Raw genomic sequence first — 70,635 nt, 5'->3', positions numbered from 1 at the left:
AAGAATGACTTTTAGACTGGAAAGAAGACCAAAAAAATGCATAATGAGAAATGATGCTGAAGATAGTAAAAACACGTAGACACATTTATGAAATCTAAGTCACCAGAGCCACACTAACTAACATCCTAGGGTACTAAAAGACCTGATGGGTATTCTTACTGAACACCCCAGTGACATTTTAGAGATCGTGATGGACAGGAGAGGTACCCTAGGTATCAATTTTCAAAAAAGTGAAGAGAATGGTTTTAGCAAATAAAAGATCTGGGAGTTTGAATTTGATTCCTGTAAAAATGTTGGCATTTATTAGAAGAAAACTGGTTTGTTGGGGCAGCTAGGTGGCACAGTGGATAAAGCACCTGCCCTGGAGTCAGGAGTGCCTGGGTTCAAATACAGCCTCAGACACTTAATTACCTAGCTGTGTGGCCTTGGGCAAGCCACTTGACCCCATTTGCCTTGCAAAAAAAATATCAAAGGAATTTTAAAAAAGTAAAAGAATGAAATTTAGCAACACCAGATCTTAAACCATATTATAAGGCAGTAATTATCAAAGCTATCTGGTACTGGCTAAGAAATAGAAAGGTAGATCAGTGGCACAGTAGATACAATACAGTTTTTAAATATAATATTATATTTGACAAATGTAAAGACTTAAGCTTTGGGGATAAGAATTCAGTATTTGGTTAAAAAAAATTGTTGGGGACAACTGGAATGCAGTCTGGCATTGACCAATATCTTACACCATTTACCAAGATACAGTTGAAATGGATACATGATCCAAATATAAAAGGAAATATAAGAAAATTAGAAGGCGGAACGTATTAAATATCACACTTATGAATTGGAAAGGAATTTATGAATAAACCAGATATCATTGTGAGATGTAAAATGGATAATTTTGATTACATTAAATTTAAAATATTTTGTACAAAAGTGCCAAGATTAGAAAGAAAGCAGAAAATTGAAGAACAGGAAATTTTATAGAAAATTTCTCAGAGAAAGGTCTCATCTCAACTTTATAGAATATAGAATATAATGAAAGATTTCAGCTACATTACATACTTTATGTGAAATTGGAGAATTCAAAGTAAAGGAAAACCTTACAGATTAATGAAATCCTTAATTTCTCCTAGCGGCTGCATTCGATCCTTCCCATCTCAGTTTCCAGCTCTCTCCATCTTCTAACCCCCATACTTGAATTAGATAATTTCTAGTTCTACTTTACTGAAAATATCTTATTGGAACTTGCTTCTTTAATTCAATTTCTCAATAGGCCTTAGGCTTACCAACTGTCCTTATTAGTATCACAGACGCTGTCTCCCTTTTCTTTATTAAAGCTATTTCCTTTGCCTTTGCCTTGGTTCCATCGCCTCCTGCTTACAACAGGGTCTTCTTCCAGCCATCTTCCTTTCTCTGATATGCATCTCAAACCTGTTCTATACACTGGTTCTTTCCTAGCTGACTACAAAATCAAGCTAGGTGGCACAGTGGATAGAGCACCAAGAGTCAAAAGGATCTGCATCCAAATCAGCCCCAGACAATGACTGGCAGCATGATTTTAAGAAAGTCACCTAACCTTTGTTGCCTCACATCTAGGGCCATTTCCCATTGTCTGGATCCATATCTAGCCATTGGATTCTGATGACACTAGAGTTAAGGCTGGTGACTTAGCACAGCATCCACCTCACTCAAACCCAATTTACAGGCTTGTCATACTATCACCCCTTTGATATCACGATCTTTTCCAGAATAAAGGACAAACACCATCATCACAAAACTAAGATAATCCCAATTTATTGTGTACTTGAATCATGCTACTATCTCACCTCTTTCTTCACTTTCATTGCCAAATTCATTTAGAAAGTTGTCAATATTTAATAATAAGGGGGGGCGGCTAGGTGGCGCAGTGGATAGAGCACTGGCCCTGGAGTCAGGAGTACCTGAGTTCAAATCCGGCCTCAGACACTTAATAATGACCTCGCTGAGTGGGCTTGGGCAAGTCACTTAATCCCATTGCCTTGCCAATTAATAATAATAATCATAATAATAATACATGTATAGTATTTTAAGCTTTACAGAGTATTTGATATATTGTACAAGCAATTCTCACATCAGTGAAATCAGTCCACTGTTATCTGTACTTTACAGCATGGAGGCTTAGAAAGGTTCAATGAATCCTCAGCTGTCACAGCTGTTATACCTCCACATCCTTATCACTCACTATCATCTCATCAACATGCTATCCAGTTTTTGGTCTAACCCCTTTTACCGAAATAGCTTTGAAAAAAATAAAATAACAAAAAAAAAAGAAATAGCTTTGACAAGTCACCAGTGATCTGATAAGAAAATACAGTGACCTTTTTGTTCAATCCAAAGCCTCCTTTACTTCTGCGGACTATTGACAAAGTTATTTGTCCTTTCCTTCGACATAGTTCTTCCTCCTTTTCTTTTTGATATCAGCCTCTTGGTCAGTGCCATAACACATACCAATTGTCCTTTGAGGTTTGTTAAGGACTTGGACCATAAATTGGTAATGCAAGTATTATTGCTCCCATCTTACAGTTGGGGAAATGGTGCCACTGAGAAGTTAAGGCATTTCCCCATGATCAGTTTGTGAGTGTCCTGACTCCAAGTCAGGGGATTTTAGTGACCTTGCCAACTTAATATATGTCAACCCCCAAACTATTGTAACCTCAGGCTATATTGAGAGAGACAAAAGACTGAGAAATTCAGTCCCTCTGTCCTCTGCCATGGTCCGTCTACATCTGGCGTAGTGTTTAATTCTGGGCACTACGGTTTAGGAAGGACCATGAAAGATGAAGTATCTAAAGAAAAAATAGACAAGATGATGTGAGTCTGTGTTTTATGAGAATTGGTTGAAGGAACTGGGAATGTTTAGTTTGAAGAAAATGGAAGAAAATGATAGCTATCTTCAAGCATTTGAAAGGCTGTCATGTGGAAGAGGGTTTTATTTTCTTTTACTTAGTCCCAGAGGTTGGAACTATGATGTAAAAAAATCCAATGTAGGGTGGATATAAGGAAAAACGTTTGATTCGTGTAATCCAGAGGCAGAAAGGTAGAATGGATTACTTTGGGAGTTAGTGACCCCTCCTCCTTCACTGAAGGTCTCCAAGCAGAGACTCGATGACCACCTTTCAAGTACATGACAGAAGACAGATAACTGGTTTGGACTCTGAGTTTCCTTCCAGTTCTGAAGATCTATGATTGTGCAAATATATGCCCTTCTCTAAGGTTTCTGGCAAAGGTGGGCTATCCCCCTGTAGGGTATAACAATAAGAGATAGTATTTATATAGTCCTCTGTAGGCCAGGTACTCTCTTAAGCACTTTATTAATATCTTATTGGATCTTCCCAACCACCCTAGGAGGGAGATGATAGGGGCTAGGTGACCAAACGTCACCTGTCCTAAATGATCACAAATCATTTAATCTTAATCAGATCCTCAGTTTAAACAGTTATGGATGTAAAATGTCATCTATCATTCATCAAATTAGCAAGGTCATTTAAAGTGACAAATTCCAATAATGGTAGAACCAAAGTAATAAGCACACAGTTATAGCCTGGGAAGCTGAGGATTGGGGTTTTCTGAAAATCTGTTTGGCATCAAGTATAAAACCATACATACCTCTTTGGCCCAGTAACCTTGAGGATATTTGTGATGGAGGCTGGTGAGGCAGGAGAACAGCTTTTATAAAATTACTCTTTGGAATGCAATTCAGAAGAATAAAAATCCGGGAACTAACCCCTCTAAGTATTAGGGAATTAACTGGGCAGACTGGCCCGTGAATGTGGGAATGATGCTAGGAAGAACATGGGATTGTGTGAGAAACCTTTCACGAAGGGAAGTTAGTGAATGTTACCCATCGACAACAACTATGTCAATAAAAGCAACACAATTCAGACAAACCAGCAGGAGCAAAAAGGCCCTTTGTCTACTATTTGATCAACTTAACAAATAAAGCATATAAGCAGGCATTCTTGAATTGAGTGTTTTGTTGGTAGTCATAGTATAGGATAAAAATTGTTTTCCATTAAAAATGTAAGAACCTGTTTAATTTGAATATTCCATATAATACCAGGTTTTCAGAATAAGATTAAAAATTCTGAGAAGACTCAGATTTTCTTCACAGTATCACTGGCAGGCTCCCCATTTTCATCATGTCACTTATTAAGTATCTTTGGTCCATCTGCAAGGCATTATTATGATTTCAGGGCTTAGCCCAATTCTCGGTGACACGGATTCTGAGGTAACCAGGGAATGCTAAATGGGTGTGCTCTGTAGGTTGCCTGCTTTCTGGGCAAGGTGATAATTCATCAACATCCTCTTGGTTCCTGTCACCTTCAGCGAGGTTCACCTAGGGTTCTCCTCAGTCCCTTTTCTGTTAGCAAGGATCTTTTCTGTGAAGGGAAGGAAGGAGTCAAAGGTGTTTATTGAGTCTGAAAACTTGTGAGATAGTTAAGGCCCTGATGGAGACCCTTAATTTACAAAGAATACACTGGCAAAAACCAACTGTTGCATATGTGGGAAATGACTAGGAATTTGAGGATGGAAGAATAGTAAGAAGCACTAGAGATGGACCCAGGGAGGAACTGTGAACACCTGGAGAAGGAAAAGAAAGACATGGAGAGACCCAACAAGAGGTATGAGGCTTTCTTTAGGAATTGATCTTCTTAGAAGCATCTCCTTCCCTACTTCCTACAGACATGTCCATGTCTCCCCCATGTTCAAACGCTTCTCCCTTGATTCTTACATCCCTTTGAAATATCACTAACCATCTTCCCCTTTCTTCTATGACCTGTGGTTGAATTCCTTGGTCCATAACAAGTGCCTCCACTTTCTCTCCTAGTCACTTCTTTAAAGAAAGATTTTTTTTTCATTTTTATTTATTCAAGGCAATGGGGTTAAGTGACTTACCCAAGTTCACACAGCTAGGCCATTAAGTGTCTGAGGTCGAATTTGAACTCAGGTCCTCCTAACTCCAGGGCTGGTGCTCTATCCACTATGCTACTGCTACATACCTGCCCTCCTAGTCACTTCTTAATCCTTTATAATGCATCTTCCGACCTCATTACACATTTGAAAATGTATCAGTCATCTCTTAGTTGACAAATTCAACAGTCTTTTCCCCTCAATCTGCCTTCTAGACCTCTCTCTCTCTCTCTCTCTCTGCAGCCCTGCAGAATGTTAATCACTTTCTCTTTCTGGCTGTTCTCTTCTCTGGGTTTTCAGGACACTACTCTATCTTTCCTGGTTTTCTCACCTACCTGATTGCTCCTTAGTGGCCTTTGCTGGATACTCTTTCAGATGGTGCCCTCTAACCAGAGATGTCCCACAGGTTTCTCTAATTTTTCTTCTTTTCTCAGTCTACTTCATTTGGTGATCTCATAATTTCCATGGATTTAATTACCAGTTGTATGTCAATGATGCTCTCCTGCCCCAAACTCTGCTGACCTCCAAACGTCTCCCACTGTCTTTCCAATATTGGAACTGGATGTCCAGTAGACCATTAAAAAATTAACATGTCCGAGGCAGAGCTTCTTGCATTTCTCCCTATCACTTTGACTAAAAGTGAAAGTAAACCAATAGAAAACCCTATACTTGAAGGAAATTTCCTAATTTCTAGCTATCTTTTATCCTCAAAAATATCCACAATTTTCAGACTCAGTAAACACTTTAAACTCCTTCCTTCCATTCACAGAAAAGATATCTGCTCCTTGCTAAAGCAAATTCCTTTTCCTGCTCCCTTGGTCCCATCCCCACCTGCCTATTCTAGAACCTTAATCCAGTAACCCTTTCTCTTGCATTTCTTGTCTATCCCTCCCATTGGATATTTCTTAGCTATCTATCTATCTGTGCACACACATATATGGGTCTACCCAATACTAAGAGGAAAAAGATTACTCCAGCCCTCTGTCTAGTACTGTCCCTTCTCTCTTTCATTGAAAATTCTGATCTTTCTACTTTATTTCATATTTTTATACCCAACATCTGAACACCTTGCAATTGAGTATCTATCCAAACCACTTCACAGAAGAAGCTCTCTCAAAAGTCTAAGAATAAAAGGGGCAGCTAAATGGCACAGTGGATAGAGCACCAACCCTGGAGTCAGGAGGACCTGAGTTCAAATGTGACCTCAGACACTTAATAATTACCTAGCTGCGTGGCCTTGGGCAAGCCACTTAACCCCATTGCCTTGCAAAAACCTAAAAAAAAATAATGCAGAAATCTCAAAGAGTTGAAAAAAGATACCAAGGACTAAATAACTTAAAGCATTTGGAAAATTTCTCCAGAACTGTTGATTCTCTGAGAAAGAGAACCACAGATCTGGAATTGGAAAGTGCAACAATGGAAAAATTCAAGCACAAAATCAATCTTCTTGTAAGAATAACTGAATTCTCTGGAAGTCATAGTAACTGACCTTGAAGACAAACTGTCCAAAGATTATCATCTGAGAATTATAAGATTCAGAAAATCATGATAAAATAAAATTCCTAAAAACCAGCCTTCAGTAAATCAAAGATGCAAAGTGCCTCAAACCATCTAAAGATTGTCACAAGAGAAATCTTAAGTTTAGCTCACCCAGAAATGTTCACACCAAGCTTCAGTATTTCAACATTAAACAACAATTATAGAAATCATCCATAATATTTCAAAAGAAAAAGCAATCTTAAGTTTCATAAAACCATTCTTTGTTTTTGGAGGGGTGGTTTTTGAAAGGCAAAAGGGTCAAGTGACGTGCCCAAGGTCACACAGCTACTAAGGATCAAGTGTGCAAGGGTGAATTTGAACCCAGGTCTCCTGGAGTCAGGGCCTTTTGGATACAAGAACTAGATGTCCAGGAGGCAACTAAAAAACCAACATGTCTGAGGCACAGCTTATTATATTTTTCCTTATCACTTTGCCAGTGACTCCAGGGCCAGTACTCTATCCCCTGAGCCCTCTAACTGTCCCCTAAAACCACTGCTTGTTCACAAAACAAAACAAAAAAATTGGTAAGTGATAATCTGAAAAGCAAAGCAGATTAGTTTGAACCTCAAAATAACATTTGACCATCAGTGAAAAAAGTTTGATTTTAAGTAAAGGAAGGAAATTAGAGCTTCTGAAGAATTTTGGCATGCACATTCTTCAAAGACATTTTAAGAAAGTAAATCTATGCCAGGTGATAAAGCATAAGGAATAGGAGGCTAGGAATTCAGAGTCTTTGGTTCAAGTTTTCCAACATGTTTTCTATATAATCTCAGGAAAGTGACTTGGTCTCTGAGTGTCCTAGGCAACTCTAACACTAAGGTTTTTATTTAATTACTGATTTGTATCTTTAGAAAGAGTTCTGTAGGGTAATGGAATCACAGTTTAGACTAAAAAAAATGTATATAATAGGAAGACATTAAATTTTTTTTTAAAAAATAAGTCTACAAGGCTAGAGAAGACCATTTTAAACATTATACTATTGGTGGCCCTTTTTTTCCTTAAACAGTTCCTTGTCAGACTATCATGTGCCACCTCATCACTTCTTGTGACACTGACATAATTTTTGTCTTTTATTAATAAACCAAGGTGAACTGGCCCCTTTATAGGAATGGACACATTTATTACTGTACTCTGGAATTGAGCCAAGCCATGCCTTATTTTGAGAGGTTCACATCTTCGGTGGGAAAAAACACTTTATGTATGTAACGTATCATAAATATTTCCAAGTTTAGAGTTTTTTCTGAAGAAGTTCCTAACCACTCGCACCCTCTTAGCCGACCTGTTCTTAGTTATATTTTTCTTCTGTTGTAACTTGCTAGAAGCCTTTCCCACCCATTTCCCCCAAAGCACACATAAAAAATGAGAGTAGCTTTTTCTCCTCAGAATAAAGATAATTCTGAACATATTCTTTTAGGAGGTGCACTGCCCAATCTGACATAGCAGCCACCTACCTCTCAAGCTCCGTTTCATCATTTTTTTTTTTTTTTTAGTTTTTGCAAGGCAATGGGGTTAAGTGGCTTGCCCAAGGCCACACAGCTAGGTCATTATTAAGTGTCTGAGGTCGGATTTGAACCAAGGTCCTCCTGACTCCAGGGCTGGTGCTCTGTCCACTGTGTCACCTAGGCAAACAAATTTAAAATAATGCCTCAAATCCAATTTTGGAGTGGAAAAGCCAGCAAAAGATCAGGGAGAAATGTTTTTCTGAGACAAGAAAATTTTAGTCATCAGGAGAAGCTTGTGGCACCCAGGTGACGACCTGTTGGGAACTCAGTGACCTGACCATGGCAACAGCCTCCACAGCAGAAAAGGATAGGGGGTGGGACAAGCGGTCAGTGAGCGATTACAGGGCACCCTTGGCAGACACTGGGTACAGCTGGCAACTGTGGCCCATAGGTAGTTCTGGATCACAATTCTGGGGAAAAGATGAATTTGGCGTTGAGGCCCAAGAGAGTGGGGGCCCTGAGGGATGCTGTGGAGGACCAGGTGCCCACCCTTTGTAAGGACCAGAATGCAGGCCAGGAGAGGAGGGACCACCCCTCTTCCAGAATGACCTCGCCCTGGAAGCAAGGAAGACTTGGGACCTCCCCAGGCCTCCCTTAGGAAACAGCAGCACAGAAAGGCCCAGATCTTAGAGCAGGGACCCCTGAGCCTGAATGGACAGGACCCAGAACCCCAGTGGGAGAGGAGACTGGAAGACGCATTTGGTGCTAGAAAGCTCCTGTGTAGTGGGGAAGAACAAGCCCCGGGCTCAGGAGGAAGCTGCAGGGGCAGCCCCAGGGCGCAGGGCCCCCCAGAACTGCTGGAAGAAGTCTGGGGGTGGGGCGAAGGGATGAGGGGGGGAAGGGATGAGAAGGGAGGGAGGAGGGAGGGAGGAGGGGGACGGGATGGGGGAGGGAGGAGGGGGGGAAGGGAGGAGGGGGACAGGAGGAGGGGGAAGGGAGGAGAGGGGGAAGGGAGGAGGGAGGGAGGAGGGGGAGGGAGGAGGAGAAGGAGGTGTGCAGGAAGCAGATCGAAGTGGGAGGGCGTTGCCACGGAGACCGTCCGCGCGCGGCCTCCTGGGAGCTGTAGTCCTGCGGCCCGGGCGGCGAGTGCGCAGCCGCGGAGTCCCGGCTCCGGAGGCCTGGGCTGGCGCCCCTCCCCGCCCCCCAGCCCCCTCCCCCACCCCTGACTGCCTTGTCTCCGAGTTCCGGTGCGACCATGCGGCCGGGGCTGGGGTGCCCGGGCCCCAGGTGTGGTGCGGCGGAGGAAGGCGGGGTGCCGCCGGTCTCCCCAGAGCGCGGGGCGGGGGGCGCCCTCGGCCCCGGCCCGCTTGTGGGGGCCCGTGCCAGCCTGGCCCAGGCCGGAGCCTCCCGGGCCCCCGCCGGGGCGCTGCCAGGGGCCGGGCCGAGCTGGGGGCCGGGAGCGGGCAAGGGGCCCCGCCCGGACAGGGGAGGCTCGGGCCGCCCGGGCCGAGGCGGGGGCTTCGCCCCCCGGGGGGAGTGGGCCAGCGAAGAAACCAGGCCCCAACTGCCCCGAGTGACCCAGCCTGGCCCTGCTCCGGGACCAGTGGGGCCATGTCTGGGGCCCATGAAGCCGCTGGGTTTGTGGCCCCAGCCCGTGGGTGGCATGTGTTGGGCTTTCCCCACCCCCCTCTCCCCCCATGAGAGAGGTGGGCCATTTTGTCAGGGTATCTTAATGGGGGCGGCTAGGTGGCACAGTGGAGTCAGGAGCGCCTGGGTTCAAATCCGGCCTCTCGAGCCATTTATAACTATGCCCAAAGAACTGACCCAGCCGTGCCACTGGTAGGTCTCTCTTCCAAGGAGATCAAAGGAAGAAGGACCTATTTGTACAAAACTATTTATAGCAATCCTTTTTGTGATGGCAAAGAATTGGAAATCAAAGGGGCGGTGATCATGAGTCGAGGAATGACTGACCAAGTTGTAGTATATGATTGTGATGGAATACCATTGTGCTATAAAATGGTGAGCAGGCTGGTTTCAGAAAAACCTTAGAAGCCTTACATGAACGGATGTTGGCAGAGTGAAGCGAGCGGAACCAGGAGAGTAGGGTACCTGTAACAGTAGTATTGGAAGGACGGTCAACCATGAAAGACTTAGCCACTCTTATCAAAACAGTGATCCAGGGAAGTTCCAAGGACTCTTCCAAGAGAGAACCAATAAACTCTGAATGCCCTTTCCCCCCTTTTCTGGTCTGTGTTCTCTTGGACAACGTGCCTAATAGGGAAATATGTTGTGCATGACTTCACACAATCTATATCAAATTGGTGTCTTCTCAAGGAGGGGAGTTGATATTTAATGAAATTAATAAAAATAGCAGAGTAGCTAAATAAGACTTCATAGAACATTTGAGAGCAGCAGTGAAGTGACTTCCCTCTTTTTCTTTGTTTTATTGCTAGAAGTAATTATAGTTACAACACACACACACAGAGTCCAAATAATTCCTGCTCTTAAGGAGCTCCCAGTTTAATGGGTGAAACATTTGGACTGAAGTGAAGCAGAGCAGCACACAATCATTGGTCTAATTCCTTTTTTCAAAGTCACTGGAGCTCAGTGGCAGGATAAAAGTTGGGATGACTGGCTGTGGCCCCAGATGCAGGGGATGATGTGGGCATCTTTGATGCCTGACTGAGCTCTGGGCACTCCCCAGTGTCAGCTCCATGGCTACTGGAACAAACTATCCTCATCCATCCATTCTGCTGGGAGAAGACTTCACATGCTTGGAGTTCACATCTGCCTAACTCATTGGGTTACCCTCTACCTGGTTTAGCCCATCCAGTGAGATGGTTGCACTGGGGTATGTCCACTGCACATGCTTCAGATTCTTAGAGCCCCAGATGAAAGCTGGGTGGCAGGTGGACACCAAAGGTGGACGAGCAGCCCTGACCGAGGCTCAAGCAGCCTTTACACCAGAGATACTAATTTTCCCTAACCACCTATATATTATAAAAAATAACTGAAGCAAACAAAACCACTGTTACCAAGATCAAAAGAAACGTAAATTGGGAAACAATATTTACAACTAGTATTTCTGACAAAGGACTCATTTCTAAAAAATATAGAGGGGGGTGGCTAGGTGGTGCAGTGGATAGAGGACCAGCCCTGGAATCAGGAGGACCTGAGTTCAAATTTGGCCTCAGACACTTAACCTAGCTGTGCAGCCTTGGGCAAGCCACTTAACTCCACTGCCTTGCCAAAAAAACCTGTAAATAAAATGTATAGAGAACAGAGTCAAATTTATTAAAAAAAAAACCCAAGACATTTTCCCCAATTGACAAATGGTCAGAGGATACGCAGAGGCAATGTTCAGGTAAGGAAATCAAAGCTATTCATAGCCATAGAAAAAATTGCTCTAGGGCCAGTTAGATGGCACAGTGGATAGAGCACTGGCCCTGGAATCAGGAGTACCTGAGTTCAAATATGACCTCATTAATAATTACCTAGCTGTGTGGCCTTGGGCAAGCCACTTAACCCCATTGCCTTGCAAAAACCTAAAAAAAAAAATTGCTCTAAATCATTACTAATTAGAGAAATGTAAATTAAAGCATCTCTGAGGTACCACCTCACACCCCTCAGACTGGCCAATATGACCAGAAAGGACAATGATCAATGTTGGAAGGGATGCAGGAAATCTGGGACACTAATACAGTAATTGGTGGAGCTGTGGATTCATCCAGCCTTTCTGGTGCACAATCTAGAATTTCATCCAAAGGGCAACAAAACTATGCATACCCTTTGAGCCAGCAATACCACTACTGGGTCTGTATCCCAAAGAGATCATGAAAAAAGGGTAAAAACACCACTTGTACAAAAATATTCATAGCAGCCCTGTTTGTGGTGGCAAAGAATTGGAAATTGAGTGAATGGCCATCAATTGGGGAATGGCTTAATAAACTGTGGTATAAAACATTGTACACCTTAACAGCAACATGGGAGTGATGATCAACCCTGATGGACTTGCTCATTCCATCAGTGCATCAACCAGGGGCAATTTTAGGGTATCTGCAATGGAGAATACCATTTGTATCCAGAGAAAGAATTGTGGAGTTTGAACAAAGACCAAGGACTATTACCTTCAAATTTTTTTAAGTATCTTATGTACTACATAATTCTGCTATCTCTAATATTTCATTTTCTCAAGGATTATTTCTCAACACATTCAGTTTCCATCAATGTATACCAGACTGCCTTCTGGGGGGGGGGGGAAGGGAGGGGGGATTGTAAAATTCAAAACCTTGCAAAAATGAAACTACTATTGTATATAATTGAAACCAAATGAAATTTAATTAAAAAATAACTGTGAAGGACTTAGTAATTCTGATCAAGAAATGACCCACCATAAATAAAGGACTCATAATGAAAAAGAGAATTTGTAGACCCAAGAGTGTAGATTGAAGCATCCTTTTTCCTCTTTTTCTTCCATCAATGAATTACTGCATCTGAGAAAATACCTTCTTTTGGCCTTGACTTTTTGCCTTGACTTTGCTTGGCTAATAAGGGGAAATTTGTTTACTGCTATTTGTTTACTCTATACTCATGATCTGGCCCAGTTCTCCAAGCTGCAATCCTTCCTTTGCGTTCAATCCCACTGCCATTATAAGGTACTGGTACTAACATCTAGAAATTTCCACTTGGTTTCAGAAAAAATGTTTTAAGGGCTAAAAAATAAAACCCAAGGGCCTCCCTCCTGGGCATCTATCCATAACTGAATCATCTTCCTCCCTGTCCCCCACCCCTTTCCTGAATCTTCCTTCTAGGTTTCTGTTGCTGGTTCATCTTCCTCTTAGTCAATATGTTTCTCCCATGATGCTATCTTGCCTTCTCCTCCATCTCTCTGCTTTATTTTTAAGTTTTTTGTTTTGTTTTTTTTGCAAGGCAATGGGGTTAAGTGGCTTGCCCAAGGCCACACAGCTAGGTCATTATTAAGTGTCTTATTTGAACCCAGGTACTCCTGACTCCAAGGCGGGTGCTTTATCCACTACGCCACCTAGCTGCCCCTTATCCACTACACCACCTAGCTGCCCCTATCTCTCTGCTTTTTGCATTTGCTCCCCAGGCTAAATTATTATCTTTGTAGGTGAAAATGATAGGTCAAAGGGGAAGAGGATGTATGAAATGCACATTATAATCGGGTGCTTTAAGGAGGCATGTGAAGACTTGTTAGACTGGGAGAACACAGAGGAACGGGGTGGTAATAGGGGTAAAGTAAAAGAGAATAAGGAATATGTGCAGAAAATTAGGAAAAGCAGAGAGGAAGATTTTCCAGGTCAAGCTACAGAAGTACACAATGAAGCAAGTATAATTGGATGACCTGGGATATCATTTAGACCCAGCAATGCTTTAAATTTGATAGTGTTGTCCTTGCAATATTTTTCAGCAGCTAAACTATAAAGTCCCAGTCTTTGAAAACCACTTGCATCTTCCATGCTTTATTATGAATATGACTGGCAAAGACCTGGAAGTGATCGGTGGCTGTGGCTTCTCAGAGCCTGAGGATTTTGATACCGATAAAGGAGGACGATGAATTTAAAAGCCCATTCTGCATTACTTCCCATCTAAAGTGCGAGGCAATCCTTAAACACATTAAGTTCACACCGTGGTTTCTTTCTTAGAAATGTAAGTTATATCCAAAGGGCAATCAAATTGTGCATAACCTTCAACTCAATAAGGCCACCTCAAGGGTTGTACCCCCCCACCCCGAGTTCAAAGATAAAGAGAAAGGACCAATCTGTACAAACTTCATAGCAGCTCTTTTTGTGGTGGTAAACCATCGGTAATTGAGTAAATATCCATCAGTTTGGGGAATGGATAAACAAGTGGTGGGTATATGATGGGATACTTTTGTGCTATAAGAAATGAGTAGGAAGCTTTCAAAAAAACCTGGGAAGACCCATATGAACTGCTGCAAAGTGAAATGAGCAGGACCAGAACACTGAACACAGGAACAGCAATATTAGATGCTGAACAATTGTGAATGATTTAACTGTTTTAGAAATACAATGATCCAAGCCAATTCTAAGAGTTCTGATGAAAAAGGTTATCTAAATCAGAGAAAGAACTGCTGGAATTTGAATGCAGATTGAAGCATACTTTTTAAAGTATTCTTGGGGTTTTGGCTTTGCATTTTCTTTTGCAACATGGAGAAAATGGAAATGGTTTGAATGACTGCACATGCATGTTTCCTTCGGTTTCCTCATCTGTAAAATGAGAATAATAACTCCATCCCAGAGTTGTTTTGAAGAGCAAATGAGGTATTTGTAAAGCTCTTAGAACATTACCTATTACATAATAGGCCCAATGTGTTTGTTGTTGAGTCATTTCAGTCAGGTCCTACCTTCTCTGAATCCCATTTTGAGTTTTCTTCACAAAGATATTGTAGTAGTTTGTCATTTCCTTCTCCAGCTCATTTTACAGATGAGAAAACTAAGGCAAATAAGGGTAAGTGACTTATTGAGTAAAGCTAATTAAAGTCTTGAGATCACATTTGAACTCAGGTCTTTCTGATTCCAGGGATTATATCAATGTTACCTATTATTGATTTATGCTGCAGCCTAAGCACCATCCAATAATCTTCAATCTTATGCTATTACTCTCCTGTATCCCAAATGATGGTGACCAGAATGGCAAAATAAATGGGAGTGAAATTGTGAAGGATTTTAGGCTATGATTAATGTAACTTTTGGATGGCACTTCATGGGAGAGATATGATACAATCACAAATGAACTGTTATGGGCATCATCACTGTAAATGAAATCAAAAGACATGAAGATGTATCTTAATGAAAAGACAATTCACATGTTCTCCATGGAGATCCCAGCAGAGAAACCTGTCAAGTTACTAATATCAAGTACTCAAAGAAACCAGAAACAACTATCGTTGTAGCCAAAGAAGCCAAAAGGCTACTGTGAAGGAAATTGAAGCTAACGTGTTAACATCTCATGCACAGGATGATATAAATTCTTTTTTTTTTAATGAAAATTTCTAAAAACAAATACACATTTAATTGGACACAAAGTGACTTAAATGTGACAATGGACATGGAAGACTAAACATTTATGGTGAAAAGAATGATTTGGAAGTGGATGAAGTGGGCAAAGGTTCAGCAGCCCCAGACTGTCCAGAATGAATAGCTGCTTTTGAAAAAGTTAAAATGTCTTCAACCTGGGCAGAACTAAATATCACAAAACAAAACTGTTTAGAACTTAGCTGATCAGAAAAACCCGAGTAATATATGGGAATGATATTTGAATTAGTCATCTGTTTGAAAACACAGCACTGCTGCATTGGAACAAAGATAAAATTCAAGACTATATTAGAGCAGTGGCTAGGTGGCAAAGTGGATAGAGCACCAGCCCTGGAGACAGGAGGGCCTTGAGTACAAATTCGATCTCAGAGGCTTAATAATGACCTAGCTATGTGGCCTTGGACAAGTCACTTAATCCCATTACCTTGCAAAAACAAAACAAACAAAAAAGCCTATATAATAAGATAGAATAAAAATAAGCTGAAGTTATTTAATGAAATGTAAAGAGAGGAAAATAAGGTATGATGGGAAGAGCACTTAGCAGCAGGAACATGGGGGTTTGACTCCTGTCTTTATATTGGGACAAAGAGGACTTAGCCTCAGTTTTGAAAGAGTACAAATCTGGCTACTGACACCTAGGGGCTATGTGACCCTGGGCAAGTCACTGTTAGTAATTTACCTTATCTTAGTTTCTCATCTGCAAAACAAACCAGAGAAGGAAATGGTAAACCACTCCAGTATCTTTGCCAAGAAAACCCAAAATGGGGTCACAGAGTGACATGACTAAAAATACTAGCCAAAAACAACATATATAATCTATATTAATTTGCTTACCTTCTCAAAGAGAGGGGTGAGAAAAGAAGATATGGAACTCAACATTTTAAAAAAGTTTGAAATTTTGTTTAATCTTTTTTTTTGCAAGGCAAATGAGGTTAAGTGGTTTGCCCAAGACCACACAGCTAGGTCATTATTAAATGTCTGAGACCGGATTTGAACTCAGGTACTCCTGGCTCCAGGGCCAGTGCTTTATCCACTGTCACCTAGCCACCCCTACAGTTAATCTTAAAAAGAATGAAAAGTCTAAGTCCCGGATGGTATCCTTATCCAGAATAAGCCTGTTTCATCTACATTAAAAATGTATTGATCTGTATCCACCTTGAATTTTCTTCAGAACATCAGATTTAGTGCTGCATCCTCATGTGCTCTGGCCTCCTTTACTGTAAATGTAATATTATGCAGTTAAACTTGATTTTTAAAGCAATCAAATCAAACAATTCTAGCAGCAGGCTTCTTCTTTATTCATTTTATTTCTATTTTCTTTTTTTTATTTCCTTGAGTAATCTTGGAGTTGAATGGTTGCTCTGCTAAGAGGAATGCATTTTTGATTTCAATCTATAAGCCATATAGACAAAAGATGTTTACTTCTGTCATCATAACACTTCTATTCCTTGTTTGCAAACCACAAAAAGGTGGTGTGAATTGACCATTTTTTAATTTTACTTGAATGATTTAAAATTAAAATATTCTGCACCACAGATTCAAGGATCTAATATTTTATCCTATTTTGAAGTTACTATGACCACATTCAAGTTCAATTATATCAACTTTTTGTTCTAATATGATAAATATTTTCTTTTTCGTGCTGGCAGTATTTCCATCTGAAGTAGTCTTCCTTTTGTTCATTTTGTTAAAGGTTCTTTTTAAAAAAAAACAACTAATGCAATCTATGCTACAGAGGAGACATCAATCCAAATATGACAATAGGCAGGCAAATGCAGACTGACAAAATGATGGTTTGTTAAAGCCTTCAGCTAGCTCACACAAATCACATTAACTGAATTTTGGCTTACATTAAATTTGTCTTGGTATAATTTTCTGATGCACCAGATTGAATTTCTCATTATTTAAATTCATATTAATCAAATCTAGCTGTAGGAAATAATAAAGAAGATGGTTTCAGAGAAACCTGGTATGAATTCTATGAACTGAGGAAGAACAATTTTGACAATAATATTGTAAAGGCAAACTATCTTGAAAGACTCAGGAACAAGGATCAATGAAAAACTACAATTCCAGAGGATTAAAAAAGAATGGTGATGGACTCTGAGTGCAGAGACAGACAGAAGTTTTTTGTACATGGACAATGTGTGGCTATTTTGCTTGATTAAAGATGTTTGTAACAAAGATTTTGTTTTCCTTTATCAATTCAAGTGGTTAGGAGAGGAGGTGAAAGGAAAAAATTGGTTCTCAATCACTGAAAAAAAATTATTAAGATGAGTGAGATGAGCAGAACCAGAACATTGTACACCCTAATAACAACATGGGGTGATGATCACTCTTGATAGACTTGCTTAATCCATCAGTGCAACAATCAGGGACAATTTTAGTGGAACTATGACAGAGAATACCATCTATATCCAGAGAAAGAACTGTGGAGTTTAAACAAAGACCAAAGATTATTATCTTCAATTTAAAAAAAGTCATATTATGTATTACATGATTTTGCTATCTCTTAATATTTTCTTTCTTCCTTAGGGATATGTTTTTTCTCTTAACTCATTCAGTTTTGATATATACATATGGAAACAAATGTAAAGACTGTTAGATTGCCTTTTGTTAGGGGGAGGAAATTATAAAATGCACAAACTTACCAAAAAATGATTGATAGAAATTCCTATTGTATAACTGGAAAATATATATATATATATATTAAAAGGTCATTCTGGAAGAAAAAATTATCAAAAAAAAGGAAACAAAATTTGGCTCCAACCTAATCTTCCAATATTATTTTATGGTACTCTCTCTTCATATATTAAATATTTTTGCCAAACTGGACTGCTAGCTATTCCCTAATTCCCTCATGCTTTTCTTATCTCTGTGTACTTGTGCAGGCTACACTTATGAGTGTAGCCCCTTCAGGGGTTCACATGGACCATTTGTGCCCAACCTGTGGTGGAGCATTCCAAGCTCACATTAGGTTGATCAGCAACAGTTGGATGCGGTCATTTGTCTCAAACATAGTGATGTCATTTTGGCCTTCTTCGATAATGAAGGACAAGAACCAATACTTAGGAATGTAATGAATGTGAGATTCCACAAGAATTAGTCTCTTTTCTGATTAACTGACACTTGGAATATGAGAAAAGAGGAAAGCCCTCAGTCCTCCCTTATGAGGCCAAGAAGTGGGCCATGACCAGAGGACTCTGTCCTGAAACACTTTGTATTTAATCTTTACTCTTTTAGACAAAAAATTTCGGAAATGGCTGAGGCAGTTAGGTGGCACAGTAGATGGAGTCAGGAAGACTCTTCATGAGTTCAAATTTGGTCTCAGACACTTAGCAGCTGTGCAACCCCGAGTTTAACTTAACCCTGTTTGCTTTGGTCTCCTAATCTGCAAAATGAACTGGAGAAGGAAATGGTAGACCACTCCAATATCTTGCCAATGAAATTCCAAATATAAACCAGATATTTACAAGATAAATTGGGATAATAGAGGAAAGGCTCTCACATTAAGATTGGGAAAGGTTTTAGCTGGATCTCAAAGGAAGCCAGGAGGTAGAAATGAAGAAGGAGAAATTTCCAAGCATGGGGATAGCCAGTGAAAGTGCTCAGACTCTAGAGATGGAATGTCTTGTGTAAGGAACAGCAAGGAGGCTGATTGAAGAGTATGTGGAAATGAAGAAGGTCTAAGAAGACAGCAAGGTCATGAAGGGCTCTAAATTCAAAGAGCATTTTATATTTGATCCTACAGGGAATCAGGAGCCAATGAGGCTGATTAAAGAGGGTTGGGGAGAGGGGGGGAAAGTCAGACTTGTTTGAAGAAGATCAGTTTGTCCTGGTTCCTTTCTTGCCACACATGTCTCTTTTGCCAGATCACCATGTTTCACCCCTGTGAAGCAATGGTGCAGTAGATGAGTACCGGAGTTGACGTCAGGAAGACCTGAATCCAACTTCAGACAATAGCTGTTTAACTCTGAGAAAATTGCTTAAATTATGTCAGTTTTCACAAATGAAAAATTGGTTAATAATATCATCTGTCTCCTGGGTTGCTCTAAGGACAAAATAATAGTTATAAAGTATTTTTAAATCTTTAAAGGCCTATGTAAAAGGTAGGTATTAGTATTGGACAATAAGGTGGTACACTGGATAGTGCTGGATATGCAATTAGTATATTCTAAGTTTAAATCCTACCTCATAGACACTTAAAGTTGTTTCCAGGGATAAGTCCCTTAAACTGCTGTCTTAGCTTTCTTATCTGTATCAAGGGAATAACAGTAACACTTCCCTAATAGAGTTTTCCTGAGAGTTCAATGAAATGACATTTGTAAAGTGCTTCATAAACAACAGCTATTATGGATCACAGGCCTCCGACCCAGAACTGCTGCTCTCTCTGGGTGATCCCAGTTTCCTTTTTGACATTACAATGAACATTTTTTGGATAGAAACCATTGCAAGCAAATTTTCAATATTCAATTAATCAACAACACTCTAGTACGGTTGTTAGTTTTGATAGGTAACATGAACAAAAATGCTTTTAAGGTTTGCTAAGCACTTGACACATATTACCTCATTTTAACTTTACCATAATAGGGTAGGTGGTAGTATTAGTGTCATTATAGATGATAAAAAATGAGACTGATTGAGATTAAATAGGGCCTTGTTTAGTAACAGAAGCTGAGATAGTTCTGAGGCCAGATTTGAACCCAGTTCTTCCAACTTCTGCACCACCTAGATGACAGCTGCCTGCTATTCTTAACATTCATTACACTAACGAAGTTTCTCTCAAGGATGCAGATTTTGATTTTTATTAAGAGCCCTGGGCTCTTTGAAAGCCTTCCCACCTTTGTTATATTCATGAGGTTTATCTCTAGCATGCATTTTATGATGTCGAGTCAGTTGTGAGTACTGGCGAAAGGCCTTCTCACACTGAAAACATTTATAGGGCTTTTCTCTAGTATGAATTCTCTCATGCCGGGTAAGTTGTGCACTCTGGGGAAAGGTTTTCCCACATTCACTACATTCAAAAGGTTTTTTCCCAGTGTGTACCATCTGATGACGAGTAAGGTGTGAACTATGGCGGAAGGTCTTTCCACATTCATTACAATTATAAGGTTTCTCTCCAGTATGAATTCGCTGATGTTCACTAAGTCCTGTGCTCAGGCGGAAGAACTTGCCACATTCCAAGCATTTATAGGGTTTTTCTCCACTATGAATTGTCTGATGGACAGTGAGTTGTGTATTCTGTCGGAAAGCCTTCCCACATTCATCACATTTATAAGGTTTCTCTCCACTATGAATTTTCTGATGTACGGTAAGTTGAGTGCTCTGACGGAAGGTCTTTCCACATTCATTACATTCATAAGGTTTCTCTCCTGTATGAATTCTCTGGTGTAGGGTAAGTTGTATACTCTGCCTGAAGGATTTGCCACATTCCTTACATTCGTAAGGTTTCTCTCCAGTGTGAATCCTCTGATGTAGAGTAAGTTGTGAGCTATGACCAAAGGCCTTTCCACATTCAGAACATTCATAAGGTTTCTCTCCAGTATGAATTCTCTGGTGTTCACTGAGTCTTGTGCCTAAGCGGAAGGCCTTTCCACATTCATTACATTTATAAGGTTTCTCTCCAGTATGAATTCTCTGGTGTTCACTAAGGCTTGTGCCCAAACGGAAAGACTTCCCACATTCATTACATTCATAAGGTTTTTCTCCTGTATGAATTCTCTGGTGTGTGGTAAGTTGTATACTCTGGCGGAAGACCTTCCCACACTCATTACATTCATAAGGTTTCTCTCCAGTGTGAATTGTCTGATGTGCAGTAAGTTGTGTACTTTGTCGGAATGCCTTCCCACATACCTTACATTCATAAGGTTTCTCTCCTGTATGGATCCTTTGATGTTGAGTAAGCTGTGACCCATGGCGGAAGGCTTTTCCACAGTCATTACATTTATAAGGTCTGTCTCCAGTATGAATTCTCTGATGTTGAGTAAGGTGTGAACTATGGCGGAAAGTCTTCCCACATTCATTACATTCATAAGGTTTTTCTCCAGTATGAATCCTTTGATGTTGTGTGAGATGTGATCCATGGCGAAAGGCTTTCCCACATTCATTACATTTATATGGTTTCTCTCCAGTATGAATTTTCTGATGTTCAACAAGTCCTGTGCTCAGGCGAAAGACTTTAGAGCATTCATTACATTTAAAAGGTTTTTCTCCAGTATGGATTGACTGATGTTGAATAAGGTGTCCTTGTTGGTAGAAGGCCTTCCCACACTGACCACACTCATAAGGTCTTTCTCCAGTATGACTTCTCTTATGCTGAATAAGACACATCTTCTGAAAGAAGCCTTTCCCACATTCATTACATACAAAACGTTTCTCTCCAGTTTTCTCATTTTCATTGAGGTCTGAATTATTGCTAAAGGATTCCTCACACTCTTTAAATTTAGAAAATGTCTTCTTTGGGCATATTTTATTACATTTTCTTGGGTCTGAATATATTTTGAGGCTTTTTCTATGTATCTCATGTTTATGGTGACTCTTTCCTGCTAGTTCTCTTGGTTGTGGTAAAAGAACTGGTCCAGGACTCAAGTTTTTTTCACATTTGTCAAATTTATGGTTTCTCACTTTATTGGAAATTTTCCTTTGGCTAATGTTTTTTTGTCTGGAAGGCTTCTTCTTATCCTTTTGCTGCTTCGATAACCTGGTATCAATTGCTTGGCTTTGTCCCAGTCTGGACATGGAGGGACTATTCTTGATGAATCTTTTCTTGGATGATTGTAGGGAAAGACCTAGTTTTGGAGGTGATTCCTTGGTTTTAGATTTAACTTCCCAATCTGAAAAAAAAAACCAAATATTTTATTCAACAAATATTACATATTTTTCATCTTTTCTGTTAAAAATGGAATCTTTATGTGATAGAACACTGATTCTACTTCTGCCCTTTGGGGTCAAGAAAAAACTCAAATCAAGTCGGCATGTAACATGAATTGGCAGAACAGTGGGTCATTAATGTATTTTAAGGGATTCTAATTAAGGATTCATTTATTTCCAAAAGTTATAATAAAAATATAAACAATGGAGTGAAGAACAAGACCTTACTTTGATATGAAGAGTTATCATCTTGGGGGCAGCTAGGTGGCGCAGTGGATAAAGCACCAGCCTGGAGTCAGGAGTACCTGGGTTCAAATCTGACCTTAGACACTTAATAATTACCTAGCTGTGTGGCCTTGGGCAAGCCACTTAACCCCCTTTGCCTTGCAAAAAAAAAGTTATCATCTTAATAGAATAAGGGATCTAGCAGCGTATCAATGAAAACTATGTATCTTTGACTAAAGACATCACAAATGAATCTTAGAATTCACAGTGTGAATAGGAAAACACAAATAATAAGATTACTCCACAAAGGAGGAAAGATAGGGGTTTCACAGGATGCACCTTGTTTTGAGGCTGGACCATCATTGAAGATCTCAAAGAGTTTCACTCCTTGTTTTTCTCCAGTTCTCTCTAACCAGTGAAACTCCTTGGAATCACTCTTATTTCCCTCTCAGTAATTCTGAATCACCACCTAACATACAGACCCTGTTCTTCATTCCCAGCTGCCTTCCTTTCCTCCCATACATCTCAACCTATGTGTCAAACTCCAGATCTCCAACTTTTTATCATGAAATCTTTTGCCTAGCAATAGACAAGATGATTTTTAGTATAATCCTCTTTATTTTTCCTTCTTTCCACCTTCTGACACTCGGAGACTTGCTCTTGGCAATGCTTCCCTCGACATCTTTTTCAGTATTCCCTGACCTACAGGTTAAGGATGGGGAGTCAGAATTCTTGCTTCCCATGGCCACTTCCAGATTTTCTCTCTCTACTACCATCACTAAACAATCTTTACAACTCTAAGGTTCATTCAATCCTAACTATTCACCCAATCTGGATCCTGTTGACCATTCTCTATCAACCCCCAGGACTCTTGCAATGACTTTAGCATTTTATCATCTTTCCACCTCAAATCTTTCATTGTAAAGAACATCAACATACATATTGATTCTCCCTCAAATATTTGCTCTTCCCATTTTCTCCATCTATTCTGCTCCTATGACCTATTCCTTCTCTCAATTCTGGCCACACAAAAAAACACAAGTCCGACTATCACCCAACCCAAGTGTTTCACTTCCACAGGCAAGAATTCAGTAATTCCTTTGTCTCATCAGAATCATTAGTCATTTCATTTCCCTTTATGCCTCATGACATTTTATTCTTTGACCTCACCAGGACCTCCACTCCTTCCACCTATTTTTCCCCAGGCCCACATTTCTGCACTGGTTACATTCTCTTCCTTTCCCAGCTCCTTGGGGAGCTGATTCAATTCTAACCTATCTCCTCTCAAGTTCCTTGTCCTATCATTTACCCCACCTTGATAAATTCCAACCATGGATTGGATTCGTTTCACCATATCCACAGGCTACTTCAGAAAGCTGGAAAAATACAGAACTATGATGACTGGATTCATTCAACATTCATTCAACAAATTGATGTTACTGAATCTCATATAGGACTCACAAAAAGTGAGGCAATCTCTCTACTCTCACATGATCAATCTCTTATCCCACTCTTTAGAATGGTTTCTCCAAATGTTGTTTCTCTTAAACCTTACTAATGTACCCCTTCTTCCCCTCTCTGCTAAGGGGATGTTAATTTATTTCACTAAAAAACAATGAGGGGGCGGCTAGGTGGCGCAGTGGATAAAGCACCGGCCTTGGAGTCAGGAGTACCTGGGTTCAAATTCAGTCTCAGACACTTAATAATTACCTAGCAGTGTGGCCTTGGGCAAGCCACTTAACCCCACTGCCTTGCAAAAACTAAAAAAAAAAAAAAATGAGGCCTCTTTTCGGCCTCAACTTCCCGTTTCCATGCCAGGGTCCATCCCTTTTTATGCTCCCTTGCTCCTATCCTCTCTAGCAAACTGCCCTATCATCCTACTCTGTATCCTCAATCTCTCCTGGCTCCCCCTTCACTACCTCTATACACATATATGCCCCCCTATAAAAACCTCACTTGTTTCATCCCAATACTCATCCTCTATCTCCTCTGCTCTCTGTGACCAAACTCTTCGAAAAAGCCAGCTCTACTCAGAGTATCAGCGAGAGGAGAGGCGAGGAGGGAAGAAGAGAAAGAGCCTAGAACTCAAATATAAAAATGACACCATATTCATTAATTTGTTTAGAATCATACCAATTAAATTACCAAAGGATGCTTTCATGGATAATAAATTTCTCTAGATGGATAAAAGATTGAGAATCTCACGGGAAATGCACCCCAAAAAAGTGGGGAGGGAAGAGGGTCAAGCAGTATCAGGTCCCAGCCTAAAATACAGAATAGTCATAACCAAACTTATCCAGTACTGGTGAAAACAGAGGCAAGTTGGTCAGTGGAACCGGACACAGAAACAAATGGATGTGCAACGTGATCAATCCCCAAATCACACCTACTAGGTGGGGTTCATTCTCCAATAAAAAGGAAGGAAGAATGAAAAGCAGACTGGTAGGAATTAAGTTTAGGTCAACGATTTAACCAATATACCACAATGAACTCCAAATGGAATTATGACTCAGAATCAAGAGGACACATCACACGCAAATTAGAGGGACAGGAAAAGAGAGAGTTTTTGCAGCTATGGTTAAGGGAAGAATGCTTGACTAAACAAAGGATGGAAAAGAATACTGAAAACCAAATGGATAGTTTAGATCATATAAAACTGAAGAGCTCATGGACAAACAAAATCAATGCAGATAAAATGATAAGAAAAACAGTTAACTGAATTAGGCAAAAATCTTCACAACTTTCTCTGAGATTTGATATCCAACAAATAGAGAAAACATCCCACTATATGAAAAGCGCCATCCTGAATTGATAAACGGTCAAATGAATTGAAAAGATAGTTCTCAAGTAATGAAACCCAAACTGTTAATGACTATAGGAAAAAATAACTAAATTGAAATGCAAATGAACCCAGCTCTAGGGTGTCCCCTTACCCCATCAGAGACTGGCAAAGAAGAGAGAGGAGTAAAGAGGAACAAAGAAGTATTTTTTTTTTAAGTGGCTTGCCTAAGGCCACACAGCTAGGTAATTATTAAGTGTCTGAGGCCCAATTTGAACTCAGGTCCTCCTGACTCCAGGGCCAATGCTCTATCCACTGTGCCACACAGCCCCCCCAACAAAGTAGTATTCTTGCAGGACTGCAGAGAATGAGCCTCAGTCTCAAAGAGATCAAAGGAAAAAGGGAAGGACCTGTATTTACAAACACATTTGAGAGCAGAACAGAATCAGATATGAAGGAGTCTTCTGACTGGAGCCTGGCTAAACAAAGACTGGGATGGGAATGTTACAGATTATTATAGAACAATGGATATCACTGTGTCCTAAAATGATGCAAGAGATGGTGTCAGTGAAGCCTGGATCTATAAATTGACCATCTATGACCACATATAATGAAACCTGTCAGAGAGCTGGATGCCTCAGATACAAAGAGATGGATGTTTTTGGCCTTGTTTGTGATAAGGGTTTTCTTTTTTGGGGGGGGGGTTAATTGGGGAGAAGGGAAGATTTGAGAGAGAAAGGGTGAGAATTAATGGTGCTAAAAAAAGAAAACCACTAACATCTTTTAGAAATGCACACAATGGAACAGAAGGAAGCATAACCATGCAGGAAAACTTTCAGAATTTTTGAGCTGCTCTGGCATAGGAATATGCTCTGTCTCTTTTGGGATTCAGTTCAGAATGAAAAAGAAAATTGAAGGGTAAAGAGAATGCTTCTTCCAATGCCCTGAAGTTCCATGTTCCTACCATTCTACAAACCAAAAACTCAAGCCTCGGCTTTGTTCCCATTTTCATAATAGCAATGTCTCTTGGGTGGCTTCTGCATCTGCCAAGAGAGCAATGAGTTTTTTGAGTTCACAAAATTCATTTTGGGGATGTGACTTTCTATCAATTCACCCAAATCTCCCCTGCTCCTCTGCATCTTCCCCTTCATCATTGCTTAAAGGTGCTGAAAGATTCCCCACCTTCCACAGCAACATCTACCCCACCATCCCGCCATGGATGGGGGCTCCAATTACTGTCTGTTCCTCACTCTGGTATGCATGGGACTGCTCCCTCAGGGATAGGTCTGGCAGGACAACTCCCAACATGTTGGGTCCTGGCCCTTGAGTCATCTCATGTGACTGCAAATGCTTTTTCAGGATGGAAAAATTGACTCTTTCTCTCTAGGATAATTACAGTAAAGTTGGGTTCCCCTACGCTAATGCCCACTTATCTCAATCTACATCTCCCTGTCTATGATGATTCTGACCATCCTCCTAAAGGTGTTGAGAGCCAGCAAATCTTTGTTTTAAAAAGGTAATGAGGCTTGTAAATGAGCCAGTGGGAGATGTATGTCCTCATCCTAAATGAGCAGGAGATTAAGGGTTGGCCAAGGGGTCAGAGCGGAGAGTGGCAGGAGAGGACCAGAACAGAGGCAGCCACTGCCGGGAGCCCGGCCATCACCTTATGTCTACACCAGTAATGGAGGTCTGAGCCAGAGGGTGGACATGCCTCTTGTGTCCAATGGAAGGACAGTGGCCGATGCACGGAGGCCCCCGGAGGTGGGGAGGGCTTGGCTACCACGTCAAGGATAAAGCATGGAAAATTCATTTTCAGGAGAAGCTAAGGAATGTTTCAGCAAGGGAAAGGCGCCCCGTGCTGGACTGAATGAGGCTCAGATGTCTCCAGGAATCCAAATGGTACAAGGGAAAGGAGAGTCGAGCCTGGAGGTTGGCACAGACTGAGGATGGAGCACAAGAGGCCCAGGAGAAGCATCAGCCTAGTCATAGTCCTGAGTCTGGGGCAACAAATGATGGCACCGGACCCCAGAGTGTCAACTGAGAGGAGAAGGCATAGGATAGAGACCAGGGGCCCCCAGAGTCCCCAGAACCCACAGAGACCCCCTCGAGGGCCCATTTGGCAGATGCTGATGCCACCATGACACAGCTCCAGGCTCTGGGAGGCTGACTCCTCTGGGGGAAGGTCCTGCCCAGTATGCTGAAAGGCCTTCTTGGGAGTCTCTCTGAAGGCTCCTGCTGCCCATGGACACCTCACTCACCTGCCCGGGTACTTTCTGGGGCGTCTTCCTCTGGCCTCCAAGGGGCTTCCCCCCGCTCCAGCTGCTCAATCACTTCAGGTTTAGAAAGGGTCAGGCCTGCTCAGAGAAAATGGGGAAGGGGAGCTCAGAGACCAGCCTGTGGTCGGGGGAGGTCTCAGCACACAGGAAGCTTTGTAGGCAGGCCCCCAGGATGGAGTTTAGGGGAGCTCCCCAAAGAGGAGGGCCCCCAGAGGGCTGCCACTGTGCCAGGGCTATGAGGAAGGTCCTTTCTTTGGCCCCAGTGCCCCATGCCCTCCAGTCACCTCTGACCAACACTGCTCCCCATTGGGTGGCGGGGGTCCTCACCCAGGCAGACCAGGTTCCTGTAGTTCTCCAGCATCACTTCCCGGTAGAGCTCCTTCTGGGCGGGGTCCAGGTGCCCCCACTCCTCCGGGGTGAAGGTCACGGCCACGTCTCTGAACGTCACCAACTTCTAGAAAACCAAAGACCTGTGTTGAGCCGGAGCCCATCCTCCATCCGCCCCCAGTCCCGGCTCCATCACAACACACGATGGGGACGGGGCACTGCCTGAGCTGCGGGACCTTCACCTGGGACGTGTGGCCCGGCCTCCAAGATGTCCATCCCGGGCCTGAGGACAGTGGGGCATGTCAGATCTGGACAGGCCTGGCTGTGCTGCCCACCACCCGGCCCTCGCCCTCCGGGGACCCCAGGGCCTGCCCTCCCAGCCCGAGGTTCCTGGCGGTCACTCACTCTGTGGATCCCCATGGTCCGGAGCACGGGCGCCATGTCCGGCCTCCTCCTCTGGTCCCAGGTAGAGCCGAGAAGGAAAGGAGTCATGAGAGAGGGGCAGGGCTGTGCCCACCGCCCCCAAGACAGCGCGGGCTGGCACGGGCCAGGCTGCGGGCTGGGGGCATGCCAGGGATGGGGGTGGGGAGCGAGGAGGGGCACGCGGTCTGGTGGGGGTGGTCAAGGGGAGTGTTGATGCCAGGGAGGGGGAGGGGGAATGGGGGCCGGGGTCTCCCCTGGGGCACTAGGGAGCCGTAGTGGGTATGGGAGGGGGGCAATGTGGGATGTTCAGGGGAATGGGGTTGTTCTGGGGGGCTAAGAAAATGGGGGGCGCTGGAGGGGGCGATGAGGGAGGTCCAGGGAAAGGGGCCTGAGGAGGCTGGGGTCTCTCCTAAGGCTTGGGGGAGCCACTGCAGGGGTGGGGGGCGGGAGGGATTCTTGGGGTCTGGGGGGTGGGGTTGGGGGTCTCTCACAGCACTGGAGAGCCACTGCAGGTGTGGGGAGGGGGGATTCCTGGGGTCTGGGGGAGCTGGGGGTGGGGTTGGGGGCCTCTCACAGCCACTGCAGGTGTGGGGGGATTCCTGGGGGGTCTCCCGGGACTAGGGAGCCACTGCAGGTGAATGGGCGGGGCTCTGGCTGTCACTCAGGGCCCGGATAGTTAGCATAGCCCGCCCCCGGCAGCCCGTTGGACGGCCTGAGGCCAGGCCAACCAATCCGCGGCGTCGTTGCTCCTGGGCCCTCCCACTCTTTGTCCCCTTCCCACAGCCCGCTCCGCACCTGTTCTCCCATGGGGAGGGGCCGCGTTGCTGATTGGCTCCTGGGCCCACGTCGACCAATGGGCGCCCTAGCTCGCGGACGGGCGGGACTCAGGGCGAAACCAGAGGCGGGGCCGGCGCCCGCGGCCCCAGGCCACGCCCACTCGCCCCCTTTGTGGGCCCGAGAGCAGCCCCGGCCGCCCCCGCCGCCCCGCCCCCGCCGGCCTGCCCCCGGCCCGGGCCCGGCTCCCACTCACCCCGGCGGCGGCCCCGGCACGCGAGCCCCGGCGGCGGCTGAGGCCGGAAGAGGTCCGAGGCGGCCGGCTCCACCGGGACGGGGACTGCCAGTTAGGGGGCGGAAGTCCCGTCGCCATGGAGACCCCGCCGGAAGCCCGCCCCGCGCCTGCGCGCACTGCCCGCTGGGAAACGTAGTCCGCGCCCCCCCCCCCCCGCCGGCTGCGTGTCCCGCTGCATCAGCGCGGCCTGTCTGTCCGCGGGGGCAGATCGCAGCCCCTCCCGGCCCCCCCCCCCCCGGCCCCCCCCTCCCGGGCCCCCCCCCCCGGCCCCCCCCCGGCCCCCCCCCCGGCCCCCCTCCCGGGCCCCCCCTCCCGGCCCCCCTCCCGGCCGCCTCTGCTCACCCTCGGCCGCTGCCTCTCCCCTTCCCCATCGACCCCCCAAGAGCCCCTCCCCCACACAGACCAGGGCTCTGGTGGACCCCCGTCCCGTAGGGCAGGAGGCCAGCGTCCCAGGAGCCTGGGGTCCACTCTGACCCGCGGCTCCTTTAGGGAGTCCATCTGCCGCTTGGAATTCCCGAGCGCCCCCAGCCCCCGTGCACCCGCATTCCAGTTCGGGCACAGAAAAGGGGAGACGGTTCCCCCCAGAACTACACCAAGTTCAAGGGCGGCTGTGGGGTTGTATGTGCCTTGGGATTTTTGGCAAAGCAAGGGAGTTAAGTGACTTGCCCAAGGTCACGTAACTAGGTTAAATATTGTCTGGGGGCAGATTTGAACTCGGGTCCTCTTCATTCCAGGGCCTGGTCCTCTATCCACTAACTAGGTACACCCCCTCTGGGGTGCGCTCCCCCACGCTTCCCTCCCAGACAGCCCCCCCGGGCTCCCAGGGGACCCAGACCAGGCCGGGCCTGCCCCCCATCCGCCCTGCTGCTTCTGCCCCTGGATGGGTGCGGGCGAGGAAGAGGAGGAGGAGGAAGGTCTTGTTCTCTGTTTTCTCAGGGTGCAGCTGAAAGCCTGAGCTTCTGTGGGGAGCGGAGGAGAGAACCAGGGCAGAGGAGAATCCGGGGGTCCAGCCACCAAATGTGTATATGGGGGTCGGGGCTCGGGGAGAGCTTCCTGCGGCAGGTGGGAGTGTAGTGGAAGCTTCGGGGAAGTCAGACGTTGGAAGGCAGAAAGGGGGACAGGCCAGAAGAGGCCCCACATGGGCCCCGAGAGGCCTCTGGGGAGCCCCCTCCAGTGACGGGGACGCGTCCCCAGAACACCTGGCGGCAGACCTGTCTGTGGCGAGGGCCGTCCTTGCATGGGGCCACCGCTGTGGGAGTCCAAGGGAGGGTCAGCGGATGTCCCCACCGCCTCCCCAGCCCCCTCCAAGGAGCGGCGGGGGATGGAGCCAGGTCACCTTCAGAGAGAGTGGCTACCATGCTAGAATTCTCATTGTGGTTGCTTGTGTTTCTGGTTGCAAAGTTTAGTCACACAAAATGATGATGTGTATGCATGGAAAACACAAATGTACATGTTCAACTTTTACCAGATTGTTTGCTTTCAACGCTCATATCATTGGAAAAATAAAATATCAAAATAAATATGTGGATAAAAAGCTTTCAATCAGGGGGCGGCTAGGTGGCATAGTGGATAAAGCACCAGCCTTGGAGTCAGGAGGACCTGGGTTCAAATCCGATCTCAGACACTTCATAATGACCTAGCTGTGTGGCCTTGGGCAAGCCACTTAACCCCATTTGCCTTACAAAAAAACAAAACAAAAAAAAAACCTAAAAGCTTTCAATGCCAGAGAAAGCGTTTTGTATTTAATCCTGGATGACAAAAAGAGCCACTGGGGTTTACTGAGTGGGGAAGGAGGGTGCTGTGGAGCCTATGCTTTAGGGAAATCATTTTAGCGACTGAATAGAAATTGAACTGGAAGGGGAAAAGTCTGAGGCAGGCTGACTGATCCACTGCAGGGCAAGAGGGGAAGTGGGCCAGGGATGCTGCAGGAATACAATGGCCCAGAGATGCTACGGAGGCAAAGTGGACCAGGGATGCACCAGGAATGCAATGGTCCAGGCATGCTGCAGAGGGGAAGTGGACCAGGGATGCGGCGGAGGCGGCTGAGGTCCAGTGCGCAGGCCCTGGCGACAGATGGTGATGGAGGACAAGAAAGAGTGAGGAGTCTTGGGTGACTCATAGGTCGGGAACCTGGGGTGCTCGGGGAGCATCTGCCTTCTTGTTATTTTTGCCCAATGTTTTGTGCCCCCATTTGACGTTTTCTTGGCCGAGATTCTGGGCTAGTTCATCATTTCCTTTTCCAGCTGATGAGGAAACTGAGGCGGTCATGGTCATAGAGCTAGGAAGTATCTGAGGCCACATTTGAGCTCTCAGAGTTCAAATTTTTTTTAACAATGTCAGGCACATTACAATTATTATCTCATTAGATCCTGGCAGCAGCTCAGGAAGTAGACCCTTTTATTATCCCCATTTTACAGAGAAGGAGATTGAAGGAAACAAAGGCTGAGCGACTCGCCCAGGTTCACACAATCTGGAGGTGTCTATGACTGAACTTGAACTCAGGTCACACTGTGGTTCTCCTTTACTGCTATCAGTAATGGGGAAGTTGGCTGGAGGAGAGGATACCAAGGAGAGTTTAGGGGGAAAGATAAGTTTAGATGTTTATTGGTTGTTCAGTTTAACAGGCCAAAAGCAGGTGGAGAGGAGAGATTGGAGGTCAACAGAGAGGTGAGGATAGGAAAGGCAGATCTTGGAATCATCAGCACAGATCAAAGCCATTAGATCTAAGGATGGAGTCAGATTTTATTGAATCTAAAGCAAGAAAGAGAAATGTATCACAAGGAGATGCCTTTCTCCCTGCCATAGGTCAAGACTAGAAGTTTTAACTGTGAATTCTGAGAAGTTTGGTGCCATGAGAACAGAATTCTCTTCATCCTGGAAGACAGCTGGGCACTCAGAGCCACAGATACTTCCTTGCCTGAGCCAGGAATGTAAACAAGAGGTAAGGAAAAGAACTAAAGAGCAGACCCGTTGACAGGAAGAGGCATCTCTACCTATGTTTGGGATATGGATTCTAAGACTGAAGCCGATTCCTTGCTTTCTTGCTCCAGTCCTTCCTGCAGGCTTTCTCTCATTTTCTCTGGGCTTGTTCCTGGGCTTTGTTTGGCATTGGTGGTCCAGGGTGCCAAACGCTGTTGGCTTCTCTCCTCCCAGGAGTGCCCAGGAGCAGAATTCCTGAGAACCTGAAGTGGGGGATGAAGGTGATCGATTCCCACCAATTTTCTTCCAATTCAGTCAATGGACTCAATTAGCTTTTCACAAAAGTGCTTGCTAAGGTGGTATATTAGCAACAGGTGATACGAATCATTTGTCCCAAAAGCCTGGGACGGCCTCACCTCCAAATCCCAGGGGAGAGTGGACTTTTTCTCTGAATATAGTGGTGGTGAGGGACACGTGTAGAGCAGATGAATGGCCTTTGGGTAAGTGTACAATTACTGGTTCCTCAAGGTATATTTGGGGGGGGGGGCAGACATAATTTTTATTATTGAAAAACAAATGATTAACTATAAAAGGAAACACTTGTTATAATTGTTTCTTTTCAATGATTTAGAACGCGTGGATACACACTACATCTAAGATATGTAAAATGAAATTTTTGGAAACATAATAGACTATCATTTTCAGCTGTCTCTCAGTGGAAGTTTAAAGGAGATGGGGTGGGAGAAGCTTCTTAAACTATTCTTATAGCACAGGGTGTGATACATGGATTGCACTATATTCAATCTACTTCCAATTCTTTTCCCAAGTGCTATAAAACCTCTCCCCCCTCCTATTTGAAATGTTTATTTCTGAACAGAGTTCTGAGGAGATGCCAATATTTAGGCACATGTTCCATAGGAATGTCACCCAACAAGCTCTGGATATGGGTTTTGTGAAGTAATGACAAAATCCACTGTCTTATGGAGGCAGAGAATGTTCACATAGATGATACGATGTCACTGCCAAAGGAAACTGGCCTGCTGTTCATCTGGAGCTAAGAAAACCCCAAGTTTTCTTGAAAACATGAAAAGAAGTGAACTATGAACATTCTTTCTTGAGAGAAGGGTTAGGAGATATTGATCTAGGGAGAGTTACAAGTATTTCTACCTCTCGAGGATGTGGATTTTGTCATTCTTTCTGAGGACGACTGGTGGTACAGGCAGGCAGCCATCCATAGTACCCCTGCTGGCCTGCAGCAAGAAAGAACTTCAAAACAGACTGCTAGTATCCTAAGTAGGCAATACTTTCCCCATAAAATTATACTGTTTGAGAGAGCTTTTTTCATATGCAAATAACCAGAATGAATTTATTTTTCAATAGGGAAATAGTACAGTAATCATTTAAGCAGCAGTCTTACAAATACCAACTGGCAAGATGCACACACAAAATAACTCAGAATGACATCAAACACTTGAACATTAGTAAGAGTAAGTATGTAATTAGGGCAAAGGGGAGTCTGACCACAGTTGTGAGGTCTGCAAAGGGATTGCTCTAACTAAAATGGAATCTCCCTTTGGAGGACAATTGGATCTCTTTGTGAACTTGGTGGATTTTTATCTATTATTTCCCCCCCTGCTCTAAATTATCTTGTTAAACTTTTCTAACCATTATCCATGTATCTCCCCACAATATAGGTAGAATATGAAGAGTCCCCCCTCAAATCCAAGCCAACAAGATGAATTCTTGGAAAATTTGTCCTGTGACCTAAGAAAGATGCTTCATTTTGAATAAGCTTTCTTGGATTCTCATTTTCCAGCAACAAGATTCTTAAAGAAAATACCTATTCTGGTTATTCATTGAAAGAACACTGTGAAATTTTAACTGACTTCCCGTTTTTCTCTAGATCACATGAGAAAACTCCAGCATCTGATTAAAAACATGATTACAAAATGTCCCAAATTTTCCTAACCATAACCATACCCTTCCCAAAATTTGCTTACAATTGTTTTTGGATATCATACTTTATGGCACAAACCAAAGGCAACTTTAGAACTACTAAAACTAACTTTTTAAAAGCATCACTATTTTCCCTAAGCGAAACTGAAGTTAAGGTCGAATTGAGTAAGGATCCTAGATCAGGTGGGGGGGGGATGAGACTCCAGTGTTGTTTGCATTTAGATGGACAAGATACACAGGTATCTGATCTATTTGCAGGCAGTAAACCAAGAAATGTAAGGCAAAGGAAGTTACTGATTTGCTTTGTCTTAAATTTCTCTACAGAGCTAGAGATAGGAAAAAAAATTGGACCGATTCTTGTTGCTCTTTAAATGTCAAACCTAAGAGGAAATCAGGTGTTCTTCTCCAAGAACCAGACTGACAGGTGGTAGCAGGATCTTCACTTGCAAGGCTGTTGGCTGTGCTGTGTCATCCTGTGAGGAGGATGCTTTTCCATAGGGATGTGGCTTTTGGTGACCCACCTGAGCCGCAGCAGGGGGAAGTCTTTGTCTCCCCTTGCAGTAACACCAGAGATGTACACGGTTGGTTTAGGTGGGCCGCAGGAGGGTCTCTACTTTCTCATCAGGAGGCGCCGACATTGCAGGCACTGACTCACCTTCTTCTTTTGGTCTTGGCTCGGGGGACCTGGGAGCGGGCACCCGGCCACGCCTCATGGTGTGGCAGCAGCTGGAGCCGCTGCGGGCGCCCTCAAGGTGTATTCCTGAGGCCAAAGGCGACATACTTTATTTCAATTCCTTTTATTATTGAGTTCAAAGACTCATACGCCTTAAAGCTCTGGTTCTTTCTTCTCAATCATCTTTCTGCTTCTTCATGTGTCCCTGTTTGTTTTCAGCTGTTCCCTCTGCTCCTGGTTGGACACATTTCCTCCAACTCTTCTAGTTCTTGTGACGATATGGTCGCTGGGGGGATATTATGGACCCTTCTCTGGGCCTCATGTACCCCTCTCTTCAACTGACCATCCTTGGAAACAGGCACAAGAGGCTGCTTCCTCTAGGTTCCCCTGAGCCTGGAAACACTTGACTATTTTGCTGTGGGACTGGGAAACCTTTAGAACCCTCTGCTATTGAAAATCCCAGAGGCAGAGGCAGATTATTTGATTACTCAAGCACCAATCACATCTTGACTCCTCTTGAATCCTAGGCCATACCCTACTAGGCCAAACTTTGAAGTTCTCTTCCCTCTACTCACATGCCCTGGCACTATGCTAAGAGCTGGTAATGCAAATACAAGCAGAAATGGTAACAGTCCCTGCCCTCAAAGAGCTTATATCCTAATGGGGGAAACCAAGACATAAAGGAAAGTTAAGAGGGGCGGCACCCAGTGCAGGAACACGATAGTCTGGAATGAAACCAGGATGTCTGTCTGGCCTGGGCGCCCTCCTTAAATGAGTTCTGGGAGGAGGTGGCAGATACTTTCATGTGTGAGTTCCAGGGGTGCAGTGAGCTCCCAGGATTGAGGGCTTGCTGGGGCATGGTAGAGTCTGGAGTACAATCTGCAGAGGAGGAAAGGGTTATCTTTTTACCAATCTCAGATGAATTTCCATCCCTATGAGGCCCTCAAGCTACAAACAAAGATACCCAGGTCTTGTAAAATACAGGGTCAACCACAGGGATTACCGAGAATTGATATTAAATCCCTCAAATGTATTCTTTACCAGAATAAAAGTCACCAATATCTGGAGCAAGGCATTGGTTCTTTTCTTTCATTCTTGAAGAGGTCAAAAATGACACCACTATGTTGGGGTCAAGGAACCCATTTCCTCTTTTCTGTTTCCTCCTATCTAACCAAGTCACAGACCTTTCCATCTCTCAGGGGTCATTTCTCAGTCTGAAGAAGAGAACCAAAGATATTTCTGGCATCCAGGGCTCTGTGGCCATGAGACAACCACTGCTCCTCCCTCGCCCTCACCTCTAATCCTGATGATCTGGTACTTCACTCCCTTCTCAAACTAGGAAGACCTATAATGCCCAGGCTCTGGCGAGCCAGCCAGGTCCGGCAACAAGTTATTACTGACCCCCCCGACTGTTCTTCATCCTCCCCACTGATCTCTTCATCTTCTATCCCTCAGTTTTTCCTGAGGCCGTTACCTTTACTGGCTTTACACCCTTCCTTTCTCCAGCTTCTCAGCTTTTCATATCTATCACTCATACCTAGAAAGGAAAAAAAATGAATAGAACCAAAACCCCAAGACTGATTATTGGGGCCACAGGGCTGAAAGTTGGGGGCAGAAAGTTTGGGCCTGGTACCCATGGTTTGGATGAACAAACCTTCATCTCCTATGAGACTGTCCCCGTGTTTCAAAGCTGCAACCTACCCGTGTTTCAAAGCTGCAACCTATTCTTCTGCCAACCATGAAAAGAGGTGGTAGGGGTATGCATGTCTTTGCCCTCTCTTACATGTGTGGCTCCATCTTAGGTGCCTGGGACATGCACAAAACCAGGCTATAAATGGGTTTAGAGGATTACTGTGGGAAGGAGTCCCTAGGCATCACCAGACTGGCTCCAAGGGGGTCCATGACACACAAAAAGATTCCCTGCAGAAGGAAACTTTGACAAAATACTCTCATCTCAAGAAGACAACTAGCTTTGTGAAGCAGAGGGGAGTAGAGGCCTTCAAAAGAAGTCCATGCTCTGGCTGGCTCCCAGTGGCTCCAGATGGATGTGAAAATCAATTCTGTCAGAGAGGATACTGGGAAGGTGGCAGAGCAGGTCAGAAATCTTAAGACTCTGCAAATTTCCTCCAGAAATAATTAATAATAATAATAATAAATAATAATAATATAAACAGGACATAGCCTCCAAGGAACCACAGAGAAAGTAAACAAAGTCAGGGTAAAGTAGTGTCCACTTGAGAAGACCCCCAGGAAAGACAGGACCTCTGGAGGTGGAGGTTCAATTTAGGCCCAAGGAAAAGTGCAAATAGGCCAACTCTGCAGAATTCTCAAACAACAAACTCTGGGGGGAGCTGGGGTATGGAGGCAGCCTCAGCCCTAGGAGCTTTCATCTCACAGACAGTGGGGGGGGGGTAATGATGACTGAGGAGATTGAAGGACCCTCTGATGTCCAGAGAGGACAGATCCAGCTGTGTTGACCAGACTCATCTGAGGTTGGGCTGTGACTGAAGGGGAGAGGCAGAGAACCTACTGGCTGTGAGCACCTGCAGGAGAGCAGGGTCCCAGGTTCCAGTCCCAGCACAGAGAGGACAGCTGTCCTTTGCAGTCACCAGAAGGAGCATTTCCACGACACTGTGGCCAGGAGTCCTGGTTGTGGCTTAGGAATGGAGAAGAGAGCCTAAGGTGGGCCCTGGGAGGGATCTCAGAAAAAAGCAACAAGAAGCACCTGAGGTTGGGCCACTGTCCTCCTACCTCAGGACCTGAACTTGACTACAGTAGAAGCTGCTAAAAACAAAAGAGATAAAATAAAATTGAGAACTGAAAGAAAGAACCCAACCATAGATAGAGAAGACATGGGTTCATATTCAGAGGAAGATAATGAAGCTTAAAAAGCCACTCCAGGGGTGGCTAGGTGGCACAATGGATAGAGCACCAGCCCTGGAGTCAGGAGGACCTGAGTTGAAATCCGATCTCAGACACTTAATAATGACCTAGCTGTGTGGCCTTGGGCAAGCCACTTAAACCCCATTGCCTTGCAAAAACTAAAAAAAAAAAAAAAAAAAACCACTCCAATGAGAAACATTAAAGGTTAAAACATCAACAGAGTTCTTGGGAGAACTTAAAAAGAACTTTAGAAAGCAAATAGAGAGACTGCGGGAAAACTAGGGAAAAAAGAGCAATCTAAGAAAATTAGGAAAAGAAAGTCAACCATCTGGAAATAGAGAATCAAAAACTTAAATAAGAAAATAATTCCTTGAAAAAGTAAAATTTGGTAAAGGGAAGCTAATGGCATTCTACAATACCAAGAAATTTTAGAATAAAATCAAAAGAATGAAAAAAAAATAGAAGAGAATGTGAAACACCTCACCAGAACTGATCTGGAGAACATATGAAAGAGAAACAACACACAAAATTGTCTAGTTGGACTGCCTGAAAATAACAATAAAGAAAAGAATCTTGACACAACCTTACAAGAAATTCTCAAGAAAAATTACTTGCAGTTCTCAAGTGAGATGACAAAGCAGAAATAGAAACATTCCGTTGATCAACACCTGAAAGACATCCCAGGAGGATACAAAAACATCATAGCCAAGTTCCAAACCCTCCAGGTTAAAAAGAAAATATTGGAAATAAGAAAACAATTAAATATCATGGTAAAGATGACACAAGAGCAGTTACTATGTTCTAGGATCATAGGTCTTGGAATATTATATTTTGTCGAGTAAAAGCTCTGGGGTTAAAAGTATATTCCTAAATGGGAAAAAAAAACCTTAAGTATAATCCTGAAGGAAAAAATAGAATTTTAATGAATTCAAACACTTAGATTTTTGTTTAAAAAGCCCCAGATCTTAAGAGAAAATTCAACATATAATATCCAGGAAGAATATAAGATACATATTAAAGAGTAATTTTAAGGGACTCAATATTATTTACTTTGTATATGTGAAAATATTATCTGGACTTTTATGACAGTCATTATTTGTGTAGTTTGAAAGGAAAACTTAGGATGAGTATGATAGGATGATTCCAAAAAAGCAAAACAGTAGGGAGAGATAAAAAGGAGTAATTATCTCATATAAATGAGACATAAAAGGGAAAAACTCTTAAAAATATCCCTTTGGCAGTTGAATTTTTATAGGATTAAATTTATCAATTAATTTTGCTAGCATTGCAGATTTTATCACCTTAGCAAAGTCTAGCTATGAGCACTGAAAATCCCTCTAATTACATAAATTGTTCTTTCTTTCCTTAAGAGCATTTTGTAGTTGTATTTTTATAGTTTTTAAGTTTTATAGTTTTATAGTTTTTATAGTATAAACTATATATAGTATAAACTATAAAGTTTTATATTTTTATAGTTTTAAAGTTTTATAGTTTTTAATTTTGTTTTCTTAATTCCCTAATATTTTATGCATTTTCTTATGAAATTTCCCTCTTTATTTCTACCCGTAGATATGACTACTATATAGAAATTATGTTGATGTATTGGAGGGGCTGTAATCTGGAATTGAAGCTATGTTTAAATTCAGTTTCACTGCTGGTTCCCTAGGACTTTCTAAGTAAACCATTTCCATCAGCAAATAGGAATAATTTTTTCCCTTTTGCTGAACTTTGTGCCTTTTTTTATCTTACTACTCTTACTAGTATTTGCAGAATGTTCTCAAGTTAGAGCTGAGAAAGAGGGTATCCTTGTTTACTCTATTGGGAAAACTTTTAGGGTTTCCATTGTATTTAATACTAACTTTTGGTTTAACAGAGATCCTTATTGTGTGAAAATCTATTCCTCCATGCCTATACTTTGTAGAATTTCTATTATAAGAGATTATTGTTCTGAAAAATGCAAATATTCAGTGGAGCAGCGAAGTGGCACAGTGGAAAGAGTGCTGGGCCTGGAATCAAGAAGACTCGTCTTTCTGAGTTCAAATGTCGACTCAGACGCTAACTCGTATGATGCCGGGTAAGTCACTCAACTTTGCCTCAGTTTCCTCATCTGTAAAATGAACTGGAGAAAGAAATGGCAAAGTGCTTCAGAATCCCTGAGAAGAAAATTTTAAATAGGGCCACAGAGAATGAGACCAACTGAAAACTAAACCAACACCAACAGTTTACATTCTATTCTGTCACACCCAAGCCTTTTCTCTTTGAGTGAAGAAACTCATGAGTTCAAAAGTTCAGTTTTCCTCTCTCATTATTAGATGCCAAGAGTTTAGTCTCCCTATCAGTCATTTTTTTTAGCTTGTTTTTTTTTTTTTGCAAGGCAAAAGGGGTTAAGTGGCTTGCCCAAGGCCACACAGCTAGGTCATTATTAAGTGTCTGAGGCCGGATTTGAACCCAGGGACTCCTGACTCCAGGGCCGGTGCTCTATCCACTGCATCACGTAGCCACCCCTATCAATCACTTTTAATTGAAAGAAAACCTCTTGAGTCAAGTTTAGAGGTTCAATAATCTCATAAAACACTTGAATTCTAAGGGAATTAGCACCACCTGCAACCCCTTTGATCCAAGGAAGCTTGTTATCCTTCCTACCTTCAGCTCCTGAGGAACTCAATATCATTGGCATGCTAGCTCTGAAGATGACAAGCTGACCTGGGACATTCCCACAAGATGTACTGGCCATCCAAGTTTACTAGCTTCAACTTTTTTTTTTTTAATTTGCAATAAATATAGTAAAACTAATGCTTTTATTTTTTTCTGAAATCATTTCTTTTTTTAAGATTTTACTTATTTTGAGTTTTACAACTTTCCCCCCATCTTCCCTTCCTCCCCCCAGCTTCAACTTTTAAAAATTTGTCTTATGTATTATATTTTTTCTCTAATAGTTTTTTCCAGTTTTGATTTGATTCTTCTTTCAGAATGCAATTGATATGGACCTATGGGTATTCTGATAGTCTATATTCAATTACTTTCTATTAGGAGGAGGGGGAAGGGAGTGAGGGAGAAAAATGTGAAACAAAAGCTTGAAAAAAATGATTTCTGAAAACTACAGTTGCATGTAGCTGGAAAACAAATTTTAAAAATATCAAAAAAAAATTAGATTCTAACCTTAGCTACCATGTGTATGGTAAGTACAGACTGTGCAAATATGCATTATAGGTGCATGAATGAGGGGTGGCTAGGTGGTATAGTGGATAAAGCACCGGCCCTGGAGTCAGGAGTACCTGGGTTCAAATCCAGTTTCAGACATTTAATAATGACCTAGCTGTGTGGCCTTGGGCAAGCCACTTAACCTTGTTTGCCTTGCAAAAACCTAAAAAAAATAAAAAAAGTGCATGAATGAGCATATGAGTATCAATGAGCTTCCACATATTTGCCTGTTGATGCTAAATCAATTAAGATTCATAATCAGCTATCTTTGAATTAAAGAAAGATATATTGGTCATCTCAGCCAAACCTTGCCCAATTAAAGGTGGTCTTATTTCCAGGAGCAGTGAATCTGCTACTCCTGGGTCACTATCTATAGCCTCAGGATGCAGCATTCTTTTAAGACAAGAGTGGGGCACAGTGGATAGAGCACTGGCCCTGGATTTGAGGACCTGAGTTCAAATGTGACCTCAGACACTCAATAATTACCTAGTCGTCTGGCCTTGAGCAAGTCACTTAACTCCACTGCCTTGCAAAAACAAAATGAAACAAACAGAAAGACAGGGTGCTCTTGACCCCCTGTATGTGCAAACCTGTTTTTCTTGGTGTAACCGATCATGTCCTCACCCCTATGATACTGCCAACCCTATAACAAATTGTATTATTTCCTCATCTATCTTGTTCTATTCTTTGTTCTGGGCTTATTAAAGGGAGCTGCATCTCCAATTTGAGATCTTTTGGCTAACCAAGATATTTACTAGAATATCTCACTTTATTCTCCTGTGAATAAACTATTATCTTGCTCAGAGAATACAGGGCTTGGTCTTCCTTTACTGAATTTCACTCGCAATAGTACTTAATCAAAGATCTTTCTGCATCTCTTGAGATGTTTTTGAGTATGATTATTTTCCTAATGTTAAAGCAACTTCGCATCTCTGACATAATCTAATCTAAACGTACTGATTTTTTTCCACTAAGTTTCTCTAGTATATTGCCAGGATTTGATTTAAAACTTTTGAATGAATATTGTAACATCAGTTATCATTCTCTTTCTTCATTTTCTCCTACTATGGCTTAAACAGGACACTGTCTCATAAAAAGGATATAGATATTAATAAATATTGAGAATATTTTAGCAGTTTTTAAAAATTTTGATCAGCCACAGTCAGATACATTGTAAAACTCTATCATATAGTGATGTTATTTTGTTTGTTATTGAGAACAAAGAACTAAATATATATTTGTATGTATGTTTGTATGTAGGTATGTATATCTCCTTGGGTTCTGGATAGTAGATGGTGCTCTTGAGATTTCCCAGTCACCAATGGAATAAAACTTATGTAGTAAAACAAGGATCTCTTTCCTTGCTCCCATACTTTTTTTAAGCAAGATATTTTCAGCTATGTTTTCAAATGCCTTCAATGAGAATGAACATAGCTTCAAGGTGAGCAACAACGGCAAACTCTTCAGCTTAAAAAGCTACAAGCCAAGACCAAGTACATGGTCTTCTATTTGCAGGTGATTCTGCACTCAATGCAGCCTCTGAACCTGAGATGGAACAAAGGGACTGATTCTCTGCTGCTTGTGTTCATTTTGGTCTAACAATAAACACCAAGAAAAACCAGGTCCTCCATCAGCACCATACCACCCATATGTAGGACCACTGATTATAGCAAATGGAGACGTTTTGAGGAGTTTGGATAAGTTCACTTCCCTTGGCAGTGTTCTTTCCAGGGAGATTCACATTAACAATGAGGTTGACACTTGCATTGCCAGAGCTAGGTCAGTATTTGGGAAACTCTGAAAGAAAGTGTGGGAGAGGAAGGTCTAGAGGGACATTTGTTCTGACCTCATTGCTATATGCCTATGAAACCTGTACAGTCTACCAGCACCATGTCAGTAAACTGTATCACTTCTGTTTAAATTGGCATAGGAAAATTCTGAAGTTCACCTGGCATGAAAATATACCATACACAAGGGGAGACTAGGTGGCATACTGGATAGAGCACCAGCCCTGGAGTCAGGAGTACCTGAGTTCAACTTCGGCTTCAGACAATAATTACCTAGCTGTGTGGCCTTGGGCAAGCCACTTAACCCCATTTGCCTTACAAAAACCTTAAAAAAAAGAAAAAGAAAGAAAGAAAGAAAGAAAGAAAGAAATAAAGAGAGAAAGAAAGAAAATATTCCACACACAAAGGTCCTTTCTTGTCCTAAATTGCCTGGCACTCCAAACATTAACAGATAGTGCAACTATGATGGGCTGGGCATGGTGTTAGAGTGCAAGATGTACACTTGCCAAAAAGACTATTCTACAGAGAACTAATATATGGTAAACGCTCATATGGGGTCAGAAGAAGCAATACGGGACACCCTAAAAGTCTCTCTTAAAAACTCTGGAAAAAGGGGTGGCTAGGTGGTGCAGTGGATAGAGCACCAGCCCTGGAGTCAGGAGAACCTGAGTTCAAATCTGACCTCAGACACTTAATAATGATCTAGCTGTGTGGCCTTGAGCAAGCCACTTAACCCCATTTGCTTTGCAAAAACCTAGGAAAAAAACTTTGGAAAATATTGTATAGCTTGAAAGACCCTGGCACAGAACTATCCAGCATGGCATGCCCTCAATCAGTGAGTGTGCTGCACTCTATGATAAGAGCAGAATTGAAACTCCTCAAAGGAAACAAAATATTCTTAAATTTAGAGTATCCACCCCAGGTGTTCACATAAACTATTTCTGCCCAAAACTGTAGTAGAGCATTCCAAGATCATATTGGGCTGATCAGCCAGTCCGGACGCTGTAATTTGTCTCAAACATAGTGATGTCTTTTGGGTCTTCTTCAATAACAAAGGACAAGAACCAATATCTTCTTCCTTACATAAAAGATATCAAGAGTTTCTGCTATTTTATTTAAATGCAATTTTTTCTAAATCCTAATATTTGGTCTATTTTTATAAATGTGCCATAGGATGATAAGAAATATGTATTCTTTAATGGTCCCATTTAAAAGGAGCTAGAGGGGCGGCTAGGTGGCACAGTGGATAAAGCACTGGCCCTGGAGTCAGGAGTACCTGGGTTCAAATCAGGTCTCAGACACTTGATGATTACCTAGCTGTGTGGCCTTGGCCAAGCCACTTAACCCCATTTGCCTTGCAAAAACCTAAAAAAAAAAAAAAAAAAAAAAAAAAAGGAAAATACATAAAAAAAAAATAAAAGAGCTAGAAATCTTTTAAGTTCCAAATTCTCCAATGGTTTATTCAATTCTATATTTTCTCGTTTGTCTTAGACATATTTTAAATCTGAGATAAAATAATATTAAAGTTGAAGGGAAAAGGCGATTAGATTGTTTGGGCACTTCTCATATCAGGTAGTGATGACATGTCCTACAAGGATCAAAAGGGTCTGATTCACAGCAGGAAGGTGCTGGCCATTTGGGAGACAGGTCTGATTCCAGGAAGGGCTTAGGAGCCCAAAGTAAAGTCCTGGGAAAAGAGTGAATATGAATTGTAGAAAAGATCTAGTCCTTCATAGTCACTAGTTATGTAAGCTAGGAGTTGCTATTTAATATGCATTTTCTATTTATCCATGTAGATATTGAATATTAATTGCAAAATATAGGCGCCCTGTAAGCAGGAACTGTTGCATTTTTGTGTTTGTATAACAAATACATAGAACAATGCCTAGAACACAGTAGAACCTATTAATAGGCCTCCTAAATAGGAACAAAGTGGCTCCTTGAATTGAACTTTATAAAAATGTGCTAAATCAAATTGAAAGGTAGAAAAATGAAGGACATGTAGCTAGAACAGAGATTCTTTTTTTGGGACATGGAGCTTTTTGGTAATCTAGTAAAGTCTATGAAAAGCTTCTCAGAGGTTCCTGAAAACAATAGTTTTTACCAAATTATTAAAAAACACAGGAATGCAAAGTATGTTTCTTACATTGAAATACAACCCAATATATATATATTTTTTAATTTGAAGTTCACAGATCACAGGTTAAGAACTCCTCAGTTACAAAGCAGTTGGTCTGAAAACAGTCTAGGGGTCTGGTAAGTCAGCATGAAATGACAACCAAAACTCCTAATATAATCTTGGTCCCTGTAGAGGGTCCTAGTGTCCAGGAAAAAAGGGAAATAGATAATAGTCCCTCTGGTGGATTGTGGTCAATTCTGGGCATCAGTCTAAGAAGGATATTGACATAGAGGAAAATGTTCAAAGGAGGGCAAACAGGATGGTGATGGGCACTAATTTCATAACATGAAGTAAATGAGAGTTCATATTTACCCTGGGAAAGTCTCAAGACATAAAACTGTCCCCAAGAATTTGAATGGCTATCATACAGAAGAAAAAATTAAACTTGCTCTCTTGAACTGCAGTAATGGGTTAGAGTTGCAAAGAGGTAAATTTAGTTTTGCTATTAGGAATAACTGTAATAATAATAATGATGATAATGATGATCCTTGGAGGTTTTCAAGCAGAGGTTGGATGATCACATTTAATACGTTTGAGCAGGGATGGAATAGATGATCAACTTTCAAATTCTGTACTTCGGTGACAACTTCAAAGCTATGGAAACTCTTAACAGTTGGCCCATTTGCTGACTGGAACTGCTTCAAGGTCAATAAATTCTTTGTTTGGGGGCGGCTAGGTGGCATAGTGGATAGAGCACCGGCCTTGGAGTCAGGAGTACCTGGGTTCAAATCCGACCTCAGACACTTAATAATTACCTAGTTGTGTGGCCTTGGGCAAGCCGCTTAACCCCATTGCCTTGAAAAAAAAACCTTAAAAAATAAATTCTTTGTTTGGGCTGAGGCTTTTCCATATTCACTATATTCATAAGGAAGATGAACTGATGAGAAAGGTTATTTACTCTGCAATCATTAAATTCGTAAAGTTTTCCTTTCTTATCAAGTTCCCACTATTGAATAAATTCTGTTTAAAGGCAGGCCTTGTTACATTCCTAGAAATCACAAGATTTCCCTTAAGGCTGAATTTTTTGATAACCAATAAGATCTCTAGTCTCTTAGAAAGCCTTCTCACATTCATATTTAAAAGGTTTTTCTCTAGTATAAATTTTTCTGATGTAGATTGTGGAATGCAGAAACCCTTTCCACACATACTACAATCTAAGATTTTTCTCTAGGATGAATTCTGATGTCGAGCAAGCTGTGAACTCTGGCAGAAGGCCTTGTCACATTCATTCCATTTATAAGGTTTCTCTTCAGTATGAATTCGCTGATGCTGAGCAAGTTGTATGTTCTGCCTGAAACCCTTCCCACATTCATTGCATTCATAAGGTTTCTTTCCAGTGTGAATCATCTGATGTCGAGTAAGATATGAGCCAAGGAGAAAAGCCTTCCCACATTCACTACATTTATAAGGCTTCTCTCCACTGTGAACTGTTTTATGTACAGTAAGTTGTATATTCAGGCGAAAAGTCTTTCCACATTCTTTACACTCATAAGGCTTCTCTCCGGTATGAATTTTCTGATGTACTGTAAGTTGTGTACTCTGGCGGAAAGTCTTTCCACATTCACTACATTCATAAGGTTTTTCCCCAGTATGAATTCTCAGATGTTCCCTAAGTTTTGTGCTCTGGCGGAACGTCTTTCCACATTCATTACACTCATAAGGTTTCTCTCCAGTATGAATTCTCTGATGTTCCCTAAGTTTTGTACCCAACCGGAAGGTCTTCCCACATTCATTACATTTATAAGGTTTTTCTCCAGTATGAATTCTTTGATGTTCATTAAGGCCTGTGCTCCGCCGGAAGGCTTTTCCACATTCATTACACTTATAAGGTTTCTCTACAGAATGAATTTTCAGATGTACAGTAAGTTGTGTGTTTTGGCGAAAGGTCTTTCCACATTCACTACATTCATAAGGCTTTTCTCCAGTGTGAATCCTCTGATGTAGGGTAAGTTGTGAGCTAAGGCAGAAGGCCTTTCCACATTCACTACACTCATAAGGTTTTTCTCCTGTATGAATTCTCTGATGTTCACTAAGGCTTGAACCCAAGCGAAAAGCTTTTCCACATTCATTGCATTTATAAGGTTTTTCTCCAGTGTGAATTCTCTGATGATCACTAAGGCCTATGCTCAAGCGGAAGGCCTTTCCACACTCATTGCATTTATAAGGTTTCTCTCCAGTATGAATTCTCTGATGTGCAGTAAGTTGTGTACTCTGGTGAAAGGCCTTCCCACATTCATTACATTGATAGGGTTTCTCTCCAGTGTGAATTCTCTGATGTTTAGTAAGCTGTGAACTATCTTGAAAGGCTTTTCCACATTCATAACATTGATAAGGTTTCTCTCCAGTATGAATCATCTTATGTCGAGTAAGATATGAACTATAGCGGAAGGCTTTTCCACATTCATTACATTGAAAAGGTTTCTCTCCAGTATGAATTCTTTGATGTTGAATGAGATATGAATTATAACGGAAGGCCTTCCCACAATCCTTACATTCAAAAGGTTTCTCTCCAGTATGAACTTTCTGATGTTCAATAAGGTCTGTGCTCAGACGAAAAACCCTGAAACATTCATTGCATTCATAAGGTTTTTCTCCTGTATGAACTGACTCATGTTGAATGCGATGTCCACTTTGGTGAAAAGACTTCCCACTCTGATCACACTTAAAAAGTCTATCTCCGGTGTGACTTCTCTTATGCTGAACAAGACATCTCCTCTGAAAGAAGCCCTTCCCATTTTCATTACAGACATAAGTTTTTCCTCCATTATATAATCCATGATTTTCCAGAAGGTCTAAATTATTGCTCTGAAATGATTCATCCAAATAGAGGCCCAGCTGTGGAGATGATACTTTGGCTACCAGTCTAGGCTTCTGGTCTGAAATACAAAATGTAAACATCTGAGATTCTTGACATTTTACATCAACTCTCTTATTTCCTGTTCCCTCCTTCAACCAAAACTAAACATCTTTACATGATAGAACAGTGAATGATCTAATTTCTGCCACCTGGGACCATGAAAGACAATATTAATCAAATTGATTTGTGGTATGGAATGGTAAAAACACAGAGCTTTTAGTTACTTAAAAGAGACACTGGTTAAGGTTTTATTTATTTCCAAAAGTTATGATGAAAATATGAGGCATGGTGTAAAGAACAAGGCCTAACTTTAATATAAATAACTGTCATCTGACTGGAATAGGGGACCTAGACAAAATTGTAATGAAGACTATGTGGCTTTGACTAAAGGCATCGCAATTGAAGACTTGTAATGTAGTGACCATAGGAAAAGGGGCGGCTGAATACAAATAATAATACCAATAAGTCCAAGACTCGGGACAGAAAGGATTATCAGGGAACAGGCCTACAGATTTGTGCCAATATCCCTGAAGATGACACACAGCATGTGTCAGAGGCAAGTCTGAACCTTTCAATCCCCTAGGCAGTACATCCTTTCTGACCAGAAGCGCCGACTAGAGGCAATGTCACAGAGAAACAGTGTCTCAAGATAGTCAAAGATTAGGAGCTAGGCTCTCTTCTTCTCAAGACTGTCCATGTGCTCTACCCAGGCTCTTAGGTCTTCCCCTTTTCAATCTATTCAGCAGTTACCAGTTCTAGCTACTGCTCTGTAGATAGAGGACTAGAGAGTGGCTATGGACTTCAGAGGCCATGGCGCCAAACTCTACCCCTCTTAGCATTCCTCCTACCACATCCAGTAATGACCCCTTCAAATCTGCAAACCCCCAAGTGGAAGGATTACAAACCACCTGAGGCAATTCCTAAAGCTCTATTTGTTAGAAACAATTTTTTCTTTTCCAGAACAAAACATTCTGCCTCCTTCCCAATTAGTCTTAGCACTCCTCTCTGGACAATCTTTTTTTTTTCCTTTTTTATTTATTTATTCACACTAAAAATAGTTTTGTTGTAAGTGTAAACATAATCCTCCCACAAAAACAGAAAAACCTCACAAAAATAAAGTGAGAGAAAAAGAAAAAAAATCATACTTCAATCTGTGTTCAGATTCCATCAGCTCTGTCTCTGGGATGGATGGCATTCTTTATCATAAGTCCATCAGAGAAGTTGCTTCCATATTTTTTTCCATCATTGCTATTGCTAATTGTATTTTTATTCTATTCTCTCTCTCTCTCTCTCTCTCTCTCTCTCTCTCTCTCTCTCTCTCTTCACTTTGTCCCTCCTCAAGTCCTGCCACTTGGGGCAGCCTGGTGGTACAGAGGACAGAGCACCAGCACTGGGGCCAGGAGGACCCAAATCCGAATCCCACCCCAGATATCCAACAATCACCCAGCCCCAGGGTCCAGGTATGGCCAGTCTCTTCTTCACATACTTGAAGGCGGCTCTCATTTCCCCTCTCAATATTCTTTTCCAGCTAAGACCTAGTACAAATGCTAGTGTTGTGTATTCTCTAGTCCTCTCCAAATCTGCTCATCTTCTCTAGAACCTGCTTTGGCTCATCAAAGTCTTTGCTAGAACACAGTGCCCCAAACAGAATCTTGTCTCTCCAGAAAGGGCCTCCCTAGGGCAGACTCCAGCACTCCTGTTATGTCCTGGGGATCTCACAACACTCCCTCCCCCAATTCATCCTAAACTCACTTTTTAGAAATTCCCTATTTCTGCCAATGACCTCAACTTCCTTCTAGTCACAGAGGTTTGAACTGAGCTATAATCCTCTACTCTTCCCTCTCTTTCATCTCATCTTCAATCAGTTGCCAAATCTCATTGTTTCTCCCCTGAAAGCATCTCTTCTGGTCACCACTTTTTGTTCCCAGGCTCACCATTTGCCATGTACTTTCATAGCTTCCTACTGAGTTGCCTTTCCTTCAGTCTCCCCTCTCTAACCCATCCTTCACTCAGTTGCCAAAGTGATTTTCCCAAACCATATGTCAGACCAAGTCACGCTCCTGCGCAGGAAGAAAACCCTAAATTACAAATCATCTCTAACTGCATATCTGGGACAACCTCTTCAAAAGAGAACTTGCCAACTTTCTGAGGGGAACTTCTTTTCCTCCCAATAACCTCAGTGTGATACTCGGCTTCTCATTGGCACTCACACTCTTGTCTTGCCCCTTTTCTCTTAATCAAGGACCCCTTGTTTCCTGTGACCCCAGCCCCCTCCTCAGCTCAAGGCAAGTGCTGCAACCATCTTCTGAGACACCTCGCTTCTCCCCTCTCTACTCTTTGCTGCACTAATCCTCCAAAGGGACCCTGTGAATGCAAATGCTCCAGCCACATCGGCCACATCGTAGCCCTCCTCCACTCCTACATTCTTTTTTTTAAGTTTTTTTTTTTTTTAGGTTTTTGCAAGGCAAATGGGGTTAAGTGGCTTGCCCAAGGCCACACAGCTAGGTACTTATTAAGTGTCTGAGACCGGATTTGAACCCAGGTACTGACTCCAAGGCTGGTTCTTTATCCACTACACCACCTAGCCGCCCTCCTACATTCAATAAACTGCAGCAGCCTCTATTCCCACCAGAATCAAATGAGGACAAGGTAGGTGACCCCACAGCCCTTCACAAATCGACCCCTTCCTGGCTTCCCAGGATTCCTCCACATGGTCTGTGGTCCAGGGGCAGTGGCTTTCCTTGTGGCCCTAGGACTAGACTAGAAGGCCAGGAGGAGTCAAGAGGAGGAAGGGCTTTGTACCAAACAAAGAATTTTAACTTGGTTCTGGGGGAGACAGAGAGCCATTGGGGTTCACTGATTAAGGAAAAGAAGTGAAGGGGGCACATAAAAGAAATGTTATAAAGATAAAATTCACAGGATTTTATATCAAAACAGATATGGGGAGTGAGAAGGAGAGAGAAGTGGGGACAGTCACCATGGATGCAAGCTGGGGACTGGGAGGAAGGAGCTGCCCTAGACACTAACAAGGTAGTGGAGGAGGGTAGGGTTTGGGCAAGGGGAAGGTGCCCCGTGCTGGACCAGCTGAGGCTCAGATGTCTCCAAAAATCCCAATGGTCTAGGGGAAGGGAGAGTCGAGCCCGGAGATTGGCACAGACTGAGGGTGGAGCACAAGAGGCCCAGGAGAAGCATCAGCCTAGTCATAGTCCTGAGTCTGGGGCAACAAATGATGGCACCGGACCCCAGAGTGTCAACTGAGAGGAGAGGGCATAGGATAGAGACCAGGGGCCCCCAGAGTCCCCAGAACCCACAGAGACCCCCTCGAGGGCCCATTTGGCAGATGCTGATGCCACCATGACACAGCTCCAGGCTCTGGGAGGCTGACTCCTCTGGGGGAAGGTCCTGCCCAGTATGCTGAAAGGCCTTCTTGGGAGTCTCTGAAGGCTCCTGCTGCCCATGGACACCTCACTCACCTGCCCGGGTGCTTTCTGGGGCGTCTTCCTCTGGCCTCCAAGGGGCTTCCCCCCGCTCCAGCTGCTCAATCACTTCAGGTTTAGAAAGGGTCAGGCCTGCTCAGAGAAAATGGGGAAGGGGAGCTCAGAGACCAGCCTGTGGTCGGGGGAGGTCTCAGCACACAGGAAGCTTTGTAGGCAGGCCCCCAGGATGGAGTTTAGGGGAGCTCCCCAAAGAGGAGGGCCCCCAGAGGGCTGCCACTGTGCCAGGGCTATGAGGAAGGTCCTTTCTTTGGCCCCAGTGCCCCATGCCCTCCAGTCACCTCTGACCAACACTGCTCCCCATTGGGTGGCGGGGGTCCTCACCCAGGCAGACCAGGTTCCCGTAGTTCTCCAGCATCACTTCCCGGTAGAGCTCCTTCTGGGCGGGGTCCAGGTGCCCCCACTCCTCCGGGGTGAAGGTCACGGCCACGTCTCTGAACGTCACCAACTTCTAGAAAACCAAAGACCTGTGTTGAGCCGGAGCCCATCCTCCATCCGCCCCCAGTCCCGGCTCCATCACAACACACGATGGGGACGGGGCACTGCCTGAGCTGCGGGACCTTCACCTGGGACGTGTGGCCCGGCCTCCAAGATGTCCATCCCGGGCCTGAGGACAGTGGGGCATGTCAGATCTGGACAGGCCTGGCTGTGCTGCCCACCACCCGGCCCTCGCCCTCCGGGGACCCCAGGGCCTGCCCTCCCAGCCCGAGGTTCCTGGCGGTCACTCACTCTGTGGATCCCCATGGTCCGGAGCACGGGCGCCATGTCCGGCCTCCTCCTCTGGTCCCAGGTAGAGCCGAGAAGGAAAGGAGTCATGAGAGAGGGGCAGGGCTGTGCCCACCGCCCCCAAGACAGCACGGGCTGGCACGGGCCAGGCTGCGGGCTGGGGGCATGCCAGGGATGGGGGTGGGGAGCGAGGAGGGGCACGCGGTCTGGTGGGGGTGGTCAAGGGGAGTGTTGATGCCAGGGAGGGGGAGGGGGAATGGGGGCCGGGGTCTCCCCTGGGGCACTAGGGAGCCGTAGTGGGTATGGGAGGGGGCAATGTGGGATGTTCAGGGGAATGGGGTTGTTCTGGGGGGCTAAGAAAATGGGGGGGCGCTGGAGGGGGCGATGAGGGAGGTCCAGGGAAAGGGGCCTGAGGAGGCTGGGGTCTCTCCTAAGGCTTGGGGGAGCCACTGCAGGGGTGGGGGGGCGGGAGGGATTCTTGGGGTCTGGGGGGTGGGGTTGGGGGTCTCTCACAGCACTGGAGAGCCACTGCAGGTGTGGGGAGGGGGGATTCCTGGGGTCTGGGGGAGCTGGGGGTGGGGTTGGGGGCCTCTCACAGCCACTGCAGGTGTGGGGGGGATTCCTGGGGGGTCTCCCGGGACTAGGGAGCCACTGCAGGTGAATGGGCGGGGCTCTGGCTGTCACTCAGGGCCCGGATAGTTAGCATAGCCCGCCCCCGGCAGCCCGTTGGACGGCCTGAGGCCAGGCCAACCAATCCGCGGCGTCGTTGCTCCTGGGCCCTCCCACTCTTTGTCCCCTTCCCACAGCCCGCTCCGCACCTGTTCTCCCATGGGGAGGGGCCGCGTTGCTGATTGGCTCCTGGGCCCACGTCGACCAATGGGCGCCCTAGCTCGCGGACGGGCGGGACTCAGGGCGAAACCAGAGGCGGGGCCGGCGCCCGCGGCCCCAGGCCACGCCCACTCGCCCCCTTTGTGGGCCCGAGAGCAGCCCCGGCCGCCCCCGCCGCCCCGCCCCCGCCGGCCTGCCCCCGGCCCGGGCCCGGCTCCCACTCACCCCGGCGGCGGCCCCGGCACGCGAGCCCCGGCGGCGGCTGAGGCCGGAAGAGGTCCGAGGCGGCCGGCTCCACCGGGACGGGGACTGCCAGTTAGGGGGCGGAAGTCCCGTCGCCATGGAGACCCGCCGGAAGCCCGCCCCGCGCCTGCGCGCACTGCCCGCTGGGAAACGTAGTCCGCGCCCCCCCCCCCCGCCGGCTGCGTGTCCCGCTGCATCAGCGCGGCCTGTCTGTCCGCGGGGGCAGATCGCAGCCCCTCCCGGGCCCCCCCCCCGGCCCCCCCTCCCGGGCCCCCCCCCGGCCCCCCTCCCGGGCCCCCTCCCGGCCCCCCGACCCCTGCGTCTGCCCCCTCGGGCGGGCCTGGCCCTGGGGGCCGGGGGCAGCCAAGGCTCCCCGCGTGTTCCTGCCCGTCCCCCTTTCCCGGCCCCCAGCGCTGTGCCCACGGAGGGTGTCCCTGTTACAGATGGGGAAACTGAGGCCGCGGGGCGGACGGGACTGGCGCCTCTGGTGACGGGCGTGGAGGACGCGCCGCCTGGGCCTTGTGCCCCGGTGCCCCCGGTGCCCCCCCAGGAGCCGCCCCGCCCCGGCCGGACAAGACTGGGCATGGGCAGCGGGGCCTGGCCGACGGGCAGAGGGCGCTGAGCCGGGGCGTGGGGGCAGGGCTGGGCCCCAGGGGTCACTGAGGCTGCCCTGCAGAGCTGGCCCGGCCTGCTCCTGCCCCCCGGACACACGGGGTGGCTCAGGAACAGTGACCACAAGGCGGACTGAACCCCGAACCCCGCCCCGGGGAAGGGCAGAGCCAAGCCCTGTCCGCCCCTGCGGCCGCGGGTGTCCGGTGGCCTGGGCTCCTGACGGCTGGCACGGGGCCTGGCACAGCTCCTCCCAGAGCACCTGGCACACTGGGGGGGGCTCAGTTTTCAGGACGTCCCCTCTGGGCCCCCCTCCATCCTGCAGCTCAGCTTCCTGGAGGATTCCACCAAGTTCAAGGTTGTCTGAGGGGGTGTGCGCCCCTAAATGTTGGCTCCCCCCACTCTGATCGTCTGGGGTTCAACCGACCAGCCACAGCTTCGAAGGGACACAGTGGCATGAAGGAGCCACCTCTCCCTCCCAGAGAGCCACACCATGAGCCCCAACAGCGCCAGGCCCGCCCGGGGCTCCCAGGTGGCTGAGACCACCTGGGGCTCTGCCCCCCAGGCCTGCCATGCGCCTCGTCTCGCCCTCACGCTGCTTCGGTTCTTAACTGGGCCCCTGCCCGTGCCCTTCTCCCAGGCGAGGGTGGAGCTGCCCCTGGATGGGTGCAGGCGAGGAAGAGGAGGAGGAGGAAGGTCTCGGAGGAGAGAACCAGGGCAGAGGAGAATCCGGGGGTCCAGCCAGCAAATGTGTATATGGGGGTCGGGGCTCGGGGAGAGCTTCCTGCGGCAGGTGGGAGTGTAGTGGAAGCTTCGGGGAAGTCAGATGTTGGAAGGCAGAAAGGGGGACAGGCCAGAAGAGGCCCCACATGGGTGGTGCGACGGGGACGCGTCCCCAGAACACCTGGCGGCAGACCTGTCTGTGGCGAGGGCCGTCCTTACATGGGGCCACCGCTGTGGGAGTCCAAGGGAGGGTCAGCGGATGTCCCCACCGCCTCCCCAGCCCCCTCCAAGGAGCGGCGGGGGATGGAGCCAGGAGTCACCCACTATCTTCAGAGAGGAGGGTTACCAAGCTAGAATTCTCATTTTCGTTATTATTTTCTGGTTACAAAGTTTATTCACATAAAAATAGCAAGCCCTCCTGCCTAGAGGGTGGGGAGCACCTTGTCCCTGACCCCCACCTAGAACCTGACAGTGGCAGAAGAAGGAAAAGGGATGAATCGCAGCCACCGTCCCACTCCTGCAGACCAGGTCAGAGGTCATGGTCCCACTCCTGACCCAGCGACAAGGTAACAGTCCAGGGTGCTGGGGCCGCTCAGTCCAAACCTGCCCCCGTCCACCCATCCCACCAAGGGAACCGGTACATGAGGTGGCCTGAGGCTAGCTAGAGTCCACCCAATCAGACAAGCACACAGGACACTGGGACCTTGGTCAAAACAGCCACGCTGAGGGACCACAACCCCATCATCCCGTGGAGCCGCGTCCCTCACGAGTCCTTGCACACAGAGCCGGGCTCTCTTCTGAGCATCTTCAATGCACACTCCCCGGCACCCCGACAAAGGCACAAAGCAGAAGGGAGAACTGCAGGGCCTGGAACTGGGAGGGGAAGAAAGGGGGCATGTCACGGCAGAGACGGAGATCAGCCCAATGAGGGAGGGGCCCCGGACAACCGGGGAGGCCTCTGCTGTTGACTGATGGCTATTTGGAACAAGCGCATGCAGCAGCATGTTGCCACAACGGTCCAGCTCATGGACAGCAGGATCTCTCCAATGAAGATGAAAACATAGGCAACTACAATGCCGTCCTGGGCACAAGCCTGGGCCAGGAACAGAAAGGGGCAGAGCCCAGCGATCCAGCCACCCAGACACTCAGCTCTGGGCTTGGTGGGGCAGACAGCGGCTGATCTCCCCCAGAGGCCACACCCAGAGTCCCTGGCCCACAGGTGGTCATCCGAAGCTTCGACTGCCTGAGGAGGAGCAGGTATCTCCAGGGAGGTAGGCTGGGTCTCTCCCAAGATGACTGGAGGACAGAGCAGGAATGCCAGTGTCTACAGTGCCAGGAAACCCAAGGAAGAGAACACAAAACTGCAATTCTGAGCCAGAACTCAGAGAGAAGCCCACCAAGAGGTAGGCGTCATGGGAGGGCAACACTGCTATCACCCCAAGACCTGCGGTGACCCTGAAGGCCCAATGCCCAACACCAGCCACATCCTTCACTTTTGATCCCATGACATAACCCAGACCACTGCTCACAGGAATGGCAAAGTAAAAGACACTGAGCATTCAACTCCACTGATCAGCTACAAAGAAATCAGCAATGAGGGTGGGGGTAATGGCAGAATAACTGGTCTCCCCAACACCTACTGGGCCCCAGGGAAAGAGAAGCAGTCAAAATCTCTCTCTAGGGATGAGCCAAGAACTCAAAGTGACCAGTGACCAGAAGGCAATGCCACCACCCATGAGGCCCTTCCTGTTATATGTGTCCCCCAAATAGCCAACACAGGGGCCAGGACCTTGTAACTGAAAACAGACAGTCCTGCCACAGTAAACTCACCCAAGGATATGGCAAAGTACACCCACAATCAAAGTTGCATGTCCGGGGAGATACCCATGATCAGCTGCAGCCCTTCCCCATCTGGGTCTTATCTGTCCTAAGGCTCTGCCCCCCCCAAACATGCAGTCCTACCAGCCCTAGGGGATGGGTCCTCCCATTCCTTCTGTGTTATCTGCTTGGTTGAGAAATGGGGCAGTGTCTGGCTGATCTAGCAGCCCAGACGTAGCTGCCCCATAGCCAGGTCTCTCTGGAGTTACTAGTTTGTCATGTCCAATCAATTTACCCTTAAGAAAAAATTCCATAATGACTATGAAAAAGACCCCTGGAAAAATGCCTGTTTATATTTAAAGGAATTGTTTTATATGTGTTTTTATTTTCTTCCCAATATCCATTAGATCCAGCCTCCTGCACCATAGGGCTGCTACCCCAAGGCCCCTACCCAACCAACCTGGGGCTAGAATTCAGTCATCAAAATGATTAGTTTAGGGGTTGGGATTTTGGGGTTCAATCTAACTTCTAATCATTGTTTCACCAATACCTCAAGCTTTATGCTCAGATAACTCTCATCCCACCAAATACCAAATGATTTCACAATAAATTCAGAAAGGGGGCAAAACAACACCATTTATCCACGTCCATAACAAAATGAAAGAGAATGGAGACACAGAAAATATACTAGACAATACAGAGTAAAGGAGCTCTCCCATTGAAGAGAGCTCAATCAGGAGAATATCTGACCTTATTTCAAGAGGAAAATGTCCCAAAGTCTCTAGTGTAGCAAGGTGGGCATTGGGGCACGATAGAAACTGCTGATTCCATACATAAGGAACAGCCAGTCAAAAGGCCCAGAGTCTGAAGATGGAGGATCTTGTTGGTGAATATCAAGAAGGCAAATGTTTAAAGAGCCTGTAGAGGAGTAAGGTGCAATATTTGAAAGGAGAGGCAGCTTACTAAAGGCTTTGGCAAAGAAAGTTATATATAATCATATGGAAAAATGCTCCAAATCATCGATTAGAGAAATGCAAATTAAAACAACAACTGAGATACCATCTCACACAGATGGGCTAAGATGACAAAAAGGGAAAATGGTCGATGTTGGAGAGCTTGGGACAGAACTGGGACATTCATGCATTGATGGAGTTGTGAATGGGTTCAATCATTCTGAAGAGCAACATGGAACTAGGCTCAAAGAGCAATAAAGCTGAACATACCCTTGGACCCCACAATAACAATACTAGACCTACATCAAAAGACATAAAAAAAAAAGGAGAAAGTCCCACATGTTCAAAAATATTTATAGCAGTTCTCTCTGTCTTGGCAAAGATTTGGAACCTGTGGGGAAACCATCAGATAAGAATGGCTGAACAAGCTATGGCATATGCATGTTATGGAGAATGAGAAACCACAAATGACTGGATTTTAGTGAAGCATGGAAAGAATCATAGGAATTGATCCTAAGCAGAGGGAGCAGAATCGAGAACACTGAACACATGAACAACATTGTGAGTGGAGCAACTATGATGGATGCAGCTCCTCTCAGCAGCTCAAAGAGCTAGGAGAACCCTGGACAATCTGTTTATGAATGATGCCATTCACATCCAGAGAGAGGAAAAACTCTTAAAAAACACAGAATTCAAATGGATACTTTTAAAAGACTTCTTTTATCTTTTTCCTTCCTATCCCAAGGTTTTGTTTCTTTCCCTTAGCCCTTATTGCACATACAAAATGTCTAATATGTAAACATGTTAAACACAAATGTACATGTGCAACTTTTACCAGATTGCTGCTGAGGGGAGGGAGGAAAGGAAAGGGGAAGAAAAAAATGGGAAACATAAATATGCAAGGGGATGAAATATTGAAAAACTTTCATAATATTGAATTGGAAAAATAAAATAAAATATCCAAATAAATAAAGACTTTGAATGCCAGAGAAAACATTTTGTATTTTATCCTGGAAGGCAGAAGGAGCACCATTGAAGTTTGCTGAGTGGGGGTGTGTGGGGCAGTGGTGTTAAATAGAAATTGGTGATTGAATAGAAATTGGACTGGAAGAGGAAAAGTCTGGGGTAGGCAGACCCTCCCTCCCCCAAACAGACTATTGATTGCAATAATACAGTTTTGAAGGGATGAGGGTCTGCCCCAGGGTGGGGACTGTGCCAGAAGGCAGAAGAGTATTGGAGAGATGCTGCAGAAGTGAAACGGACCAGATGCTGCAGATGGGTGCTCACTGGATGAGCGGCCTATTGGAGGGAGGAGGCCAGAGCCCAGGGGGATGCTAGGTTAAATTGGTGGGAGATGAGTGGTGAGCCACCAAAGGAGGCTGAGATGGGGCAGCCAGACAAGGACAGTCAGGGAGGAGAGAGCATCCAGGGTGGGGGTGGGGGTGGCCAAGAAGAAGGGATTGGAGAAAGTCCATGGGGCTTACCCATGAGGACAATGATCTTGGAGAGAATGATCTCAGCTTCCCTGGGGAAGGGGGGAGGGAGATGGGTTGAGAAGTGAGCTCAAGTGCAGCCAGGGGACTTGGACAGTTGGTTTTGAGGACTGTGGCTGGGCCAGGGAGGGGAAATAAAGGATGCCAGCCTGAGGAGCTGGCAGGATAAGGTCAAAGGACTTTTATAAGGCTGGAAGAAGTTTTGGACATTGGTAGGCAGCAGGAAAGGAGGAAATGAAGATCAGGGAGAAAGAAGGAATTATCCAAGGAGATGAGATGAGATCCAAGACTCAAGCAGAGAGATTAATCTTGAGACAGACAGAGAGAGAGAAGCCAAGCTGCACAGAGTTGTCGGCCTCTCTCTCTTCTGGTCATCAAGGTCAAGTGGCAGGACAAAAGGCAGCTCAACTGGCGATGGCCCAGGATGCAGTGGATGACCTCGGCCTCTTTGGAGTCCAGTCAAGCTCAGAGCATGGCACAGTACCTGCTTCAGTCACCTTCATGGCTGTTGGAACAACTTGTTCACATCTGCCCATTCTGCTGGGGGGGGGGTCGAGGATCATTTGAGTCTCCCCAACTCACCCATGGCTTCAAGGCCCACTGGTTACCCTCAAGCTGATTTAGCTGCCTGCTGAGATGGTTTTACTGGGCTGTGGCCACCCTGTGTGTTCCAGGTGAGTGGAGTGGCTCAGACTTTATTTCCTTAGGGCTGTCATATAGCAGGTGCTTGCTAAATGTTTTCCTTTTGATCTTCTGAGTGCCCGTGAGAAGTTTCTCAGTGGACACCAAAGAGAGAGACAACGGGATTGGGGGGATGCAGCAGAGAAATCAGTGGCTGTCAATGAGGGAGATCTGAGGGGCTGATGATGACATCTGGGTCTCATGGGGGAGCCCCGTGGAGATGTGGGGAGGGGACTTCACAAGAGCCATGAGTGCAGAGGTAGGGACCAGGACTGAAGGGGACTTCAGGGGGCAAGGTGGGGTTTTGTGTCGCTGTCAGCGTGAGGTTTGAGAGAATCTTCAAGGTCCAAAGATTCTGAGGATTATTCTGTATTCAAGGGTAGGCAGGAGCCACAAGTTTAGAAACATGTTTAAGGAGGATTAAAGTGAGAAACACAGATTGGAGGGGGGAAGATGGAGGATAGGCCAGGAAGGAGACATGGCTACTTAGCAGTATCACCCAAATGAGGTAAAAAGCCCATTCTGGGGTACTGGCAGGAATGGGGGGAAGAGGTGAAGGAGAGGGTTTTTGGGGGGCCCAGAACCAAACACAGGCCCTGGCATTACTACTCCCTCATTGAATGCTTGACTGGTCCCTAGGCATGAACTTGATATTTATCTCTAAAAGTACAAAGGGGGTTCTATTCCTTGAGTTTCTACAGCTGCTACCTTAGGTCCCTGTGTTCCTTCTCCAAACTCCTCCAAATTCTGTGTTTTTCTTTCATCTTTAATTTGCAATCTAGCTTTAATCTTTAATCTATAACAGGAGTTTTCACAAGGCCTCTTTGTGCCCAACCTGTGGTAAAGCCTTCTGAGCTCATATTGATCTGATCAGCCACAGTCAACACACTGGAACTCGTGTTATAGTGAGGTCACTTTGGTCCTCTTCAAGAATGAAGGACAACAACCAACTACGCATAACAGGAGTGAAGGAGATTCCCAAAAGGGAGAATCACCAGAGAAGAAGACCAAGTGGAGAACCCTGGGAAACACCAGACTTGGGGGGAGGTGAAGATGAGGGGCCAGACAGAGACCAAGAGGGAGCAGTTAAAATGGCATAGGGGAAAGAAAGTGTGATATGAAAGCAAGGGAGAGTTTTGACTTGAAGGAAGGGGGTAGGCAACAATGTTAAACTGAAGAGGAGGAAAGGAATATAAGGAACCCCCCCACCAAAAGCCAATGGATTGATAAAAATATCACTAAAGACTAAAGTAATTTCAGCCAAGGGATTGAGAAGGAAACCAGAAGTAAAAGATCTAGTTTTGAAAGCAGGGTAAGAAGGTGGCGGGGCGGGGGAGGGGGGGAGTACCTTACTAACTGCAGGAGTAAGGTCTTTAGAGAGGAAGAATGATTTTTGGTGTTGCAGGAGAATTAGCTTCAGCATGGAGGGGGAAATACTTGTCCTTTCCATTAGAAGACAAGATGAAGAATGAGGCTAATGATTTTGAAGATGCTTGAGGAGTGGTTTTGAGGAAGCACCCATGAGATTCAGAGTACATAGTAAGAGTTGTCTGAGTTATCTCATATAAGCCCAGGCAATGAGGGTGGCAGGTGTCCGAGGACCAAAAATGAAAAACTACTCATATGGGACACTATAAAGGGGATTTCTTCATCCACAGGGTTTCAACTAATTGAATGCTCTGGCAGAAAGCTTCACATTTATTCACTTGCTAAGGCATCGCCATTCAACAGGCTTCACTGTGAATTCTCTGATGTTGAATAAGATGTTTGCTCAGGCGGAAGGCCTTCCCACATTCGCTACACTCAAATGGTTTTTCTCCTGTATGGATCCTGTGGTGGGAAGTCAGAACCGTTCTCCAGCGGAAGGCCTTCCCACATATGCAACACTCATATGGTTTCTCTCCGGTGTGAATCCTGTGATGGGAAGTCAGTCCTGTGATCCAGCGGAAGGCCTTCCCACATTCATTGCATTCATAAGGTTTCTCTCCGGTGTGGATACTCTGATGCTGAATGAGATGGGCACTCAGGCGGAAGGCCTTCCCGCATTCATTACACTCATATGGCTTCTCTCCAGTATGAATTCTTCGATGAGAAGTGAGTTCTGTTCTCCAGCGGAAAGCCTTCCCACATTCATCACATTCATAAGGCTTCTCTTCAGTATGAATTCTCTGGTGGCGAGTCAGCTGCTTGCTCTCTCGGAAAGTTTTCCCACATTCATTACATTCATAAGGTTTCTCTCCAGTGTGAATCCTCTGATGTTCAGTAAGCCCTGTGCTCCGACTGAAGGTCTTCCCACATTCATTACACCCATAAGGTTTCTCTCCAGTATGAATTCTTTGGTGCCGAGAAAGCTGCTTACTCTCACGGAAGGTCTTTCCACAGTCATTACATTCATAAGGCTTCTCTCCAGTATGGATTTTCTGATGACGAGAGAGTTGGGTGTTCCGACCGAAGGCCTTTCCACATTCTTTACACTTGTAAGGCTTCTCTCCAGTGTGAATCCTCTGGTGCCGAGAAAGCTGTGAGTTGTGGCGGAAGTTCATCCCACACTCATTACATTCATGGGCTTTCTCTCCAGGATGAATCCTGTGATAGGAAGAAACAGATGAGCTGTGGATAAAGACGTTCTTAATTCATAACTTTTCTCATCAGTGTATATTCTATTTTGTTCAATAATTCTGAATTACAATTTCGGGGTTGTGGTACAGTGGAAAGACTGCAGAATCTGGAGTTGGAGTTCTGTCAGGGTTTGAATTCTGGCTCTGCCATTTACTTGTTTGATCATAGGCTAGTCAATTCATTTCCTGAAGACTAAATGAAACTGTTTGCAAAATGAGTGGGTAGCAGTAGAATGAATTAGATTTTCCATTGATACTGGTGACTATGGACAAAGGACTGGTCTAAGAAAGAAGCTTCTGCCATATTTAATGGAGATTTCCTTCACTTGACATTAACTTGCCTAGATTGCTTTCTTTTGTTGTTCTTTTGCCTCCCCAATCTGGGAGCAAGTTCAGAAATTTCTTCCAAACTGGAATCAGAAAGACAATCCCTGGGGCATCTTTCCTGAGATGATTCTTCAATTGATGGTCCCAATTTTGAAGCAGATTCCTTGGCTTCAAGTTTCACCTTATCATCTGAAAACAATAATTGATATAGCTAGATAGGCAGAGAAGATATATAAAGAATCCCGCTCCCCTTTTGGGGAGAAAGGAAACTGTACTTTCCTCAGTCCAATATTCTATGTTTTCTATTAAGGAACATCATTTCCAAATTTCCAAATAATTAAAATACTGTTGTAAATTTGTATAGTCACTGACAATTCAAAAAGTTTTTCCATGGATCCTTCTGAGCTCAGCTATTACTTTTCCCATTGAAGAAACCAAAGCTCAGAGAGATTTGGTGATCTAGTTTATGCCAAAATTCAAGATCTTGTGATGCTCCCTGGCCAGTCTAGTGAAGCCCCTTCCAAGTCCCCACCTAAAAAGATGGTCCCCACCAGACTGCACTTTACCTCTCTTCACCCCAAGCTAATGCTGTCTACTCCAGAACCAAAACCATGTTCTGGGGGACCTGACTCTTTCAGCTTCTCCTGTGCCCTCTTGCCAAATGCTCAGACAGCAGACTGCAGCTACTATCTCACCAGCTTTCTTGCCCCCGAAGGTGTACCTCCCTACCCCATTCCTTCTTTTCTAGCTCTGGAGCAAGACCTTCACTGTTATTGGAAAGGGTGTCTGCACCTGTTCCTCTCCCTTTCACTCCGCACCCCAAGTCTGTCTCCCTCTCTTCAAGTGTCAGTCGATCCCTGATGTCCCCCTTTCACAGAGGCCTCTGTCCCTCCTTCCTGCCAAGCTCAGACAAGGTCACATCATTTAGTCTTGGTCATGGGGGGTTGGACTTTTGTATTGACATTCCTAGTGCTTCACACACAATGAGCCTTGGGCCTTTAAGCATTCCTATTAGTGACAAGCTCTAGGAACCTGTCCAGGGCTTGTTGGCACAGTTGGCAAACTCTGGGCTCTTGGAGAATTGGGGAAGGGGTTTGGTTTAGCTTTTGGGTGGTTGTTGAGTTTTTGACCTTTGTATCCTCAGAACTTAGCTACAGTGGGTGTTTGATCAATGGAAGCTAACCGATGGAGGACAACTGCTTCACTCATTCATCCAATCACTTGTATGTATAATTTTAAAGAACAGACTATGGACAAATATGTGGATGACACAAAGAAGCCACTTGGAGCTAGACATGAAGACCATCTATTCCAAGCACACAAAAGGAGGGGAACAGAAAAATTCTCAAAAAAAGAACTGCAAACTATTACCAACTATATGAAAGAATACTCTAGGTCACTAATACAGAACTTAGGGTTCACACTTAGCAAACAATTTTCACCTCTTGCCATTTCAGTCAATGCTGGAGAGGCCAGGGAAAGAGAGACTCATTAATATACCATTGGTAGAGTTGTGAATTGGGAAAGCAATTTGGAATTATACAAAGAGAGTAACTAAACAATTCATATCCTTTTACCTAGCCATCTCCTTGGAGAGTAAAAACAAAAAGAGTCCCCAGAACCACCACCAAAATGTTCACAGCAGCATTCTGTGAAGTGGCAAAGAACTGGAAACGAAGTCAATGCTCATTGATTGGGAGAATCACTAAATAAATCACAGTCCATGAGTGTAAGGGAATATTACTGTGCTGTAGGAAGGGATGACTGTGATGATCACAGAGAAGCCCAAGACTTAAATGAACTGATACAAAATGATGCCAGCATAAAAATATATATATATGACAAATAAGTAATATTTATTATTATAGGATAATAATAAAAAACAATATTACAACAATACAATTGTTGTAATGAATTGGTATAAGGAAAATGACCACATATAGTGGAGCAGAAAAAATGTAGCTCCTCTTTTCAGGGATCAGGACTCCAGTGTGGACTATTTTTCTTTTTAGTTTTTTGCAAGGCAATGGGGTTAAGTGGCTTGCCCAAGGCCACACAGCTAGGTAATTATTAAGTGTCTGAGGCTGGATTTGAACTCAGGTACTCCTGACTCCAGGGCTGGTGCTCTATCTACTGTGCCACCTAGCTGCCCCCTTCAGTGTGGACTATTACGCATGCTGTCCCATGTGGTCCAAGTGTTGGTTGACTGTGGAAATGGCTTTCTCTTACTAAAATGTCTTATTATGTAATTTGGCTATCTCATAGTTTATTTTTTCCTTAAGGAAAAACACTCTCAACACATTCAATATTGATCAATGTATAGCAGGGAAATAATGTAAAGACTATCAGATGGCCTTCTATGGGGGGGGAAGGGAAGCAGGATGGGGGAAAATTGTAAAATTCAAAAAAAATAAACTGGGGTGGGGAGAAGAGAAAAAATAATTGCCCTGTGAAAGGTTTTCACATGGAAGGAAAAAATGCTGCAAGTGTTCAGAAAATAGCAGCTTGGGAACCGAGGACTGACAGATGGGATCTTGGGAAATTCCAGATGGCCAAAGGGGCTGACCACCAAATGCATCATCTGCCTTTTGGCATGTCTGAGGAAGAGAGAATGCCAGGGGGCTGAGAGATGTAAAGGCCAGCTTCTAGAGAATGTTGGAAAGGTGGGTTTCTCTGAGCCCAGGGGAGAGCCCCGGGTGACAGACTGAGCTCTGAGGGGCAGCAAGGGTCCAGACCCCTCAGACCCTGAAGATCTCGCTGGAGAGTCATAAGCCAGAGAAGGACAGCACCTGAGGGAAGAACAGTCGGGCTTCGGTCCTAATGGGTTCTGGAGGCATCCTCCTGCTCAAGGTGGAACCAAGAAGAGTGAAAGTGCCCACTGATGCTCAGCTTGGAACTAGAAAACAGGGAAAGTGTACAATGACCTATGTCCCAAGCTGGCCTTCAGAGGCCTTGTGAGCTGGTCATCCTGTCCACCAGGCTTCATTCTGATTTGGCTCCTGGGCCTTCATCCAGGCTCACTGTGGACCCCCTAGAAGATGGACGCCTCCCGCCCCCCAGTGCCCTCTGATCCTCTTGCTGCCTCCTCGGAGGATATGCCCTGCCCTTCTTCCTCTCTGTCTGTCCGTCTACCCTGCTCAGCTCTTGGGCCAATTTCTATGGACCTTTTTTTTTGGTTCCTCTCCCCTTCTGCATCATTAGGTCCACGCTTTTTTGCATTTGTCAGAAAGTCAGAAGTCCCATCCCTGGGACCTCCTAGCTGGTGCCCCTGAGCAAGACATACAAGTGCCAACCTAGAAGGTGCCACACTGTTTCATTCCCATTAAATCATGGGGCTGATGAAAAAACAAAACCTACCCAGTAGAAGAAGAACTCCTGGAGAGTGGCCAAGGATGGCCTTTCATTTTGCCTCTGTCTAGGGGGTGACAAGCACGCCTCAGCATGGTTTGGGGCAGCAGAAGATGGATGTTTGAGAAGTCAAATGACATAAAGACATCGACAGACAGAGAGATGGACTTAAACAAAATCTAAGAACAACAATGAGCTTCCCAGCTATATATCATGGCATATTCCCCAATTTTTAATAAATTTGCTAAAAAATATATGAGAACACGCAGGGTTCTGTATCATGATCACTAGAAATTTCAGAAGAGGCTTCTATAAGAGAAATAGGAGAGAGAAAACAAACAGGGGAAAACCAAGAGAAAAAGGGGAAAGAGCCATCTTAAAGGGAGAGCCCTGGAATCCGAGGAAAGAAGCTCCCTCGGTTATTCATATGGTGCAGAGGAACTGCATTTAGGGTCGTTTTGGGACATCTGGAAGAATAATAAAAATGAAAATAAAGGAATGTATTCTTTTCTGTTGGAATGACTAAAGACGCAAACCTGACAAGTGTCAGTGCTAAACAGAAATGGAAGTAATTCCCCCAGGAAAGGGAAATGAAACAAAGCAGATTAAATGGCAAAATGAACTACATATGATGCTGAAAGGAAACACAATTAAGCTGGAGAGACCTAGTCTGATTCAAAATTGAATGGAATTTGAATATTTAAATATGAATTAACTTAATTCATATTCACTATTAATTAAGACAGAATGGAATTTCTGACTGTGCTAACAGACATCAGAGTGGAATTATTATGAGGGGCTATAAGGGGGCCCCACTGTGAGCAGAGGGCCAGCCCGAGTTCAAATCTGACCTCAGCACAATCCTGAGCTTCCGTCTGCCTCAGTTTCCCCCTCAGTAAAATAAAGATAATAATACAGCTCCTCCCTCCTGAGGTTGCTGTGAAGAACCCGAGCTTGGCCCAGAACTGGGCTTACTTGAAACGATATATAAATGCTAACTATTACTATTATTGTTTGATTAAAATGACAATTGACATTCTCATACAGAATCCTGAAGACAGAGGCACATTTACAGAGGAGGAAACTGAGGCCCAGTTGTCACCCACCAGATGCTGTCTCCAATGTGGGAGACCCCAGACCCCAGGGTGAAAGCCCCTTCCAGGGCCTGGTCACAGGGGCCTGGGAGGTCACTGGGGAGAGCAGGATGGGGTTCCTGGAGGCTACGCTTGATAGTATTTTTGCAAGGCAATGGGGTTAAGTGGCTTGCCGAAGGCCACACGGCTAGGTAATTATTATGTGTCTGAGGTCAGATTTTGATAGTATTTTTTATTAATTCTGTTCAATATTTGCCAATGACCTTATCTGGTTTGGGCGTCCGGCCCCAGGCTGTGTCTGACCCCTCTGGGGTAGAGAAGAGCTCCTGGCCCTAGCACCAGAAAGACAGAAGTGGATTCCTGCTAGTGGTCAACACCCTCCCCACCATGCTGCCTCTGGGCCTTGGTTTCCCACTTCGCCCACCTTCTGGGGCTCTCTCAAGGTGAGCTCTTGGCACTGACTCTGCTCACTCACCAGCACCAGGCTGCCCTGTGCCAGCTCCCTCGGGCCTCCAAAGTGCCGCCCCTCTCTCCAACTGGAAGATCATGGGGGATTTGGGAGCTGCCAGGCCTGCCCACAGAGAATGGGAAAGTGGTGGGGGTGGATGGCTGGTTCAGCTCCTCCTACCTAGTCCACAATCTGGCCTCCTGCACTGTCTGGCTGGGGAACCCTGGGCCGGTCACTTCACCTCTGACTGCCTCCACTTCCTCATCTGTGAAATGGGGATGACGGTGCCCATGTCCCTGGACAGAGGTGAAGACCAGGAGCTTGGCACACTTTTGGGGACGCCCATCCCAAGTGACCAGTTGCAGCTCTCCAGTTGCCAGGGAGCCTCCACCTCTCAGAGTGAGTCCCTGGTGCCAGGCCCAGGGCTGCAGGGCGAGAGGCAGTGACCCCCATGCAGGCTCCTCTCCGTCTGGGGGTGGGGTGGTATAGGCAGCTGGTCTGTGCCACCTGCTAATCTCGCTAACCCCCGGCCAGCATCGGGCCCAGAGGCAGCCAGGGGGCCTCACCCAGGCCGGTGAGATTCCCGTAGGTCTCCAGCATCACCTCCCGGTACAGCTCCATCTGAAAGGGGTCCAGGTGCGCCACTCCTCCAGCATAAAGTCCACTGCCACGTCCTGGAAGGTTGGGGGTTGCTCAGGGACCATCTCTGGGACCAGAGTGGGGCCTGGTAGGATCATGCCCAGTTTCAGGGCATGCCTGCCACACACTGCATCCAAGCCCCAAAATACGCTCACAGTTTAGTCCCAGCACCCTGGGAGGCTTTGCCACTTTGTAAGCAAGGGGCAGAGAGAACTGAGAGGAAGGTCAGCAGCCTCCCAGTGCCACGAGTGGGGGAATGACCATCTCCTCTCTGCCCCCCCCCACCATGGGGCATTCAGCTTCTCCTGGCGACCCATTGAAGGGCTGTCCCCCTTGGGAAGACAGAAGCTTGTCTCTTATCTCTCCCCCCCCAACCAGGACCAGGCAGAATTCCCTCTCCAGGCCCTTCCCTGTCTTGGCTGCCCAGCCTCCTTCACCCACAACCCAGCCTAGGACAGCGGCCAAGCCCAGGAATGGACCCTGGCCACTCCCCGTCCTTAGTCCTCTCACTCACTGCTTGGCCTCCTGAGCTTGACATCCCCCAAACGGCTCTCTCCAAAATCAGAGCGATCCAAAAGCCTTTCCCGGTGCACCCCCTCCTTGGCTCAGGGCCCTTCCTGGCCTTCTCAGCCCCATCTGCTGGCTCACCCTTCAACAACCAATCAATCAATAAACATTTAGGAAGAGGTTTTGATGCACTGATTTGTGAGTAAGTTTAGACGAGGCCCCTGGGTCTTCACAAGACCCGTGGTGGTGTGGGCAGAGTCAGGGTGGTGTGTGTGGAGCCGAGGTGGCGCAGGCAGAGCTGGGGTGGTGCGGGCAGAGTCGGGGTGGTGCGGGCAGAGTCGGGGTAGCATGGGGAGAGCCAGAGTGGCACAGCACAGTTCCATCCTGACTGTGATGGTCTTCAATAACAGGACAAGCACCAACCTCCTGAGCACGGGATACATAAGAGGCAGAATACAATCCTGTCCTTGCAGAGGTCAAATGCAGCCTCAGCCTCTTACCAGCTGGGTGACCCTTCCCCATGTCACTTCACCATGTCTGCCTCAGTGTCCTCATGAGGCAAAGGGAATGACAGACCCCAACTGGGATCAGAAAGCCAGACAGACCAACCTCCGAGGGGAATGAACGGAGCTGGGGAAGGCCCCCTGAGGAGGGGCTTTGGGGAGGTCAGTTGTGGGCACTCAGGCCGTGCTCATCCATGGGGGCCCTGAAGACAACTCCCGGACTGCTGGCCTCCCTCAGCCTGTCCCACCAGACCTACAGAGCCTTAAATGCGTGTCTACCACTGAGCTCCTGACCTTTCCCCCTAAGCTCTGTCCCTGTGGAGGCCCCCTACCCTCCTGGGCCTCAGGCTCCCAGCTTCGGCCCAGGTTGGGCCCCCCACCATCTCTTATGCCGGCTCCTCCGGTGCCGGGCCTGGCCTCTGCAGCATCTCTGCCCCCATCTCCTCAGCCCTGCCTGCCTCGGTCTCTCCCCTCCAGCCCATCTCTAGCCAGCCACTAAAGGGAGATTCCCAAACTGCAGCTGGGACCCCAACCCCTGGCTCAATTGGCTCCTGGGGCTCCCTGCGGTCTCCTCCCTAGCCCAGCCCTGACCCCCGCTCCTCATCCTGGACCCCCATGGCCCACCAGCTAGCTTTCCCTCCATCCCTTGGGCTCCAGGAAGCCTTCCCTCAGTTCATTGGTTCTCATTTATCCAGCACACTGGAGGCTTCAATGAGCGCCATGGGACTGGAAGCTCCTGGGGAGGGGGGCTCCACACAGCCTCCTCTTCCCAGTGGTTGGCTGGGACCTGGGGGCGCTGCCAGTCCTTTACCTCGGGTGGGTCAAGGAGAGTGCACCCCCACCACACTTACGCACACACCCCTCCATGCTGACCACCCCCAGCTCCCAGGACAGTCAAGCCTCTGGAGGCTGCCTCAGGGTGACCCTGGGTGGGTCACTTCTCCTTGGGTTAGGGGGACTTGGTAGCCCACCCCAACACCTTTACCAAGAAAACCCCCCGGAAGCCCGGGCCCGGGGATCAGGGAGAGTCTCCGGGGTGGGGGCTGTGACTTACTTCCCCCTCCACTGTGCCCTTCTACCTGGCCAACTCCCCACCCGGCAATTGGGGCAGGGAAGGGGAGCTCTTTCCTCCGGTGACCGTGGTCGAGAGAACCCCAGAATCTCAGTCCTTACTCAGCCCCCTCCCCAGGTGGGGGTTCTGCCAAGCCGAGTCAAAGCTCTGTTTACCCTTCCGTGCCCTGACCTGAGACCGGAGACCTGAGACCCGGGTCTGAATGGCTCAGCTGCTCAGGGGCCAGAGGTGACCACGCGGACGCGGGCCCCTGCCCCAGCACCGCTCTGCTAGGTGCCCTCCTGCCGAGGAAGGGCAGGGATGCCAAGCCAGGGGAGAGAAGGGGGCTTCTCCGGAATGGCTCAGCCCGTGGCCAAGGTCTCCCAAGTTGGGGGGCTGCTGAGCAGGGGCCCGAATCTCAGGCCCGAGAGTCGCCAACTCACACGCCGCCGGCCTGCTTCCGCCAAGGGAAGGAGGCAGAGAGGGACCCCCCAACAGGCAGGACCCCACAAAGGGCCCGGGGCCAGGAGTGCGGGTGGCTGTGCGCCCCCGGGTATGCGAGTGTGACCGAGGGGAGGAGGATGCTGGAGGCCCCTCGGACCCCAGTCTCCGGGAAGGTGGGGGGCAACGGAGCGCTCCCCCAGATGCGAGAGTGCGACGGGGTCGGCCCATGCCCCAAGGGAAGGCCGGGGGGACGCTGGGGGAGTCCCCAGGTGTGGGGGAAGGGCGGAGGGGCCAGCGGGGGCCAGGGGCGGAGGCCGAGGTCAGAGGTCAGCGGACCCCGTCTTCCCGCCCAAGCAGGGACAAAGCCCCAGAAGAGGGCGGGGAGCCCGGCCGGGGGCGGGGGACAGAGGCGTCTCCGATTGGCTTCCCGGGACGCGCCCCCAGGCGCCAGCCAATGGGAACACCCTCTCGCGGAGGGGGCGTGGCTCCGACTGGGCCGCCGAATCGGACCGCGCAGGCGCGCCTCGCCGCCCGCTCCCTCTCCCTTCACCGCCCCCAAGGCTCCGGGGGCAGCCCCGGCCCCTCCGGCCAGTCAGGCCTCGGACTCGACTCACCGCGGCCCAGCCGGCGGGGCTCGGACCCTGGAGGCGCGGCAGT

General features: G+C 45.8%; 2 protein-coding genes and 2 pseudogenes across 7 annotated transcripts; 1 reads left to right on the top strand and 3 right to left on the bottom strand.

The window, feature by feature from the left end:
* Positions 1–15,867: 15,867 nt before the first annotated feature.
* LOC141497094 (uncharacterized) lies at positions 15,868–63,773 on the bottom strand. 3 transcript variants are annotated; one of them, XM_074199688.1, is made up of 6 exons: positions 52,705–52,853; positions 51,655–51,705; positions 51,250–51,376; positions 50,905–51,000; positions 45,873–47,450; positions 15,868–21,351 (listed from the first exon to the last, which is right to left on the bottom strand). In XM_074199688.1, exons 1-6 carry the CDS (start codon positions 52,819–52,821, stop codon positions 19,790–19,792), a joined length of 3,531 nt encoding a protein of 1,176 aa, XP_074055789.1. In that variant the 5' UTR covers positions 52,822–52,853; the 3' UTR covers positions 15,868–19,789. The 3 variants fall into 3 exon arrangements, with proteins under 3 accessions (XP_074055789.1, XP_074055788.1, XP_074055790.1); XM_074199687.1 differs by lacking the exon at positions 45,873–47,450 and having other exon boundaries at positions 15,868–21,840; XM_074199689.1 differs by lacking the exons at positions 15,868–21,351; positions 50,905–51,000; positions 51,250–51,376; positions 51,655–51,705; positions 52,705–52,853 and adding exons at positions 52,860–52,865; positions 60,738–63,773 and having other exon boundaries at positions 43,879–47,333.
* LOC141497175 (uncharacterized) lies at positions 28,526–34,131 on the top strand. 4 transcript variants are annotated; one of them, XR_012471243.1, is made up of 5 exons: positions 28,526–29,108; positions 29,913–29,997; positions 30,872–31,072; positions 31,782–31,917; positions 32,130–34,131. XR_012471243.1 is itself a non-coding variant. In XM_074199831.1 (3 exons), the coding sequence occupies exons 1-3, from the start codon at positions 28,713–28,715 to the stop codon at positions 31,054–31,056; spliced, it is 666 nt and encodes a 221-aa protein (XP_074055932.1). In that variant the 5' UTR covers positions 28,526–28,712; the 3' UTR covers positions 31,057–32,089. The 4 variants fall into 4 exon arrangements, 1 of the variants encoding a protein (XP_074055932.1); XR_012471242.1 differs by having other exon boundaries at positions 30,872–31,917; positions 32,130–32,395; positions 33,590–34,131; XR_012471241.1 differs by having other exon boundaries at positions 30,872–31,917.
* LOC141497076 (protein spinster homolog 1 pseudogene) lies at positions 53,572–58,821 on the bottom strand (annotated as a pseudogene).
* An 86-nt stretch (positions 63,774–63,859) lies between the features above and the next one.
* Positions 63,860–70,282, bottom strand: LOC141497208 (zinc finger protein 8-like; annotated as a pseudogene).
* Between the last annotated feature and the right edge of the window lie 353 nt (positions 70,283–70,635).

This window comes from Macrotis lagotis, chromosome X, assembly GCF_037893015.1.
Source record: "Macrotis lagotis isolate mMagLag1 chromosome X, bilby.v1.9.chrom.fasta, whole genome shotgun sequence".
NCBI lineage: Eukaryota > Metazoa > Chordata > Mammalia > Peramelemorphia > Peramelidae > Macrotis > Macrotis lagotis.
This window is presented reverse-complemented; position numbering and strand designations above follow the sequence as displayed.

Coding starts and splice junctions, on each gene's coding strand:
- LOC141497175 (XM_074199831.1), top strand. CDS start 28,713: ATGGGGAGGGGCCGCGTTGCTGATTGGCTCCTGGGCCCACGTCGACCA. Junction 29,109..29,912: donor CGCACTGCCCGCTGGGAAAC/GTAGTCCGCGCC, acceptor CTGTTTTCTCAG/GGTGCAGCTGAAAGCCTGAG. Junction 29,998..30,871: donor GGGGTCCAGCCACCAAATGT/GTATATGGGGGT, acceptor GATCCACTGCAG/GGCAAGAGGGGAAGTGGGCC.
- LOC141497094 (XM_074199688.1), bottom strand. CDS start 52,821: ATGGCGACGGGACTTCCGCCCCCTAACTGGCAGTCCCCGTCCCGGTGG. Junction 47,451..50,904: donor CCCAGAAAGCACCCGGGCAG/GTGAGTGAGGTG, acceptor TTTGTATTTCAG/ACCAGAAGCCTAGACTGGTA. Junction 21,352..45,872: donor ATGCAATGAATGTGGGAAGG/GTTTCAGGCAGA, acceptor AATGTGGGAAAG/GCTTCTTTCAGAAGATGTGT.